General features: G+C 37.8%; 1 protein-coding gene and 1 pseudogene across 2 annotated transcripts; both read left to right on the forward strand.

Moving 5' to 3' along the window:
- The first annotated feature begins 2646 nt into the window (after window positions 1-2646).
- On the forward strand, window positions 2647-13370 carry LOC149832027 (26S proteasome regulatory subunit 6A homolog). The gene is made up of 10 exons (XM_090014269.1): window positions 2647-2884; window positions 3047-3163; window positions 8398-8505; window positions 9286-9477; window positions 9682-9873; window positions 10043-10161; window positions 11301-11388; window positions 12594-12713; window positions 12790-12930; window positions 13103-13370. Exons 1-10 carry the CDS (start codon window positions 2783-2785, stop codon window positions 13178-13180), a joined length of 1257 nt encoding a protein of 418 aa, XP_089870395.1. The 5' UTR covers window positions 2647-2782; the 3' UTR covers window positions 13181-13370.
- A 1206-nt stretch (window positions 13371-14576) lies between these two features.
- LOC149832028 (citrate synthase 2, peroxisomal-like) lies at window positions 14577-42634 on the forward strand (annotated as a pseudogene). The gene is made up of 11 exons (XR_016433208.1): window positions 14577-14708; window positions 32090-32152; window positions 32704-32760; window positions 33426-33487; window positions 38116-38241; window positions 38329-38386; window positions 38457-38530; window positions 38649-38768; window positions 41046-41143; window positions 41227-41346; window positions 42493-42634. The product of XR_016433208.1 is annotated as a citrate synthase 2, peroxisomal-like (transcript).
- The last annotated feature ends 29455 nt before the right edge of the window (window positions 42635-72089 follow it).

The following is a 72089-nucleotide window of genomic DNA, read 5'->3' on the forward strand; positions in this document are numbered from 1 at the left end:
GAATTCCCCTCGACGGGCATGCCAAAATGCACGTTGGGCCCCCTTTTTTTGAGGAAACAGTTCCGTGGGCGGAGGGTCTGATTCCATTTTTGCGGCACCCATAAAAATGGTTTAAATCTAACCTAATCAATTGGATTAGCATTACTTATATAATATGATATTGCACATCTGAATCTAAATCAACAATGTTATTAAATGCATTTCATCTCAAACTCACGAGAGATTGGAATTGACAAACAACCACATGCACATGAATTCAATCTAGCCAATAAGCATCTAATATTTGAGAAATGGAATTTAGTGTTTGAAGATAATCTGATCCATAGAATATATTCAGGGAATTAGGATTTGAGGGATTTAGACATAACCAAGTTCATTAGTCAAGAAATACATTAAAATGGTATATTTATTTTATCGAAAAATTAAAAGTAATTAGGAGACAACTTATACTAAGGGCCTGTTCGGGATGGGTATTTATGGAGTAATTCACTTGAGGAGGTGGTAGGTGCCAAATACATCCTTCCTTTAGTGTAAATACAAAAGAGAAAGGGCCTCACTTCCCATCCCAAATGCATAAACGCCCATCCTAGCACCGAGATTCCAAATATAACCACCAAATGCATAAATGCCCATCCCAGCGCCAAGATTCCAAACAGGCCCTGAGTATCAAATGAGGGTGGTGAAAGGGTCGAGTAGTCAACCTATCAAAGGCAACTCCGAAGTTAGGGCCCTCACTCTCAGGCCTATGTTGGGCTTTGGCTTATGTAGAGGGTACGACATCTACAAAATTTGAACCTCAGCCGCACGTTTGACTGATGGCCTTGGCTAGGGATGGCAGTGGACCGGAGGGAAACGGGGCCCCTCCCCGCCTTGCCCCGTTTGGACTGGGCATGGAGGACATGAAACAAGGATGGAGACAGGAATGAAGATTAAAATCAAAAACCCGTGCGGGGATGGAGGCGGGGATGGACTTACGCTTTCCCCTGCCCCGCCCCGTCCTGATCCTTGCCTTGCCCTGTTTGAACAAAGAATGGAGGAATTGAAACGGGGATAAAGGCAAAGATGAAGGTTAAAATCAAAACCCATGCGAAAATGAAGGCAGGGATGGAGGACAGGATTTTGAGACGGGGCCATCCCCTTGGCGAGCCCCACTATGCCACCCCTTAGGGCTAAAGCTTGATTTAGCTTGACTTGTTAATATAACAACGCAAGCTCAAACACTAAATTCAAGTTTGCAAAGAAATCAAGCCAAGCTTAAACAAATACATTTTTGATTTGATTCAACTTGATAAAGCATGTTTTGAACAATCTTTTGCCATATAAAGTACCTCAAGTTGAAAATTGAAACGACTTATTTATGGTGATGATAAAATTGATGAGCTTAATTTCCCATCGAAGAAATTGATGAGCTTTGCTACCAATGATAAAGAGGAGATAAGCTTGAAGCTTTAATTTTACTTAAGACCCTTGACCAAACCATATAAAACTGAGACTTGTAGGGTAGGCTTAAGGCAATCTCAATCTCAACCTTGAACTCAATGTTTCTTAACAAAGCCAGTCTGAACAACCAAAAATTTGAGCGGATTTGGCTAGGTTGCACCCCTAGGTTGGGTATATCAGACTTAGGGGTGTCAATGGGTCGGGTTTGACTCGTACCTGACCCATACTAAACCTTATAGGGTTGATGTTTGGTGATAAAGAAGGAGGTCCGATTAGAATCAAGGTGGGACTCAAAGAGTCCTATTAATATATGAAACCAGGTATAGTTTGTGAAACTTCATACCATACTTGGGCCCAACCTGAGTTCAATTAAGATCCATAAATTTTCAATGTAAAGAAGATAAAAAAATATTATTTTTACCAGATATGGTTCACGCAATCCTTATAGGACTAGGGTATGGTTTCTTTTATAGTGAATCCGACTAGACCCAAGTCTGGACCCTGTACCAGTACTTTAAATCAGATCTGGATTCGGTTTTACTTAAGTCCGAGCCAAATCGGGTTGATACCCCTATGTTCAGACCCAAAGTCTCCAAGTGAAACAGCAGGAAAACCAGGACCCAGCTTGGGTTGGGGATCCAGCCCTTAGGGGGGCGTTTGCATGTCATGGAAGGAGCCTCATTCTGCGATAAATGAATCGACTAGGGATGTCAATGAGTCAGATTTGATTCGGATCTAGGTTAAACCAGACTTGGATCAGATTTTTGGGTATGGTATCGGGTCCAGACCCAGGTCTAATCGGGTCAACTATGAGAAAAATTATACCCGAACCTAATAAGAACTACATGAACCAAACCTGCACCATGCTCGGTAAAACCATATTTGTTATCATTTTTATATTAAAAAATTACGGGTCTTAATCAGAACTCAGGTCGGGTCCGAGACTGGTATAAATTTTCACAAACTATACCCGGGTCCATGTATTAATCGGACCTTCGAATCCGGACCCGAGTCTTAATCGGGTCTTCTTATTTATCACCATACCCGAACCCTATAAAGTGTGTTTCGGGTCGGGTCCGGGTAAACCAGGCCAGTTGACACCCCTAGAATCGACCATCCCAGCGGGAAACGTTTCCGCTGAAAGGAGGTCATACGTTGGTTCTGGAGCTCCTTTTTCGCGAGGAAAGGGAGCTCCCCGTTGCGGCGGTGCGCCCTTAGCCAAAGACCAAAAGAACTGCAACCGACTCTTGGCTTCCCTTCCCACTCGAACAAGAGCACTCCTCAGTCCTCTCTCTCTCTCTCTCTCTCAATTCAGGAAGTCAAGGCAGAGGGAAGGTGAAGAATGACGGACAACTTCTTCGAGGACGACCAGTTGGCGTCCATGCCCGTCGAGGACATCGTCAGAGCATCCCGTCTCCTCGATAACGAGATCAGGATCATCAAGGCACCCTCTCTCTCTCTCTATTTGGGTTGTGCCCATCACCCCTCCCTTTGGGATCAGAAGAAGCCCTAATCTGGGATTTGGGTTTGCTTTATTTAGTTTTGTAGCTTCTTTAACATCGAGGGTTTTGATTGTTTCGCCTCGTTTTCTATTGGTGATGTAAAGGATGAGTTGCAGAGGGCGAATCTCGAATTGGACAATTTGAAGGAGAAGATCAAGGAGAATCAGGAGAAGATCAAGCTCAACAAGCAACTCCCCTACTTGGTCGGCAACATCGTCGAGGTAATCAATCGAATCTTCTTCATTCGACGCCGCTGAAGGTTTTGAAGCATCGAAACTTTCCTCCTTTTTCGATGAGAATTTCGTCCAAGTGTTTCTTCTTTCTGTTTTCTGCAATCTGTGTTCATGTTAACCCCCTTTTCCTTGAAAAGTTGGACTTTTTCTGATGAAAATTTAGCTTTGGGTGCCTTGGGTTGAATTCTGTACGTTGAATTCTTGGGCATTTGATGCAACATGTGGTCTCTATCGTCTCTGTAGGAATATGGGATAGTGTGATCACCTTGTTGTGCTTCTCTAAGCTTTTGAGGAATTGACTGACCATCATTCAAATTCCTTTGATCTTAGCAAGGAATTGTTAACCAAAGGAGATCTACTTTGGGACTGGTTTTCTTAGCTCAGCTGATAACCAGTTCCTACAGACCTAGAAGAAACTTGTGACTAAACGACTGGTTTAGCAGCATGCTATGTGTCAAATGTGCCTTCCTGCTAATGATACCTGTTGGAGTGCATGCAACTAAAGGTTGATTTGACCTGAAAGCTTTTTAATTTTTATTCATTGGAAGATGTGATTCCATTGCTACATCGAAATCTCTCCTGTGGAAGAAAATGGAGTATTTCATGTGATATAGGTTTTGTATCTCATCAATGATGTTGTAATATTTCTTTTAGTACTCTAAAAAACCATTGGTGTCCTATTTTCAGGTCTAACTTAAGTTTGGATTGTTGTGTTCTTAAAAGGCAGTTGATGAACATAAATGTTTTTGATTGGGGAAGGATAACAAGTGAGCCATACAAAGTAGATCTTTTTACTGGGTTCTCCTTTTTTTAGGAGTTAATGAACTAATTTATTTTTTTAAAGGCTAAAAGAAATGATGACAGGTTGTGCATTAGGATAATCATAAGTTAAAATTAGGTTTGAGAAACATATATTGACTGTCACCGATTTAGAATTTTTTGCAAACCCGCAATGCACCAGTCTGGCCAGCCTAACGGCCAAAGGCCATATACCAACACTTTTCCATGTGCTGAGTCATTTCATTGACCTGGCTCAACACCTCTTGCACAACTGCCTAGCGGAAGCTGATCAAGCGCATCTTCAAATGCGTATTCTACTTGGTCTATGCCATTTTGTTCATAGCCATCCCATACCAGCTATCACTTCCGAAAATGTCACAGACTTGCCTTAGCCTCACACGCCATGGAGCGTATTGCGACTCCATGCACACACTACAACAAAACCTCGCCACTGAAGGAACAAGACCTTGCGGCCTTCAGTCCGAAGACCAGTTGATTATTGAACACTATAGCGAATAGCACCACCCAGACTTGTTCGTTGATGCCTAGGCATTCACTCGCCTGACCCCGAGTCACATAACTCGGTTGAAATTACCTAAGGTGATCCCTGGGGGAATTAGCCCTAGCCCACAAGCACCTCGTGCATTCAAATGTTACGTTTGTGAAACTCCTTCAAGTCGAGAGGTCCTTAACCAAATCTCCAAAGGCAACATCCTCTGATTCGCTGGCACTGCTTAACCAAACAACGCTCCATGTCTGTGCCGCCACACCACGATGCACTAACAACGATGTTGTTGTCTATCGCATGTCGTGCTATCACCACACGTCACCGATCAAGCCAACATATACCACATGTTTCTACACTCGATGTATTTTTCACTTAGTAGAGCTCCACATTGCACATACCCATTTCGAAGGCTCTGTCTGGGACATTCTCTTTCATCCAAACCATTGTCATCCTCAACAATGTCGGTACAGGTAAGAACACAACCTTAACTGATATGACATTTTCCCTTTGTACTTATCTTTGGTCTTCTTTTCTTCACCCTACTCAACTTGTTCTGGTTTTCATCCGCTATTACCGCAACTTTTAATATGCTAAGTCTCATTCTTCGACGAGCCTTCAATCACTTAGACATCGGTCTTCTGCTCCATCAACATCCAACATTCTTCGCTCGTGCGCTCCCAATATAGTCTCATATATAAGCGGGTTATCTTCGCCTGCACGACAAACATGTCGTCTTCATGCTCATGGTTGGGGGTGCCTTTTGACTCTAGTAACGACAATTTCAAGTCCTTCGTGGTCCTCGTAAGGATGACCACCAACGCATTGCAGGGATATCAACTCCCTTAAGACATCAACTTGTAGTTTTTTAACGATCCAAACTAGTCTTCAATTAGGGGACGCCTACTTGCGTATCACCCCAAAGCGGTCCTTCAAAGTGTCTTCCTGGGCCCTCGTCCATACAAGGGGCAACATGACCCAATACTGCATCTAGAGCAGTAAAACGTTCCTGTAGAAACCAAACCGATGAGCCACAAACAACAACTTTTTCTTCACACATAATCACAGAGGAACTGCCAACTCAAGAGACCGAAACAACAATCATTTTTCTTAAGATGGGCACTTCGCTAACCCATAATCTTGGGAGAGAATATAGAAGTTCAATTAAGTCTCTCATACTCAAAGGTACAAATTCATCCAGTCAAATCCAACATGCATTCTCTGCATGCACGTGGTAAACTCCACGCTCTACCTGTCAGCCCAACACACAACTGGTAGAAATCTTTGGCTTATCCACATTTTCTTAGCCAACTAAACAACAACCTTACACTTTTGCTTACTATCAACAAGATGATCCGTACCATCCTACCAACAACTTGCTTCTGTGCTTGGTCAACAACACTTCAGCTGGCCAAATTCGTGTAAACATGATAAACCATCACTGCCCTCTTCAGTGTCACACTCAACGAACAACATGGTCTCTGTAAATCTTTCTGATCTGAAGCCAATTTGTCATAAGCTTAGAATTTTTTGCAAATCTGCGATGCGCGAGACTGGCCAACCTAACGACCAAAGGCTGCGCACCAATACTTTTTCATGTGCTGAATCATTACATTGGCCCGACGTACCACCTCGTGCACAACTGCCTAGAGGAAGTTGATCAAGCGCATCTTCAAATGCGTATTCTACTTGGTCCATGTCACTTCGTGCATAATCGTCTCATACCAACTATCACTTCCAAAAAGGTCTTAGACTTGCCTTAGCCTCACGTGCCATAGAGTGTATTGCGACTCCATGTGCACACTACAACAAAACTTTGCCACTTGCGGCCCCCATAACCGATTGATGATTGAATACCATAGCGAAGAGCACCACCCAGACTCGTTCGCCGATGCTTAGGAATTCACTCGCCTAACCTCGAGTCACCATACTTAGTTGGAATCACCTGAGGTGATCCCTAGGAGAATTAGCCCTAACCTACATGCACCTCCGTGCGTCCAAACACTATGCGTGAGGAACTTCTCAAAGTATAGAAGTCCTTAACCAAATCTTCAAAGGCAACATCTTCTGATTCACTGGCACTGCTTAACCAAACAACACTCTATGTTTGTGCCACCACACAACGACACACTAACGATGATATTGTTGTCTATCGCTTGCCATGGCTATCATCGCACATCATCGATCAAGCCAACACATCTGCACATTCCTACACTCGATGCATTTTTCACTCTAGAGCTCCGCACTGCACATGCCCCATTCCGATGGCTTGGTTCGGGACATTGACATTCATATATTAAAAAGCAAATGTGTAAAGATTGGCATTGATACTAATGACCAATGCTGGTGCTCACCTTAGTTGTCAAAGGCATCGCCTAGGCGGACTAGGCGACCTAGGCACAGCCCCACCACCTGGGCGACCATGTTTGGGTGGTGGGGCCCTATATTGCCGCCTAAGCTTTTTTTAAAGCCTAAGTTTTTCTTTTTTAAAACATATCATTTATTTTCTTCTTCTTCGAGAAGAAGAAGAAGAAGAGGAAGAGGAGGAAAGAGAAGACATTATTTATGTTGTATACATGTTTCTTATTATGTTTTTCATGTTTTTTTATTTTGGGTACCGGCTAGGCCCGCGTAGGCCTTTTTAGGGGCTCACCGCCTAGGCTCCGCCTGGCGCCTATGACAACTAAGGTGCTCACAGTATGTTTAGCCAGCACAACATCGCAATAGAGACCTATTGTGCTTGTAAGAGCACACAATGGATACTTTTAGCAGATGGATAACTCTACAAGTTCTTAAATGGTCTATTTCACATCTTGGAAATCAACTCCTTGCTTCTTGTTGAATGCATTTTTACATTGTTCTCATTAGATTTTAATACTAGTGGCAATGTTGAGACAATTTTTGCTTCCTCCTGGGTTCATTAGGCCTCATTAGCTATTCTTTTTTCCATCTAGTCCATGTGCACTTCTTATTTTATGGGAATTTTTTAAAAACACACCTAAGTTTTCAAATTTGTTAACAACACAGCTAACATTATGTTCTGTTAGTCAAACTCATACTTCCATCAATTTAACTTGGTCTACCATTAACCCAAATAGATTCTTGAGGGTGGATCTTCTAATTTACCCTCAAAACTTTTCTTTTGTAACCTATGTGAGGTGAACTTTTTCTTTCGCCCTCTTTTTGTGGATTGCTGCGGTGTTGCTTGTCTGCAATGATGCCCTTCTACCCAGATCTGATCGCTGGTGATCAGCTCCTCTTTGATTCGTTCTCACCGACGGGGCTGAGAATGAAATGCTGTAGGAGGTAGAATGTGTTATCCAATTGATAGGGTTTCACTTTTCTTTGCATACTACAAGGAAGGTTCTGCCAGTCCAACATAATTTGCTTACGGTTTGAAGGAGGTGAAGCACTAAGAGAGGGATTCTGTGTTTGGAAGGAGCTATTAGCTTGCTGTTTCTGTCTTGTCATCATCTTCTTCTTCTTTTTTCACTTTGGTAAGGAGTTAATATTTGAAGTATGACAATGCAGATGCTTTTGTTCCCTTGTTCTCAAGAAAATAGTATATTCATTGGTTAGAATCCAACTTGGTGCTGAACAGTTGGAAACCGTTCATATCATTTTTGTTCATCTTCATCAATATTGATAGGATTTATTAAAAATTTACTGTTAAAATGTTAAGTTATTTTTCGAGGGTAAAATGGTAACTGCATGTCCACTTAACAGCAACCTTGGCAGAAATGGAACTTTGGATCTTTTTAATTAACCATGACATAATTTCGGTGTGTTTCTAACAATTTCAAAACCTTAGGTGTGTTTTTTATTATTGTCAACAATTTAGGTGCATTTTTAAAAATTTGCCTTGTTTTATTATAAAGTAATTGCATTGGTACTATTTATATGACCAGACATTTCTCACAAGTTACTGGCTTTACAGATCCTAGAAATGAATCCTGAAGATGAGGCTGAAGAAGATGGTGCTAATATTGATCTAGACTCTCAAAGAAAAGGGAAGTGTGTTGTTTTGAAAACTTCTACACGTCAAGTAAGAAACCTTACTATGTTCACCCACAACTGTTTAAGCTACAATTAATATCCCCTGTTTTTTCTTTTCATTCCATATTCTGGGAGCATGGTTTTGCTTTTGTTAATTGTCTTGTGCTGGATGTAGTGTTATTGTCATAGTTTTATTGCAACATGTAAAAGTGTCCATCTTTTCTTCTATATGACCACCATTACTCTTTAGATGCTATGTAGAAGTTGTGAAACTTCATCATGTTGCTTAATGCTTTCTATGGGGTTTATATGGTGGAAACTATGGAGAATTGGAAGTAGATAGTAGAAGGCAATGAGAAATTGGAAAAAAATAAATCGAAAGAAAATCATATTAAAATCAAGAAATATTGTGCCCAATAAATATCATGTTATCCTTGTGAATTTATCTCATATATTAAAATTAATGCTGGCAAGAAAGTCTTTTTTTATTCTTGTCAGAATCTTGTGAAATTGTTGCTATATTTGAAAATATCAGAGGTATATGTGTCTGCAAACTCCATATTATTCTATCTAATGGAGATGTTGATTCTTCTTTTTATTTCCCTTTCTTGGCATTCTTTGGAGCATCAGTCACAACAAGCAGACTATTCTTTGGCATTCTTCTTTTATATTTTGGCTTTTAATTGTTGTCTGTGTGCACTCTTGGAACAATGATTGTACTTCATTGTCGTTATATGCTATATCACATTCTTGAATAGTAGAAAGTTAGAACTTGTTTCGCCTTCATTGCCTTAAAACGTGTGTCCATGCTCTGTATTTTGTAATACAGACAATCTTCCTTCCTGTGGTCGGACTTGTAGATCCTGATAAGCTAAAGCCTGGAGATTTAGTTGGAGTGAACAAAGATAGTTACTTGATATTGGATACTTTGCCATCTGAGTATGATTCCCGTGTGAAGGCCATGGAGGTGGATGAAAAACCAACAGAAGATTACAATGATATAGGAGGGCTTGAAAAGCAGGTACAACAGTGAGTGAAAATTTCTACCCAATGATGTTTTCATTTATTTTTACTTGTATTGCATGTTGAACTGTAATAGTTATGCACTTTGCAAAAATACTTCATATATATAGTTAGATTCTATTTGCTATGGTGTTATAATAATATTGTTTAATATTCAATTCTGGCAATGTGCTTAGGAGGTCTAATGATGGTACTTTTGCAGATCCAAGAACTTGTTGAGGCAATTGTGTTGCCAATGACTCACAAAGAAAGGTTCCAAAAATTAGGGATTCGCCCCCCTAAGGGAGTTCTACTGTATGGACCTCCGGGAACTGGTAAAACACTAATGGCACGTGCTTGTGCAGCTCAAACAAATGCTACTTTTCTTAAGCTCGCAGGTCCACAGCTTGTGCAGGTAAAAAGCAGTGTGTGTGTGGTCTCTTTCAATTCAATTTTGACCAGTAAATGGAAATATGGTCCTGTTCAGATGTTCATTGGAGATAGAGCAATGTGTGTGTGTGTGTGCGCGCGCGGTCTCTTTCAATTCAATTTTAACCAGTAAATGGAAATATGGTCCTGTTCAGATGTTCATTGGAGATGGAGCAAAGCTTGTGCGTGATGCATTTCAGCTTGCAAAAGACAAGTCTCCCTGCATCATATTTATAGATGAAATTGATGCCATTGGAACAAAAAGATTTGACAGGTGTGCAAACACAATCTCCTCAAAAAGAAAAAGAAAACAGACATGTAATTGCTATTTGAATTTAGGCATCACATCTCATGTACTCACATAATAAATAGCAAGATATTTTCAGTATTAGTAGTTGCAAAAGAGATGTCATCTATTGGTCATTTCATTTCAAATCTTGCATACATCATTCTCTCTTTTCTTATTCTCTATATGGTTCACTAGGTGATAAAAATAAAATATGAGTGCAGAAAGTCATTCACTAGCTGTTAAAAGTTGATAATGTAAGTGCTATGGATTGAAATTCCATTTCATTAACTAGCTTTGTTCCTAAAGTATTTTTTCATTGTCATCATCATCAATTTCCTTTTTTGAAAAGGACTGTGCTTTTGTAGTTTCTTTGCAGTTATGCTTCCAACTATTTTCTTCATCTCTTGAATGCTGTATCTGCATCTGGAATGTATACATTTAGTTTGATTTTTTAGTGGCTACCTATGCTTAGGATGAATTTTTCATTTGTTCCAGCCATTAGGTTTCGGAGGTCAAGAGGTATTTCAGTTTTTTTAGTTATGCTTTCCCTATTATGTATGAATTAGTAGAAAGTTGAACCTTATGCTTGCTATCACATGTGCACCAATCTTTTATGTGCATCATGCATTTATATTTTTTTTATAGATCAACATTGGTTGCACATTTGTTTGTAAAATTCTAGTGTTAATGGCCTCATTTGTCAAGTCTGAAGACAAACATGGGATCTTTCCTTTTTTTTTTGTGTTTTTAGCTCCATATGTATGCATTCTGCTGTGGGAGAGGAGGAACTTACAAAGGCTGTGAGTGGTGTAAATCACATCCTACATTTGTATTGTACCACTTAACCTGGCGTGACTTACCTAGACAAGTAGCCCTGTATGCTAGTAGCTGTGTGCTTGTGATCAGCCTTAAAATTTATTTATTTATCTATCTATATATAAACTATTTGAATACCTTTCTTGGGGATTCAATCTGTTAGGTATGCTGTATGCTTATTCATAACTGACATTCCTGTGGTTAGCAAACACATTGGTAATTCTGTTATTGTTTAAAACTTGGAAATTTGTTACTTTGAATCTTTTGATTCTATTCATACAATTTGTTCTTGCCTTCATTTATGACAGCGAAGTAAGTGGGGATAGAGAGGTGCAGCGGACAATGTTGGAGTTATTAAATCAACTTGATGGTTTTAGCAGTGATGATGGTATAAAGGTAGGATTTATAACATTGAGGTGGTTTATGTTTGATGTGTTTTTCCTTTTACCTAATCTGTGCCAGTATTTTTGTCTCCATGGCTTATGCAATGCTGTTTTTCTCTTTTCCAGTTTAATTGTTTGTTGTTTTGCAGTCTCTTTGCATCATGGCGTGTGGAAACATCAGCCATGTTTTAGTGAAAGCCCTTTTCCCTTGCTTGTATTTTGACCCATTGATGGCTTCTTCAGAAGCTTTGCCACAACCATATTCCTTGCCATGAAACTCTTTCAAAATTGGCAGCCTTTTCATACATATAGTTCAGCCATAAATGTTATTGACGTGGATGTCATATTCCTCCGTCATTATCAGCAAAAGAAAGGATAAGAAACTTTTTGGAACTTTGGCACAATCTTTTGTTTTTTTCAGTCATAGGTAGCATTGTTGTTAGACCATCCAAGTTGTCTTGGGTATTTCTACTGTTTCATTATGCTACCATGGAATTATGCCTTGTTGTACTTGACTTTTAGTTTCTCTTGTTTCTCACAGTACTGCATCAAATAGTGCATTCCTAGTTGGATTGACTTGGATTTCCCAGCCAACTTCTCATTTTGAATATTGAATGTGAAGTAGGAAGGAAATGCTCATGCAAGGCTAATAAATTGTCAAGAAGTTTAGATATGGTTTAACTTATATTATCTTAACAGGGTTATATATTTTTTCCCATCCTTGGATGCAAGTTATACTTTTGTTTTTCTTCCTTTTGGAGAGAAATACAAGTGCGTTAAATCTACAATGACAACAGGGGATGATCTTTTGTCAGCACTGATTGAACTTCAAATATGATGCTGGGCATTGTAAAATCATTACTCGTCAGTCGTAATATGCAAACTCTTCCTAGGCTTGGAATTAGAGTTTGCTTGTTAGGCAAGTGCATTGGTTTTGTGTATGGACAGGAACATTCAATGTTAACTATATATATATATTATTGATTGTTAAGTTCTCCCATGTTCATGCCCTTCAGACCAATTTTGTTCCCCGTCATGCCTTATCCCACTGAGTGAAGCTATGCTTTTATATTTTTGTTTCTTTTGCTTCACTTTGTTTTCTATCTTTTTTATTTTCATTATTTCCTGTTTTATACACCTATTTTCATGTTTATATGTTGTGGGGGTAGTTTATTCTAGTACACCATTAACTGTTGCATCAATTTTCCTGGCAAGCAGGTCATAGCAGCAACTAACAGAGCGGACATCCTTGATCCTGCTCTCATACGTTCAGGTCGTCTCGATCGCAAAATTGAGTTCCCACATCCATCTGAGGAAGCCAGGGCCCGAATCTTGCAGGTGAGTCCAGACTCCTGAATCTATTTTCATTGTTGTTGTGGTGCATAATACAACTAAAAAGCTCCACTTGTGACAGATTCACTCAAGAAAAATGAATGTTCATCCGGATGTTAATTTTGAAGAGCTAGCGCGTTCAACTGATGATTTCAATGGGGCTCAACTCAAAGCTGTTTGTGTAGAGGCAGGCATGTTGGCTCTTCGTCGTGATGCAACAGAGGTCATGCCTTTTCTTTTTCTCAAATTTCTGATCTTTATAAATGAACTGTGTGCATCTTGCGAGCTACCACTCATATATGGCTTTGTTGGTCATACATTAATTCCCTGAATTGATGCAAATTTTCCTTCCAACATCTAGAGGTCCTCATGCAACACGTCTTTCTGTATTTCAGGTTAACCATGAAGATTTCAATGAAGGGATCATCCAAGTTCAAGCAAAGAAGAAATCAAGCTTGAATTATTATGCTTAATTGTATTATCATTTTTGTAGGATACTTGGTGTGAAGTTCAGGCCTTCATTATTAGCAGATGTCCTGTGTTTGCCTGTACATTGTAAGAATGTTAAAAGACTTTTATTTGTTTTCCTTTGTTGCCAGTTGTAAAAGTTTTCAGTGGAACCTTACTCTTAACATCCTCGAGGGATGAATTGTCACTTCACAAGTTTGCTGCAACCATCTTAAGTTGCTCATGGTAGTAGGGGATGAGAAGGGAGAGCAAACTGGTGAGTGATCCTTTCTTGTGGCTTGTGTCATTGTGGAGGTTTACATGCAGATATGTTAGATGTGTTATGTGCCAAATTATTCAATTATAATCTAGATCCACATCCATCACCAGGACGTTTATATCCAGATATGTTGTTGAGTGTCCTCCCACTGGCTGTGACGAAGCCATGACATGGGCTTATGATCTTGCATCTTAGGAAATAAGAACAGTAAATGGTTGTTCTTGTGAAATCCAGAGCTACACTTAATTTGGTGCAACTGGAAACATTAAATGAGGGAACTTCATTCACTGGTTCTTTTCATGGTTACCAACAAAAGGCTCAATTTTTCTTATATCCTGAAACAAATTAATCTTGCAATAACTCATAAGTCGAGGGGCTATAAGTGGTTGACAGAGAAATAGTTTGGCGCTATGTTTGTGACCCGTAGTTGGTGTTTGTTGGAGGGGACTTAGAATTTCCAACGCTCATCCCTGTTTGGGGGCTTGGATATGACATTTTAGAAGGTGTGTTGGGATGTGATAGCCTTAAATCCCTTCCATCTTCCAAATCTAGCTATAACATTTACTGGTTGTGGCTGGCAACTCCAACATGGGACACCCTTGTCATATAAAAACTTCATGGGCTCCTCTTCTTTGACCTGCAAGGAGCCTCCTGCTTTGTCGTTCAAGAGGAGGTGCCCAAGCGAAGATTTGAACTTGGAGTAAATGAGACCTTATCCACATGTGTGAAACCACGTGAGAGGAAGCTCGGACAGGATTATTATCTTAGTTTTTTTTATTAGTTCAAGGAAAAAAAGTCCTCCATAACAAATAGCACATTGACTTACCTTACCTACTGAAGAATACACTCAATTTCAACCTTGCGGCAAGGGACGCCACTCGTGAGCTTCGAGCTTGTGTCGTCTCGTCAACTTGCTGACATTCAGCAGTCGCCCCTAGCACATGAGCGAGGCCCTTGTGGGGGCCCTTTGTGGGGGTTATAAGCTTAGTTAAGAGGCTTTTGCTGGGCCAAGCTGCCTTGGTATCATGGCCACCCTCTCTCTCTCTCTCTAGAGAGAGAGAGAGAGAGAGAGAGAGAGAGAGAGAGAGAATGGGCGTGGGAGGGGGAGCGGAGCGCGTACCGAATCTTGAAGTGAATTCGTCGATCTCCATATGTTACGACTCCTCCTTTGGTGCTCACGCCGACCTCCTCCTTCTCGAAGTCGACGAAGCCCTCCTCCCTCAAATCCTTCAGCACAGTCTCTCTCTCTCTTCAATGAAACCAACCTAATGAAGGTGACGGTTTCGTTTTTTTTGCATTTTCATTCACCTCTCTGCTTACCCACAGTTTCAGCTAGAAAGGCTTCCTCTCATCTCCTTTTTTATGCATTCCTCGTTTTCTCTTGTTTTGTATGATTATCACTTGGTATGTCTTATGCTCTCTTTCTCATGCTTTTAAGATTTGTAAATCTTGGGTTCTATTGTTGGACAGTTGAGGAAGTAATGAGCCCTTGAGTCACTGAAACAAGGGGATACAATTTTGACTTCAATTTTGTGTTGCTTTCCTTTGTATCTAATACATTTGGTTGAACCGAATACTTCATTTTCCCCTCTTTTCTTCTAAATTTCTTGGGGACTGGGGGCATTCAATCGGTGATTCCGTTACAGCGAATTTCTTGTTTTAATCAAATTGGTGCTATGCATTTTGTGTCGTTCAGGGCTGCAATCAGAGGTGAGTCTAATGAAGCTGTTCTTTGTACATCTTCGAAAACCTATGCTCTTAAGTTTGTTAGCACCTCGAATTCAGTCTTCCTTGTGCCCCCCAAAGACTGTTCTTCGATCGGGATAGAGACTCGAACAGATTTGGCGGCACCCGTCATCAAACTTGCTACAGGACACATGGAACTTGTGCTAGTGGCGCCAAGCTTGATAAGCTTAAGGCCCTGCTGAGACAGAGGGTGTACTAGATGGATTCCGATGATGGTGGTTCTGATAGCAAGATTGGATTGTATACATGGGAAGACTTGGTTGATAGAATTCAGGCTAGTGATGATGAGTTGAGGGATGGACTACGAGCTATCTGGGCAGTGGAGATTGGTTGATGATGGTTTGGTGGAAGAGGTTTTAACCATATTGTTCCACAATTTGATCCTACAGGATTTGTATTCTGATTCTCTTTGTGAGGAGCAGGTTCTGCCTGTTATGGTTAATGATGGTTTTAGTCCAACACTTGTGCTGCATTGCTTGCGAACTTATGGAAGCAAGGTAGAGAGAGAAGACAGCCATGTCTGGTACCTGAACAAGAGGATGGTAGCTGTACTTTATGCCCGGAGGATTCTTGGCAGATATGGGAAGATAAGAACAGTGGATTTCATGGAAGAGTGGGCACGAACAGTTCCATCAGGCGTTCATGTAAGCATGGACATGTTAGAAGGTGAGGTATTGACTGAGAAACTAGGAGTTGAGACTTGGGTGCGTGGATTCAGTGTGTCTTCACTTCCGTCTACCCCTGCTGAGCGTTTTGCTGCGCTCTTCAGTGAACGCCAAAGATGGGAATGGCAAGATCTAGATTCTAGAGCCATTTATCAGGTTGAATACATTCACCTCTGTTAAAATGTATACTCAAGAACATTATTGTAAGTATAAATATATATACTTATATACATAGAGATACGTATACATATGTTATATGTATACTTATCTCTATATATAAGTATATATATTTATACATTTTTCTCTTTTTACCCGAAAAGGGTATTTTAGTCCTTTTACATTTTGGCATATTCCATTTTGAATATGCTGTAATTTTCCCTTTATTTTTAAATTTCTTTTATTTTTTATTTTTCCTTTTTGTATTTCCAAAAAGGTGCATTGGGGGTCTCCCCAATAGAGTCGTTGGGGAGCCCCCAACGGTCACAATTGTGACCGTTGGGAGCTCCCCAACAACTCCTTTGGGGAGCCCCCTTGCACCCCTCCTTTCTTGTATAAATAGGGGTGTTCCCCCTTGTTGTAAGATAAGCTTGAGAGTCTCAAGCATTTGATTTTATTTATGAAATACATGCATTATTGCATGTTTATTATTTATACGCTTTTTGCGTATTTTGTTCAAGTGTTGTGAGGGTGCTTTCGTGCACCTCTTTTATAAAGTATTTGTGCTTGTATGTGTATTGTCTCTTCGTGGACAATTTTATATGGTATCAAAGCAAGGTTGGTGATTGAGGGGGGGTGTTAAAATATGTTGATCCTTAAATGTACATATATATATTTATATATATATATAAAGATACGTATACATATATATATATATATGTATACATATCTCTATTTATATATATATATATAAATATATATATTTTATCTTCCTAAAATACCCTCAAGGGTATTCTTGTAAATTAGCATTTTACGCATATTCCAATTGGAATATGCATTGTAATTTTTGTTTTATTTTTATTTTTTGTTTTTTATATTTTTGGATTTCGTACCACATTGGGGGCCTCCCAAAAGTGACGTTGGGAGCCCCCAACGGTCACAAATGTGACCGTTGGGGGCTCTCCAACGTCCCCTTTGGGAGCCCCCAAGGTGGTCCCTTTTCATGCTTATAAATAGGGGATTTCCCCTTTGTATTTGGTATTCTTAAGGGAGCTTATGCTCCATTGTAATGGGGTTTTCACCCCTTCTCCATTATTCTTCAATGATATGCAACTTATGACTTTAAGTCATATTTTTCCCTTTTTATGGGTTTTATGTATTGGCACATTATGTGCGTGTGTTGTTTCCCTTTAATGGGTATATTTGCACTTTATGTGCATAAGTATGGGTTCATTATTGAACCCAAGGTATTCCAAGTCACTTTCTAACATGGTATCAGAGCAAGGTCACGATGGGGTTGTCTCTTGGTGCAACGGAAAGCGTGTCGCTCAAGAAATGGTGAAGTATTCATTGCTCTTCCTAAAGTATTATGTTTTTGAAGTTATTCGGTATGTATCCCTTTTCTCAAAATGTATTATGCATTTGAAAGTATGCTTCTTGCATATAGTTTGTTCGTTTGATGGTCATGATAGTTGAATTATTTCTTTTCACATTTCGTGTGCTCATATATTTTGAAAATATCTCCTTCTAAATTTGGTGAAATCGTTTGTTGTCCAAATATAAAATTCGTGTCTATTTATCGAACTACTCATAGCATATAATAGTAATTTATGTTTTTAAAAATTACCTTCAATTATGTGAGATTTATAGTTCTTAAATAAGTATTTCATGATTGACCTATAAGTTAACTTTTAAAATTATATATGATCATTTGCTAAAATAATGATCTTTGCTTAAAATTTCTTAACTCTCATATGAACCCTAATTTGATTTGAGTTCCTCTCTTGATTATGGATTTTAGTGCATTTTCGAAAAATTTGATATAATCATTATATGAGAATCTCTCACATCTAAAATCTTTGTTGAATCCTAAAGTAGTTCTTATTAATGATAACTTATAAGAACTCCTAAAAAGTTTTTCAATGTTTCTTTTTTGAAAAATTATTTATGATAAACCATTAGGAAAGATTGTTTTTAAAAAGGAATTTCCCACATAGAATGCATAGTTCATCTATTGCATCCTTTTTTTGGTATAAATGATTTCATTTTTCATCCTTATAAACTTGTTGGTTTGTATTTTTCATAAGGTTTCGAAATCTCTTAATAATATCTTTAAAAATGCCTACATTGGCCATAATATAGTTTTAGTTGTCCTCAATTGCACTTGTCAAGCATGTAATTACATAATTAAAACTTGAGAATTTCAAGCATTGCTCTTTTTATAAAGTGCATACTTGCTCACTTTTGTGTATTTTTGTATTTTGTGCACATTTGCTTCTCAAAATATTTGCGCTTGTATGCATTCCCTCTTTTTTATGATATACATGCCTTAGTGCATGTTTGTTTACACCTTGGTGTGTATTTGTTCAAGTATTGTATGAGTGCTTTCGTGCACATCTTTTATAAAGCCTTGTGTGCTTACATGTGTATTGTCTCTTCGTAGACATTTTTGCATTATGGAGCCTTTATGCACATTTCTTATTGTGAAAAACATAATGAATTTAGATATTGAGTCCTTTTTAAATCATTGGAAGTGCTTATAGCACTTTGTACGTTTCCGCATATCTCATCTCAATCAAAGAATATTTAAAACTTGTTGTATGGGATTTAATCCCAAATCTATAAATTTTCAAGTACTTTTTCTTTGAGTATTGTGTTAAAGCCTTTTTTGTGAACCATTACGGTTCTTATGATTTCTTTGATTAAAAGCTTGATTGTCTTGATGAATTCTTTATGTTGTGGTCTTTTTGATACAAGACTTCTTTTAAAGATTAGGCATAATTCGTGTTTATGCAAAATTGTTTTTGATGGATTATATTGGACATTTGATTCAATTTGTTAATCGGTCCTCTTTGTTAAAACTTTTTGGAAAATGATTCCTTATGTGTTTATTGCCCTTTTGTGGCATTTATATTTGTCCATCACATGTTATTTAATGCATCATTTATTTGGCCTTATTATTGTCATATTAGAGATGTTTGTCGAGGTGAGTTATGGGCACCTCGTGTTGTATCATTTTAGATTGTCCACGTTTCATATTATAGATGGTTGTTGAGGTGAGTTATGGGCACCTTGGGACTCTAAAATGAGTTGTTATTTGATCTCTAATTATGAGTGTGTCACTCATTTTTTCTCTTGTGGCCATTGATATTATGGATACTTCTATGTAAATGTGATGGACATATGGTGTTTGAAACCTTAAATGCTTTAAGGTATATTTAAAATCAAGGTGTTTTGAGATTATAGCCCAACCTTTTATTTATGAATCTTATGAGTGCATTTGCACATTTGTGATTCCGAATGTTGTGCTTATTGTGCACATGTGTTCTTGTGTTTTTTCACAAGTGTTCTTGGTGTGTGTATGTTCACACATTTGTTCTAAAGAATATTATTTTATCATCTTGTTGAAGATACTTTTACATGCATTTATTCCAAAATGTTATTGTTATGAGTATTCATGTTTTAAAAGGAATATTGTTTTATTCGAGGTTTATTTTCATTACAAGTTTATTGCCTCAAAAGTCTTTTCCTTGTATGCCCATTATCTAAGTGTCATCATATGTAGACAAGAATTTTATTACACCTTCGTGTGTTTTTAGCCCTTTGTTGGCTTTTGCTCTCTTGGTCTAGTAGCTGAACACACTTGTCTTGAGTGTTGTTATATGTAGACAAGGCACGTTGATTCACACCATGGTGTATGATTTTTAGCCTATGTTGGCGTTTGTGTCCTTGTTCTAGTCGCTTAGAAGTATGCCCATGGTTGGCTTATTTCACTCATTTCAAGTGCTATCATATGTAGACAAGAGATGTATTATGTTTTAGCCCATGGTTGGCTTATTATTCTTGTTCTAGTAGCTGAACATACTTGGTTTTAAGTGTATTTTTTACGTAGACAAGATATACTTTTTAGTCCATGTTGGCATGTATTCTCTTGTTTTTGTCGTATATGCACTTATTTCAAGTATTATTATATGTAGACAAGAGGTTCTTTTACACACCTTTGTGTGTGTCTTTGGCCTTTAATGACTTTATATTCTTGATCTAGTAGCTTATACACTTGATTTATGGGTTTTGGAGGACTAATGAGGAAGATGTTTGTAATAGATAAACTATTGTTGAAATTTGCAAAATTTCATTCATGACTTGTGTTTTTCAAGCAAATCATATTTTTGATATGCATATCAAGTTGATTTCTTAGCATTTAATCTATATATTAAGTGCTTATGGTTTTTGCCACCCTTATATGAAAAATGTGTATTAAGTATGTCTTTAATAAATGATTTTAAAACCTTGTGAACTCTTGGGTTTATTTTGCCTAAAGTATGCTTGGAGACTTTGTTTCTCTTATTTGGCACTTCATTACATGTTTGAAGCATGTTCATTAATGAGTTCTTTGAGTATTAATTCATTTCATGATAAGTATATGCATATGCTCTTGATGACCTTTTTGGGCCCTCATTCAATAATGTTTATGTATATCATGCCTCTTCGTAGGCTTATTGTGGTGTCCCTTAGTGGACCATTTTGTTATTTCCCATTATGGGGTTATATTTGTCCAACGTTGGACCTTATGAATGCATTATGCATTCTTGCAATTTATTTCTGCATAATTTGCTTCTGCTCATTTTGTTTTAAACATGATATATGATTTTGAAACTTTGGTGTCATTTTTGCATAATTTGCATCTCTTCTAACCTGTGCTAGTTAGAAATGTTCCATTTGAATAAAAGTACAAAGATTTGTTTTACTTGTTTCTTTGTTGTTATTTCACAGGATCTTGGAGATAGGACAAAGAGAAGTACCCTGGATAGTTCGGGAAATTTGAAGACAATAGGAGGAAGGCCTTTTCAAGTTCCATTGCATCCTTGCCGGAGCCTCTTGGGGTCTTGCCCTTTGTTCAATCTTTTCGTTTCCCCGCAAAGATTGAGGGGGGGTGTTAAAATATGTTGATCCTTAAATGTACATATATATATTTATATATATATAAAGATACGTATACATATATATATATGTATACATATCTCTATTTATATATATATATATATATATATAAATATATATATTTTATCTTCCTAAAATACCCTCAAGGGTATTCTTGTAAATTAGCATTTTACGCATATTCCAATTGGAATATGCATTGTAATTTTTGTTTTATTTTTATTTTTTGTTTTTTATATTTTTGGATTTCGTACCACATTGGGGGCCTCCCAAAAGTGACGTTGGGAGCCCCCAACGGTCACAAATGTGACCGTTGGGGGCTCTCCAATGTCCCCTTTGGGAGCCCCCAAGGTGGTCCCTTTTCATGCTTATAAATAGGGGATTTCTCCTTTGTATTTGGTATTCTTAAGGGAGCTTATGCTCCATTGTAATGGGGTTTTCACCCCTTCTCCATTATTCTTCAATGATATGCAACTTATGACTTTAAGTCATATTTTTCCCTTTTTATGGGTTTTATGTATTGGCACATTATGTGCGTGTGTTGTTTCCCTTTAATGGGTATATTTGCACTTTATGTGCATAAGTATGGGTTCATTATTGAACCCAAGGTATTCCAAGTCACTTTCTAACACCCCCTTGCACCCCTCCTTTCTTGTATAAATAGGGGTGTTCCCCCTTGTTGTAAGATAAGCTTGAGAGTCTCAAGCATTTGATTTTATTTATGAAATACATGCATTATTGCATGTTTATTATTTATACGCTTTTTGCGTATTTTGTTCAAGTGTTGTGAGGGTGCTTTCGTGCACCTCTTTTATAAAATATTTGTGCTTGTATGTGTATTGTCTCTTCGTGGACAATTTTACATGGTATCAAAGCAAGGTTGGTGATTGAAGATCGTGGGATCCTCCTTTGTTCGAGTGCCTCGAAAACCGTGCCTTCGGATCTTTAGAGATTGAAGTGGTGGATCTTGCTTCTCAAATATTTTAGAAGGATCTTGTGCAAAGTAGAAGTTGAAACATTGTATTGGTACGTCTTTTTTTTCCTTCTCTTTACGCCTTAATGGGTGCGAAAGAGTCTCACTTTGCCCTTGGCTTCAAGTTGAATGGGTCCAACTATCATATTTGGGCCGAGAATATGGAGGCCCACATAAAAGGAAAAGGATTGTGGGGTTATGTGCAAGGAACAATTCCGGAACCGGAACCCAAGATAACCGTAATGGACGGAAGTGAAATCAAGATTCTTGAGGGAGAGGAAAGGATCAAAGCTCTTGAAGAATACTCCAAGAAACACGACGAATGGGAAATGAAGAACTTCAAGATTCTTTCTTGGTTCTTCGCATCCATCGAAACAAAGATTAATGCCAACATTATCAAATTCAAAAAAGCATCGGAAGCTTGGCATTATCTCGAGAAAATGTATACATCAAGAGATCTATCCTATAAGTACTACCTTCAAAAGAAGGCCCTCTCCCTTACTCAAGGTGAAATGTCTATTAGGGAATATTTTGCCGATCTTTCTTCTATTTGGGATGAACTCTCTATGCTTGAACCAAAATGGAGTGGAGAGGCAATTGAACTCCGCCACAAGCAACTTGAAGAAGATCGTTTCTTCAATTTTTTGAATGGGTTGAGACCGAAATTTGAGCAAATAAGGTCATCACTTCTATCCTCATTTACTCCTCCCTCTCTTGAAGATGTTCTCACCAAATTAAGTGGTGAGGAGACTCGTATGAGTTTGTGTAAACAAGGATCAAGTGTTCTTATGGTTCCTTGTAATCATGAAGAAAACAATGAGGTTAATGCCGTATCAAGACCCAGAAATAATGTAAAGACCTATCGTCCTCCTCATTTTAAATTCCAAAATCAAGGAGGAGATGGTGGACAAAGAGGAAAGAGGGACTATAGCAAGACTATATGTCATTTTTGTAAAGAACCGGGGCATATCAAGCCCGTATGTCCCAAATGGAAGAAACTTCTCGCTATGGCCACCACCGGTTCAACCTCTTCTCAAGGGAGCAACATCCGGTGCCGCCGTGTCTACTTCTTCCATTCCAGGTAAAGTCTCTTGGCTTTTGGACTCAGGTGCATCTTTTCATATGTACCCAAATATGTTTTCACTTTTCGATTATTCAAAAAATGTTTTTTCATCCTTTGTTTCCACTGCGGATGGAACCTCTCTTGAAATTAAAGGAATAGGTAATTTTGAAACTCAAGATTTTTTTATTCCAAAAATTAGATTTATACCTAAACTTAACTTAAATCTTCTCTCTGTTTCTCAACTCTCGGACCATGGTTGTGATATTAAATTTTCATGTGATAAATGTTTAATACAGGATCGCCTGTCCAGGAAATTGATTGGCGAAGGCTTTAGAAAAAACGATTTATACTATATGGAATCTCTTCAAGTTCCAAAATCTTTTTGTAATGTTGCCCGAAACAAAGATATAAATATGTGGCACAAAAGACTTGGTCATCCCAATATCACCAAGTTATCTTATTTACATTTTGCAAAGGACCTATGTAAAAGTTCTTTTTCTTGTAATGATTGTATTCTCGGAAAAATGCAAAGTTTACCTTTTGAGCAAAAAACTATGTTCTCATCTAAACCCTTTGAAATTGTTCATTCCGATGTTTGGGGACCCGCACCTGTTGTCTCAAAAGGAGGCTTTTCTTACTATGTTATTTTTGTGGATGATTTCTCTAGATATTCATGGATCTTTTTTCTTAAATTCAAACATGAAGTTTTTTCGTGCTTTAGAACCTTCCATTCAATGATCAAGAATCAATTTAATAGTAACATAAAGATTTTTAGAAGTGATTCTGGAGGAGAATATTTCTCCAACCAATTTGAAATATATCTTGAAGATCAAGGAATCATTCACCAAAGATCTTGTCCTAAAACCCCTCAACAGAATGGGTTGGCTTAAAGAAAACATAGGCATATCATTGAGAACACTAGAACCCTTCTTATTTCTCAAAACATCCCTAAAAGTTTTTGGGCTGAAGTAGCTCTTGCTTCTGTTTATCTGATAAATCGCTTGCCTTCTAGAATATTAGGGAAAATATCCCCTTTTGAGATTTTATATAAACTCGAACCAGATTATAATAGGTTACGAGTCTTCGGGTGTAAGTGTTTCATACTTACGGATAAGAATGACAAACTCTCTCCCAAGGCTATCCTCTGCGCTTTTCTTGGATATTCTGAAACTCAAAAGGGAATTCGATGCTATGATCTTCGAGAAGATAAGTTATATGTCTCTAGAAATGTAACTTTCTTGGAAAATGAAAGTGGATTTGAAAAAAATGTTTCTCAACAAGAAAATTTTGATTATTCCTTTCTTTTTGACTTATTGTCTAGTAATGATGATACATTGAGAGTAATGTCGAAGAGCATAACCAACAAGAAGGCAGGATTTCAAGTGATCTTATAACATACTCTCGTAGAAACCAATACACCTTTAGAAGTGCTATTGATCAATATAGTGAACTTGTTCCTGTTCTCGATCACCGAAGATCTGAGAGGAATAGGAGACCTCCCACTCGTTTTGTCTCATTTGATTCCTTTTCACCCCGATATAGGGTTTGTCTTAGTGCCATTCATTCTTATTTTGAACCAAAAATTTTTGAAGAAGCAAAAAAATGTATAGAATGGCAAGAAGCTATGCAAAATGAACTTAATGCTCTTAAAAGGGCTGAAACTTGGGATTTCTAAACTCTACCCATAGGAAAGAAAACTATAGGCTGTCGATGGGTTTTTAAGGTTAAAACTAAGAGCGACGGATCCCTTAAAAGGTATAAAGCTCGCTTAGTTGCAAAAGGGTATGGGCAAGAGTATGAAATTGATTATGAAGAAACTTTTGCTCTTGTAGCCCGAATGGTTACAGTCAGATGTCTTATCACTATTGCATCTATTAAAAATTGTAATATCTTTCAAATGGATGTGAAAAATGTCTTTTTAAATGGTGATCTTAATGAAGAAGTGTATATGGATGCTCCACCAGGCATGGAGATTCTTAAAGATAAAGTCCTTCGTCTTCGAAAAGCCCTTTATGGTTTGAAACAGGCCCCCAAAGCCTAGTATGACAGATTTATCAGTGTAATGCTGGAAAATGGTTTCTCCTCATGTTATACTGACACTGCTCTATTTACTAGAAAATTTAAGGCAAGGATTGTAATATTATTACTATATGTTGATGACATGTTAATTACAGGTGATGATGTTCAAGGAGTCAAGGGTATTAAGTCCGTCTTGACTTCAAAATTTGAGATGTCAGACTTGGGTTTTCTGACATATTTTCTTGGAATTGAGGTTGCCTATTCGTAACGTGGTTATTTTTTATCTCAGTCTAAGCTTGCTTGTGAGATTATTGACAAATTAGGAATTTCTGATGACAAAGTATGCGAAACCCCTGAAGTTGTGGAAACAAAAATGAAGATTGACGACGGTGTTTCTCTAATCGATCCTACTCCTTACAGACAGTTGGTAGGTTCTTTAATGTATTTCAGCATTACTCGACCCGATTTGTCACATGCTATACACATCGCCAGCCAGTTTCAGCATGCTCTTACAACCATTCATATGAGTGCTGTGCTTCGCATCATCAGATATTTGAAGGGAACGGTGAATAAGGGAGTATTCCTATCCTCTTCTTCTGAATTAAAATTGCTTGCTTATACTGACTCAGATTGGGGAGGTGACCCTAGTAACCGTCACTCCACCACTTGTTTTTGTATTTTCTTAGGAGAATCTTTGATCTCGTGGCGATGTAAAAAGCAACAGAAGGTCTCCTTATCATCCACTGAAGCCGAATACAGAGCCATGACATCTACCACCATGAAAATAGTATGGATTCGACGTCTTTTGGAAGATATGGGAGTAGGTGTCAAAGAACCAACAAAGCTTTGCTGTGACAATAAAAGTGCAAGCCAAGAACCACACATTTCACGAGCGAACAAAGCATATAGAGATGGACTGTCATTATGTCAGGGAAGAATACTTGAAGAAGGTCATTGATCTACCATACGTGACGTCTGAGTATCAACTTGCGGACTTCTTCACAAAAGCTCTTTGTTCGCCTAGATTTCATTTCCTTCTTGACAAACTTGCGGTTATCACACCGTAAGTTTGAGGGGAGGTGTTAAAATGTATACTCAAGAACATTATTGTAAGTATAAATATATATACTTATATACATAGAGATACGTATACATATGTTATATGTATACATATCTCTCTATATAAGTATATATATTTATACATTTTTCTCTTTTTACCCGAAAAGGGTATTTTAGTCCTTTTACATTTTGGCATATTCCATTTTGAATATGCTGTAATTTTCCTTTATTTTTAAATTTCTTTTATTTTTTATTTTTCCTTTTTGTATTTCCAAAAAGGTGCATTGGGGGTCTCCCCAATAGAGTCGTTGGGGAGCCCCCAACGGTCACAATTGTGACTGTTGGGAGCTCCCCAACGACTCCTTTGGGGAGCCCCCTTGCACCCCTCCTTTCTTGTATAAATAGGGGTGTTCCCCCTTGTTGTAAGATAAGCTTGAGAGTCTCGAGCATTTGCTTTTATTTATGAAATACATGCATTATTGCATGTTTATTATTTATACGCTTTTTGCGTATTTTGTTCAAGTGTTGTGAGGGTGCTTTCGTGCACCTCTTTTATAAAGTATTTGTGCTTGTATGTGTATTGTCTCTTCGTGGACAATTTTACACACCTCTTCTACTTGAATTTCATTTAGTTTACTGCTTTTTTATTGAAGAAATTCCTTTTTAGTTTGTTCCTACTATTCAAATAGTTCTTCATCTAGCCGGTGGATAGGTTATATGCTGTAGTAAAAGCATATGTGCTTGTGTAATTTCTTGTCCAAATTTTGTTTTCAGAGACTTGCATGTACCTGGCCTTTCATCAGATGGTTTGCTTATCAAGTACACCCGACTAACACAATCCACTGCAGATGCTGCACCTATTTTCTCAGCAAGATAATCCTAAAAGATTCCTACATTGTTTGAAAACTTGGTGGTAAGGCTGTAACCTTAATATTAACTTGGATAGTGTTAGTCTTTGCATCTGCTAGCCAGTTCATCTTGGTTATGGAAAACTAAAAAGAAAAAAAAATTAAGGAAATGATGATGATCCTAAAAGGGGAGGAGGTGGTAATAGCCTTTCGAGTGCCTTTGACATTTTCTAATAATTCTGAAAGGAATGTGATCTCTCGTCTTTGTTTAGTGTTCTGCATTTGACTCATGATTTTGGATTAGCTTATTTGGACTGGTATTTTATCCTAGTGCTTTATTCAGACTCGTAGACATTATGCTATGAATAGAAGGAAGAAATGACTTGCATCATGAAGACAATAAACAGAATATCATCAACAGTCTTGATTGATCAATGAAATTCTGGAAGGTTGCATATTCCAGTTCAGTGGAATCAGGATAGGGAATCGTTGTGTGGTAGTCTCTCGTTATGCACATTTTGTCTGTCCATGTACTTTCATCACATGGTTTACTATGAATTAGAATTTTACATTTCTATAAGGAAATTTTGCATGAACTGGACGTAATGAAACATATGAAATTATTTAATCTCAGCTGTGCACAAAGCCCAATGCTGTATGTCTCAACTGTCAATGTTTTGTCCGACTAGTTCACTTGTTTTTGTTTGTGCATATAAAATGAGGGCGCAAGATTTGCTACTCAAAGTTATGACCATGTAGATTTATGATAATGAACAGAACACATATTATTATATTGTTGCAATCAATCAGTTATTTCCGTTTGGTTGGTGTTTATGATAGAAATCACTGTTTGGCATTAGTCATGAAATCAAATGGAAATCACCAACTATGGAAGTAGAGGAATAACCTGAAAAATATAATTCAATGTAAATTGCAATATCAATCATTTTGTGCATAGTTCTTTCATGAGTTTCTTCCCCAAGTTTTTTGATAAGCTTTCATGAGTTATATATCAAACACAAGGTGAATTAAACTAAATATGTGTGTCCACTCAATTGTGAAATTATGCTGAAGCAAGATAGCTTTTTTTTTAACTCTAGATAATGAGCATATGAACAAAGTATTTAATGTGTGCATATTTTGTTGAAATGCATAACACTACATAAAAATATTAATGTGCATAGGTACATAAATTCAGCCTCATGCATATGCGTGCACTCAAGGATCACAGTTACATCTATGCTCCAAAAGATGGGTGCAAGGGTGCTTGTATATGTTTCTGTCAGATGCATACAATTTGCTGCAGATATAGAAATCCATTAAAAATATGGAGAAAAAGCATAAAAATATAAAATATACATGGTCATATATAATGCATATTATGCTATACAATATGTCTACTTGTAGCAGCACCTAGTACCAAGACTGGAATATACCAGCATCAACACTTGTCTGGGGATTTTGAAGTGCCATGTTACAAAGGCCGTTTTTACGAGTAACATGGGTTTTTATTTACAGACTAAATTGGCAAAATTTGATTTAAGCTTTTCTTTTTTCTCATATTAACATTATTGCTTCAAACAGTAACTGTAAATTGCTAGGAATTTAATGATGAAGACTTCATTGTGCCTAGACCAAATAGAATGATGGATTTTAGGAAGACATCACCAGTATGACTTCTTGAAAGATGGATCAATTGAATATAAGCTATTGATGTGCTGTATACTAAAAAAGTATGTTCAACTCTATGGAAACTTTTAACAAAAAGATCATTTGTCTACTTGGTGCAAGCTACTGTGTTGCCTTGGTTTTCAAGTGAATTTATGTATCCCTGCGACCTTGTCTTGAAAGGTTCTTTCAACTAAATGAACCACCAGACTAGAGGGGTCACCTACCAATGAGAACATCCATCTTTAACGTGTTATGGTATGGCTATGCAGGGTCCAAGGAGGTCTCTTTGAACCGAGCCATCTCTAACTGGTACCATCAGGTTTGGCAGTCTAATTTGAAAAGCTTCTGGAAAGCTGAACAGAACTGCAATAGGTGAGTTGCGGTCTCTTCCTTTTCTAGACACTAGCAAAGCTGCCTGTCCTTGCAGACAAGCTAAATAGAGAGGATGACATCTCTCTCTCTCTCTCTATATATATATATATGTGTGTGTGTGTGTGTGTGTGTGTGGAAAATGTATAGTGGTTCTGTACAACCATACAGTGGTACTCTTGTTTGTATGAATCTAACCACTAAATGGTAGATCTAACTATACAGATGTGTGTAACATCATTTATTTACTATGTTACAAGGTTTTATCATGTCTAATACATCATAAGATCCTATCTTTATGACAGTGAAAATCAATGGCTCACAATTCATGCAAATAAAAGGTGGTCTAGAAATAGTATAAAATATCATAATTCGGTCAACTTTAACACATGGAGATAGTTAACAGAACATGCTAAACATTATCCAAAGGTTAGTAAATAGAACATGTTAAACATGATCCTAAAGTTAGAGTTTCCATTGGAGCTTAGATCTATGTAAATAAAGTGTGCACCACCATAAGTTATGGTGGTACCACCATAGAAGCACCCATTATATATATATATATATATATATATATATGTGTGTGTGTGTGTGTGTTGCCAAAGTATGGTCTTGCCAAAATCATCCTCTTGTAAATGTTGAAATGTAACATTGGGGTTGCCAATTCCATCTCCTGGTATCCCATGTGGTAAGTGGGGTCCTGTGTCAATCTGAAGCCCCAGGATTGAATCCTTCTGCCACATCAGGCGGCTGTTGTTCTGGTAGGGGTCCACTTAACCCCAGCTTGCTTTAAAAAAAAACAGATAGGGGAAATGACAACTCACTCCCAAACAGCATAGGGTGTTGGGGAAACCATAATGCACTTCCAATTCAAGTCTCTCTCTCTCTCTCTCTCCCTCTGACTAACGCTCGCGCACACACACAGTTTTGAGAATAAATTCTTTTTAAGCCTCTCTCTCCTAATCTTTGGAACCGATGAAAATAATCTCCGTCGATCATCTTGCTTGTATCCTCAGTTCCCACCAAAATAACCTTTACCGCAATTGTTTTGGGATGAAGGCGTAGTTGTTGTTGTTGTTGTTGCATTTTTAACATTAAAACAAAAAATGGTTTTTTAATAATTAAAATTAAAAAATTGTGTCCTTGTATCCTATTTCTAAAAGAAAATTCAACTTACCAATGGAATCTGCATCACGTGTCCTTGTGTCCACATGTCTTTGTGACAGCCTCTAACGTTAAGGGGCTTGAAATCAATCACACCAAAACCAAACATGAACATGTTTCATACTGATATTTTAATATATGAAAATGTAATTATTAAAAAAAATTACTATAATTATTAAAAACCGTTAACAAATTAAAATAATGTTCATACATGTGAAGTGGTGCCATCGTGTCATTTCGTGTCCAACTCGTGTCATTAGGGACAGCCTCTAACATAGATTAAAAGATCCAAAATTATTAAGTAGGTTGCACTAGGGGTGCCCTGGAATTTTATTTATTTTTTTTGAAGAAAAAGAATTTTGACATTGAACAGCGATTGCGCTGTACTTCATTTGATGTCTAATATATAACATTGTTATTGGAAGCACATTAAAAACCACTGAAATAAACAGGGAGACACGTAACGTGTCTCCTGCCGTGTCGTATCTTGTCACATACACTCAAACCCGGAAGATAGCTTGCCCACGTGACATGGGTTCTGTCTGCATGTATAGATCCTCAAAATCAGATGGGCATGAAAGACGTCACGGATTGCATGTTTTTCTTAACAAATTCAACACGTTCCTCATTTTTGTCGTAGTTCATATCTGTTTCTTGTTTCTTAAGGGCCCCCAACTCCACACATCTCCCAACAGCAACGAGCAATCTCTCTCTCTCTCTCTCTGACTCATAATATCTGAAGCTTTAGTTTGTATTACATACGTTGACAGCTGAAATGATGCCCAGTTAGGCTTCCGAGTCTCAAGTCCTGCTGGGGCTTTCAGCTGGGATTTCCTTGTAAATCTGTTCCATCATTTTGGTACAATGGAGATGTGGTTTTGATGATGAGCTATAGTCAAGCGCAGGTGCTGACAAATGCTATTCTTGTGTTGGTTTCAGCAGGTCATTTGTATGGGGGCGAGCCAACTTAGTAAACAAATGAAATAGGAGTGTGTGGGAATACTGGGTTAAGGAGGCGCTTCTCTATATTAGGTGACTAACCCATAGATCGTGGTGGAAAGAGAGCATGAAATGGTTTGAAGAATGGAAGAACTTGAGGTTATGAGTTTCTCTGGTTTAAATCAAGGAATTAATGGATCCGTTATCGAGGGATTATACATGAGGCTTCACTATGAGACCAATAAGTAGTAATGATGGTTCCCTCTCTTTGAAGATGTTATTCCCCTTCATCAAATGGATTTATGATGAGATTTTTGTCTGGAACATATTAGATTAGTGCGAGATTGAATATGAAACATCCAAGCTCTTTGCTCCTCTCAAGCGATTGGTGGTGTGATATGTAGATGCATCGATATATGCATGTAAACATGCATTCACAATGTAGGCACAGATGTATGTAAACCTCCTGTACCTTCACAACATTAACTTGGCAAATGCCAATCATGTATCCTCTCATGCCAATCTTACCAATTTAGCACATACTCAATTTGTATCCATGCCAAAGAGGATTCTCTTTCATTCACATCACCACTTATAGAAAATATATGGATCAAAAGAGATGATAGTGTGTTCGCAATAAAACAAGTCAAGAATTCATTAGATGCCACAAATAAGAAATAAAAAAGTCACATTCTTCCATCATTGTTGTTTAAATATTTCCTTTCTAAAGAACTACAATTTGTAAAAGAAGTACAATGAGAAAATTCTTTTCCTTTTTCTTTTTTCTTTTGTTGTTTTCCCAATTTGAATAGCACCATGGTCTTACTGAAAAGTTTAATAACTAAAACTAACATGGAACACGTTAGTTAAAACTTATCAACACATTATTTCAATATGGTATAATATTAAAATGAGATTTTGGTCCCTTCAAAAATTAAGGTAAGTTGTTACTTCTAGTAGTATCTTCATATGATTTATTTCCACAAAAAAAAAGCTTTTCATGTGTGTTTTTCTGCAAAATCCTGATTGATAGCCTCGTTCACAGGGTCAAGATATTTATAAGTCCAAGCAACTAAGGGACAAGCAGATAGCTCGTATACTTGGGAAGGTATGTCTTTCAGAAACTTTTGACAAAATTTGTTCAGAACTTAGTGTTTAAACTAACAAAATCATTAGTTGATGTGTTTATTTGAGTAGAAAATGTTTTGGATGGTTGGATTTCTTCAATCATGGTCACAATCATCCTCAATATATTTTGATGATTTTTTAATATTTCTTTATATATTCTGATATTTAATGGTGATTTATTAGATCATTACATTGATATAAAGAATTCCATCTTGAAGAAAATCTCTTTTAATTGCTTATTTTCTCCAACATTTTGATGTTCTTTGCTTTTATCTTTGTTATAAACTTCGAAAATACCTTTTCTTTTTTCTTTTTCATTTTTTTTCTTTTTTTACATAATTGGCAATATTTAAAAAGGGAGAAAATCCACTTGAGAAATTTCCCTATTGAAAATAGCCAATGCAAACAATCTTTACAACACCTTCATCTTCTATAACTTTTTTGTCTTTTTGGTCAGGCCTCCACTTGGTTATTTGGGCATATATAAGGAACAAAAAAAATCATCTTTTTGCTTATTAATTATTTTATTAGGCCCCTACGATTGCAGCAACAATATATTTGAGGTCAGCTGGAAGGCTGCCCAGCTATGTCACAGGGACTCGGCAAACCGGGTGCCACACCCGCGTCGATGCGATGCGAGTGCACGTGTGGGTGCGGCACTCGGTGCGGTCAACCCGACCCTAAGTGCGCTCAATGCACCCAGGATCATTTGTGTCTAATTTTTAGACTTAAAAAAAAAATTACGCCCGATGAAATATGCTCTTGAGGGAGGATTAGGGCAAATTTTTTTTGCCCTAATCCTCCCTTCCTCTCCTCCCGATCTCTCCTCCTAAAGCCTCCGCCGAACCTCGACATCGTCGTTGACTGCTCCGCCTCTGCTCTCCTCCTTAGGTACGCTCTCTCCTCTCCGACTCCCTCTGCTCTCTTTCTCTCCTCTCTGACTCCCTCTGCTCTCCTCATCTCCTCTTCAAACTCTCCCTTGCACAAAGAGGGTGCTCGGCCCCCTCCCCTGCCAACAGAGAGTGCAGGGAGGGGGCTCGGCCCCTCCCCTGCACACAAAGAGCGCAGAGAAAGGCTCGGCCCCTCCCCTGCACACAGAGAGTGTAGGGAGGGGCTCAGACTCTCCCTTGTCGACAAGGAGCGCAGGGAGGGGGCTCGACCCCTCCCCTGCACAATATATATATTTTGACGCACCCCCACACCCAAGTTTTTTGAAAGTGCTGCACCCCCGCACCTGCACCCATGTGACATAGCTGCCCAGTCTTCCTTCCACCAATCTTTCTTATACAGAGAAATTATATATGTTGGACTCACTGTAAGTTATGTTGAGGATTTGCCTCTATTTTACAAGAAAATGTCACTAATTTATTTATAATTTCTTTTTCTCAATCAAGTTTTTTATGTCTTTCTTTCCTTTTGGATGCGACTGCAGGCAGCACATGCCTTTTATCGATTATTTTATTGAATCTAATAAGTTAAGAATGTAGGTGTTGCATCCATTGAAAATAAGATGAGAGAGAATCGTTTACGGTGGTTTGGACATATTCAACGAAGGCCTAATGATGCTCCAGTTAGAAGGATGGAGAAATGAAAAAATATATTAGTTAAAAGAGGTCAGGGTAGGCCTAAGAAGACTTGGATGGAGATGATAGAAAAGGATATGAATGCTTTGAACCTCACCGAGGACATGGCATTGGATAGAAATGATTGGAGGAGAAGGATTCATGTGGAAGACCCAAAATGATTTTCTTTTTTGGTTCATATCGCCAACCCCAATTGTTTTGGGATGAAGGCGTAGTTGTTGTTGTTGTTGTAATAAGTTAAGAATGTGATTTCTAAAATTTTCCCCAATATCGCCTTTAAGATTTTTGATATATATGACTTTTTAGTAAATGGTGCTTGTGTTAATGCAATTTTAGAATATAGCGTATGAGTTTTTTTTGTCTAAATTTCTGTAAAGAATGTTATTTATAATTGCTTCAATCCCGTTGGCTGTTTTGAAATTATTTTGATCCAAAGAATGGATAGCTACCTTTTTTTTTGCAATGAAGCTTGCCAAATCTAAATGGATTACTACAGATGGAAATAGTGTCAGGTAACCCCAATTAGAGCAAGATTGTTTGTCTCGTGTTCAACCCATTTAGGTTTTGTTGACTGGGATTTCTTAGATCAGCCTACTAATTGGCTAAAAATTTATGGCCAATAAACCATTAAATGTCTTTATCTCTCCAGATTATTATAAATATATTTTGGGGCATTTGGATGACTCCCATAATTTATTCATCAGGCCAGCACCAATTCCATTAATAATGGAACGACATTTAGCTGCAATACAACAACAACAACTACGCCTTCATCCCAAAACAATTGGGGTCGGCGATATGAACCAACAAAGAAAATCATTCTGGGTCTTCCACATGAATCCTTCTCCTCCAATCATTTCTATCCAATGCCATGTCCTCGGTGAGGTTCAAAGCCTTCATATCCTTTCTTATCATCTCCATCCAAGTCTTCCTAGGCCTACCCCGACCTCTTTTAACTAATATATTTTCCCATTTCTCCATCCTTCTAACTGGAGCCTCATTAGGCCTTCGCCAAATATGTCCAAACCACCGTAAACGATTCTCTCTCATCTTATTTTCAATGGGTGCAATGCCTACCTTCTTACGCATATCCTCGTTCCGAATCTTATCTTTTATTGTATTTCCACACATCCATCTAAGCATACGCATCTCAGCTACACTCATTTTTTGAATATGATGTCTCTTGGCAGTCCAACATTCCGTACCATATAGTAAAGCGGGCCTAATAGTCGTCCTATAAAACTTTACCTTCAACCGCAATGGCATTCTACGATCGCACAACACTAGACTCATCAATCAAAACAATATCATCAGCAAACAACATACACCATGGCACATTTTCTTGAATTAATCTCGTAAGCTCATCCATCACTATAGCAAATAGGAAAGGGCTTAAAGCAGATCCTTGATGTAACCCAACCGTTATAGGAAAATTGGTTGTCACCCCTTCACAAGTGCGGACATTGGTTACTACTACTCTATACATATCCTTAATTATACTAATGTACTTGAGAGAAACACCTTTCTTCATCATTGTCCACCAGAGAACGTCCCTAGGTACTCTATCGTATGCCTTCTCCAAATCAATAAAAACCATATGCAAATCTTTGTTCCTCTCTCTATTTTTCTCAATAAGTTGTCTAAGAAGATGTATAGCTTTCATAGTTGATCTTTAAGGCATAAAACCAAATTGATTCTCCGATATCATGACAATCTTCCTCAACCTAGACTCAATCACCCTCTCCCAAAGTTTCATAGTATGACTCATGAGTTTTATACCACGATAGTTTGTGCAATCTTGTATATCACCCTTATTCTTATATAGAGGCACCAAAGTACTCTTCCTTCACTCATTAGGCATCTTATTTGTCCGCCTAATCTTGCTAAAATGATTTGTCAACCATTCTAAACCTTTCTCTCCCAAGCATTTTCAAGCCTCGATAGGTATACCATTTGGGCCAACTGCCCTTCTTGATTTCATTTTCTTCAAAGCCTCTGCAATTTTTTTCTTTTGAATCTTGCGCATGAAGTCACGATTCATCTCATGAAAAGGAATGGACAAGTCTCCAAGATCCTGAGCATGACTTCTATTAAATAGCTTATCAAAATAATCTTTTCTTCTCTCCTTAATCTCCTCATCTTTGACTAAAACCCTTTATGTTTCATCTTTGATACATCTAATCATACCCATATCACTCGATTTCTTATCTTTTATCTTTGCAAGCCTATAAATATCCTTCTCGCCCTCTTTGGTATCCAACTTGTCATAAACCTCCTTATATACCTTATCCCTCGCGTTTCGAACTACTTTTTTAGCTTCCTTCTTAGCTATTATATACTTCTCCAAATTCTCATTATCACGACTCTTACTTAGATTTTTATAACACTCTCTTTTAACCTTAATAGCTAATTTGACATCCTCGTTCCACCATGATATATCCTTACCTAGCGGTGCACCGCCTTGAGACTCACCCAATACCTCCTTAGCCACCTTTCTCATGCCACCCACTATCTTATTCCACATTGATTCTGAATCCTCCTCTAGACACCAATCAACTTCCTTAACTACCTGCTCTACAAACATTCTTTGTTTAGTTCATTTCAGTGCCCACCATAATTCTAGGATCTATTTTATATCTATCTCTTTTGCGGCATTGTCTAATTCTAAGATCTAAAATTAAGACTCTATGTTGTGTAACTATACTTTCTCCCGGTATAACCTTACAATCGAATCAACAACCCCTATCTCTCTTTCTAAGTAGGAAAAAATCTATCTGACTCGTATTAACCCCACTTTTAAATGTTACTAGGTGAGACTCCCTCTTCCTAAACCAAGTGTTTGCTAAGATCATATCATAGGACAAACCAAAATCTAAAATCCTTTCTCCACTTTTGTTTCTTTCTCCTATACCATAGCCTCCATGGATACTCTCAAATCCATCCCTACTAATGCCTACATGTCCATTAAGGTCACCGCTGATGAAAAGTTTTTCACCATAAGAAATCCCTTGTACTACTCCATCTAAATCTTCCCAAAATTGACGCTTAATGGAATCATCTAAACTTACTTGAGGTGCATAAACACTAATAATATTAATAATATTCGTACCTAATACTAATTTAATAAGTAAAATCCTATCACCCTTCCTACAGACCTCAACTACATTATCTATAAACTCACGACTCATAACAATCCCTACTCCATTCCTATTTCTATTTATTCCTGTATACCAAATCTTATATCCCTGAGGTTCTATCACTTTTGTCTTCTCACCTACCCATTTGGTCTCTTGTAGACATAAAATATCAATCTTTCTCCTACACATAACATCTACTAACTCTACCAACTTACCAGTTAAAGACTCTATGTTCCAAGTGGCTAACCTAATTTTATGGTCTTGGACTAACTTCTTTACCTCCACCCGTCCAACAAAGTGAGGGAACCCTTGCCTATTTGACACCACACTCGGGCGCTGGTGTGACGCGTCGCTTCCAAGCGATGACCTAGCAACCCTTGCCCATTTATCACTGTCTTCGGGCCTATAGAGTGCAGCGCGTCGCTCAGTAGAGAACGCCCCCAACAAAATTCTCATATTGGTTCATATTCATAGGGTATGACTAAGTTTTTATGCTAGCTGTCACTGGCCTACCGCAACCCTCCTCCTTTATCCGGGCTTGGGACCGGCAGTGTATAACTAAACAGTTATACACAGGTGGAGTTGACATTTAGCTGCGATACACTTTCAAAATAAAAGTTAAAAAAAGGCTATTTTTTCAAAATCACATTTTAAAAAGCAGGAAATGGTAGTTGTTTTTTTATAGAAGTTGTGATAACGAATGTTGGTGGTAAGTATATGCATACAACCGCCTCTTTAGGTATTTTCAACTGGCACTTGGATGCATATGATGTGTCTGTTTGGCTGCACCATTTGAAGATGCTCCCTTGTGTGTGTGTGTATAAACATAGAGAGAGAGAGATTTATTTTGAAAATACTCATTAAATCATATTCAATGTTTAAAAGAGAAAATATAAAAAATAAAAAATGTTTTACTTTGGGCACGATTAGCATAAACTTGTTTTATGATATGATTCTAATGTTATATTGATTTTGGATTTAGTGAGGTTGAAAAATTAGATTTTTTCACCTTGGAAAGTGTTCTTGAAAATATCACAATGTTCTCAAAATAGGAGAGATATGTATTCATGGACATAGACGTGTGTGTTGACAAGTTAGCCCTCTTCTCACTCACCTATCTATGCACTATTATTGGTAGAGTGTGATATTTTTTTCACTCATTGGGAAGTGATGCTTATGAAGCTCTTACTATGATCTTGTTGTATTGTTCTTGTGAAATTCAGTGGCAACAGATCCTACAAACCGAACCCTCGTCTTGCTCAGGTTCTTGATGTTTTTTTCATACTCCATGCTGAACATGAAATGAACTGCTCTACAGCTGCTGCAAGACATCTTGCCTCCAGGTATACGTGTTTATGCTTGTTCTTTTGTGAACTCTTCTATTGATCTCTATAAATAATTGCATTGTATTTTTGACATTATGTTCTATAAATAATTGCTCTTACAGGGGGTGCTGGAGGGCTTTATGGTCCACTTCATGGTGGAGCTAATGAGGTAAACTAAAACTTCAATTGGACATTTCTTATTTTATATGATCTAAGAATCTAAACATCTTGACATGCAGGTCGTTCTTAAAATGCTAAATGAGATAGGAACGGTTGATGATATCCCAGAATTCATTGAAGGTGTAAAGAACAGGTTTGTTGTGCTTTCCTCCATCTTTACTTCATAATGCCTTCTCAAGCAATTGATTCTTGTTTATGAATTTTGGGTTTCAATTATTGAATCTGTTTTCTTTATCACCTTGATACTTTAGGAAGAGGAAGATGTCTGGTTTTGGCCATCGTGTATATAAGAACTATGATCCTCGAGCCAAAGTGATAGGCATATTAGCCGAGGAAGTCTCTCAATTGTTGGACGGGATCCTCTTATAGAGGTATTCATTTTCCTTCGTAATCCTATATAATGAATTGATCAGAAAATAAAGGCTTTATCCATTTTATGTTACTAGTTGAATTGTAGGTAATGGATTTTCCCTTATTAAAAACGGTTGTTATCATTCTCAGCACTCTTTATACAATTGCTTTTGTGAGAATTAAAATGCTACTGCTTTTTAAGAAAAAAGTTAAAATGGAAACGGTTTGCAACAGTTTTTTAAATACAACATATAAGTGGTTTTCACTGAACAATATTTATTATCAGTTGAATCCTAATAGTACAAAAAGATTGTCTTTTGTGTCTTACAATGTCTGTTATGAGCCTATTCATTAAGCAGTTCCAGTGCATTGCAGAAAAATCCACTCTTGCTGCTTATCTTATGAAGGAACATGGGCCTTATAATCAAGGATCAGGATATATAGTGAGAAATGATGGACTAGAAATGCACATATTTTTGAGTAATTACATAAAAAAACATTTGTTGCATACACTTACAATTCCATTAGAAGTTCCAATCTATGTTGGATCCAGTTTAAAATTGTCTTTTCTTTTAAATAGAGATTGAATTTGGTTGAACTTCCGATATTTTAAAAGCTTCTTCATAGGATAAAATGTTTGCTAATGCATTGTTTTGTGAGGGCATGCTACCAAATTGGTTGGCATTATAAATGGAAAATAGAGGGTTCAGGGTTGCAGTCCTTTAGCTTTTGACCAAAAGCAAAATTTGAAAAAGGACATAGCGAACATGGATTGTTATGCATCATCTATTTCCGGAATATTTACTTACAGTGAACTATTATTATATTTAATTTTTCTTTCATTGTTTACTTAATTTTTCTTCTGTTTGTTTTCCCACAGCATTTTTTCATGCTAAACTTAGATTGGATTGCAAAAATGATACGAACCAGTTCTCTACATCACCATTTATAGCATTTGGAGATTTTTCTTGGCATAGAAAATCATGTGATATTTGTAAAAAAAAAAATTATAGTTAGGCTGGGGTCAGGTATGCCTACCAGTTCATTGATATAGTGAAGAAGGAAAAATTACGTATTCCTGATTGATATAGTGAAGAAGGAAAAATTACGTATTCCTGAGAGGGATGCCAGATTGGTGGAAGAAACAACTTGGTAAACTTGAAATTTAGAAAAAAAAACACAAATTGTAAAATAGAAAGAATTAAAAAACATGGTAAATTTATAATATATTGGAAATAGGTGATAAATAGATGGATCACATTTTATTGTAACTTTCATGCTTGTGAATTTATTGCAATAATTTCAATTGTCCTGAAATTAATGACATGGGTTTCACATAGTAAAATGATTCCCAATTATCTTCTGCTTGATGCTAAAAAGTCTTGAAGTTTGACTAAGATGAAACTACAATGAGCATGATCCTTGAAGAGTTGCGCTGACCTTTGTAAAAGGCCTTTGTTTAGCGGTAGCACTGTGGTGCATATTTGGTGCTGCCTTTCACACATGCATATAATGCATTTTTAGGGTTTTTACAGAAATGATTTGACGCATAATTCATTTGCATGATAAATATTTTAAATTATTGAAAACCATTTAAATCTCTGTGGTTATAATGTCATATATTTTTTTGTTAGGAGTATTTGAGTGGATTTAGGATGCAATGAACAGAGAGAGAGAGAGATGATTTACTCTAAATTTGAAAATGTTTTATTGTTTATCCTAATTCAAGAAAGAAATAAGAAAGAGTTGGTTTCTTTCTTAAGCCATTGTTTTGAGTTGGTTTCTTTCTTAAGCCATTGTTTTCCATTATCTCTGAGTTTGAGTTTTGAGAGTGTTGATGCTGGAAAGGACAGCTAGGGATGACTCTTGATCATCTAGAATGTGTCTTGTTGGATCCTTCCATATGCCATGAGGTTTTGTTTTTGAGATGTACTTTTGAGTGAATTTCCTTCTTTTCTCCCTAAATCTTATCCAAATAATTAGCCATCACCGCTCTAATCTTATATTATGATTTTATTTTCTGTCCTTTTTATCATTTGATTGGATTGTTTTGATAAAGTTAACCTTTTTGCAAGGTTTGTGTGAGATTAGAATAGGATCAAGCAAGATAATAGAATCATCATCATCATTATTATCATAATTTTGAGTCATTTGTGTTGTTATAGAAGTCATGTTGCATCGTATAATATAATGTGACTTATCACTGTTACCAGCTGTTCTCGGTTGCATTTTGGAAAGTTATATTATTTGGTAGTACGCCTATTATTACCTTTGTAATTTACTTTTGTTTTTGGCAGGTAGCTGTTGCCTTGGAGAAAGCTGCACTTTCTGATGAGTATTTTGTCAAAAGGCAACTCTATCCAAATGTTGATTTCTACTCTGGCTTAATCTATAGGTATTTCAGAAATTTGAATTTTGGGGTACTAGAAAACTGCTTCCACTTTTTCATCTTTTTAAAGTTGTTCTACCCTTTGTCAGAGCAATGGGATTCCCAACAGAATTCTTTCCTGTCCTTTTTACAATCCCGCGCATGGCTGGTTACCTTGCACACTGGCGAGAATCACTTGATGATCCTGATACAAAGATCATGAGACCACATCCGTTTCTTTTTTTCACTTCTGTTCTTTTGGTCCTTTCACCTATTATCAGCTGGCTATGATATCTAGTGATGTGTAGTGGTAGGAAAATGCCGTTTGGATTATACAAATATATCAGGAAACTACTTTTCTTTTCATGAGCAAGCTGTATGTCATTTGATTTTATGAGGATTTTCTGATTTGATAGAGTATTGAGATTATGTTTAGGTGGTGGGAAACATATCCGGCATCCTCTTTGTTCTTTGGGGCTGGTTCGTTTCAATCCCATAGAAGGGAAGGGTCTTACATGGAAAACGGTACAGATTTCTAAAACCTCGTGTTGGCTCAGCTTTCCCATGGAAGTTCTTTTATATGGGGAGAGGTATGAAGGGATTTTCACATGAAAAGAAAAAGGTGGTGAGAAAAACTTGGACCTGCATGAAGCTTGGATGTTTGTTTCACCCATGGTGGAAAAGGGAAGTTAGCTTAGCAATTTCTTACTAAAACTATATGAAACAAAGGGGTCCTTAGACATTGCTGTTTAAATTTCTTGTACAAGTAGATAAAACATGGACCATATTTACCAGGAAATGAAATGTATACTAGAAGCAATGTGTGAAGAGCAAGTGAGGAAGCGAGTGATAAAAAAGTAGCATGAATCGGGAAGCGAGATACAATTGTGAAGCAATTATTCAAGCACATGAAAATGAAAAGGAAACATATAGAAAGAAATATGAAGCGTGGGCAAAAGCAAATAAAAATGAGATGAACACAAGTATAAAATCACATAAAACCATGTAAACTTGTTATTAAAAAAATTTATTTTTAATGTGAAAAACATGGAAAGTTAAGGAGAGTGAGTGGTAAGTGACAAGAAGCAAAAGAAAAACGTAAAGTGAAAGGGAATGGGTTTCAGAAATGAGAAGAAAGTGGGATTCCCATTAAAAGGAATCGAGTCTCTCATATTTTGGAAGCAGGTTCCTCAGAGTTTTCCTCTTTTGGAGGAAGCGAAGAGTTTCCCACCTCTGAAGCAAGCTTGTGGAGAAACGACCTTCCTCATGTAGCAAGAAGTGTCCGGTGACTATGACATGGACATTATCACCTTTAGCAAGTATGCATGTTTTCCTTAGAATTGGAGTCCTTATACCAATTATGTTACTTTTGATACAAAGGTATACACAAGGGTCTGGCTTCGGCATTATGCGCCTGTCAGAGAAAGAACTTTGTCAGAAGGAGCTGACAAGCTGGTTCAACTATTGGTCTCAAATGACACAAGGAGACGCCTTGCAGGATCCAGAGCCTGGACTTGACCTTCCCTAAGTCATCCCCAGTTTATTCAAATCAGAGTTACCAGTCGAGGAAGCGATACGGGAAGCGAGGCACTTTCAAAAATTTAGGAAGCGTGGGACCACTTAGAAGAAAATTTTGAACCGTCTCGGAAGTGACCTAGGAAGCGAACCTGAAGCGAGGGGGAAGCGTGGGGAAACGTTGGGGAAGCGTGCTTCCCATAAAAGGGAAGTGCGCTTCCCAAAAAAGGGGGACGCTTCCCCTCATGCTTCGGAAGCACAACGTTTAGCGCTTCGGGAAAGCGCGTTTCCCTTTTTGCCTAGGCGCTTCCGGTAACTCTGATTCAAATAGTATTTTTGCATGTAGTAAGTTGCAGCTTCAACCGAAGCATGGTGAAACCTTGTAAATAAGCTTAACGGGTAAGTTGACTGGAGAAAATTCAATACTGCATTTGTGTTGGAGGCAGAGTCATCATTCTCAATTGAGCATTGTGATAACAACTTTCCCACAAGCACCTAAATCTATCTACATTTACAGTTTTACTTGAATTTCTTTCGGTTCAAGGTGGGGGAAAGAAACTATGGAACTGATACGACTCATTCGGAAGTTCGCCTAAAGTATTTATCACTCGCACACAACGGAGCAAAGTAATATTAGTGCTTGCTTAAAGAATAGAAGATGAAAAGACACTGCTCAAGATCATATACCATCTAAACATTTTGGGGTTCTATTATCATCTTAGCATAGGAAAATGAACATAGAATGTGTGTGAACGTAAGCTTTTGTTATGATCATCTTAGCACATGAAAATGCACCTCTTTTTCAGCTTTTGTTATTTTGTTTTGTTCACCTTTTTACCATTTTTATACAAGTCCTGATTTGGAAGAGGATCCAAAACTTTCATCAGTAGACACACTTGCCGAACTGCCATTATATGCCTTCATCCATCACAACTCACATGGTCATCAAATTGGAACTACAAAATTCGATAATAATGGGAAAACCACTTTGTTCACTGAGTTCATTGATTGCTGACATTCATGAGTTACCCTTCAATTCATGCCCCTTTACCATATGAGCAGAGCCCTTTGCAGCAAATATTATGATGGGAAGACTTTTACGATGATACTCAACAGAGAGTTGGCTGCAAGCATGATGATACTCCACAGAGAGTTAGGTAGCAATCTCACCTTTTAAATACCTTGATGTTTCAAAATATCTCCCGTTTCTAGAATATTGTGATATTAACTTGATAAGAATATGCATTTTTATTTGTTTATATTTCACCTTTTCATTTTTATATATTTTCAAATTTTTTTGCTGATATATTCTCTTGCCAATAGGGATATCAACGGGTTGGATTTGGGTCAGATCTAGGCATTACCGAATCCAACTTAACCCGGATCCGACCTATTCGGATTCAGATTCTGATGGAAAAAGATATAATTGAATCCAGATCCGACCAGTTCAAAACCTGATATTTACACTTAATCAGATTTGGATCTTAGTCAGTTTGGGTTTTAGTTGAATTTGGATTTGGGTTTTAATGAAAAATTAATACATATTGGGTTACATCCAACCTGTTGACATCCCTACTTGCCTAGAAAATCTCAATAAATTTCTTGCGCCACTAGGGTCTAATGCAGAGATACGTTGATTAGGAGATGATAAAAAAAGTTGAATCTCTGTTGATAGTGACTACAAAGAAGAAGCTGACATCGTTTCATGGACACTCGGGATTTTGATGTTCCCTACAACTTAGCAAAAACTTTATTTTTATTTTTATTTTTGTAAATGTAACCTCATAGATGTAATCTACATGTTCTCTTCAGCAGAAATCGGCATTTGAATCACCAGAATTCAATGTTCGTACAGGTTTTCTGATAAAACAAAAAACTACAGTCGTACTCACCAAGTTTTTTTTACTCAAAAGAACATGTTTTTTTCATTGTAAAACACGATCCAAGAGTTGATAACCACTACAGCGACTATGCTTAACTAGGGGTATCAACTGGTCGGGTTTACCGGACCAAACCCTATAGAGTCCGGGTATGGTGACAAATAAGAAGACCCTATTAGAACCCAGGTCCAGACCCAAAGGTCCGATTAATACATGGACTCGGGCATAGTTTGTGAAATTTTATACCAGACCTGGGCCCAACCCAAGTTCCAATTAAGACCCACAATTTTTCAATGTAAAAATGATAAAAAAATATTGTTTTGCTGGGTCTGGTTCATGTACTTATTGGGTCCAAGTATGGTTTCTCTTATAGTAGACCCGATTAGACCTGGGTCCGGACCCGATACCATACCCAAAAATCTGGTCCAAGTCTGGTTCCACCTGGGTCCGAAACAAACCTGACCCGTTCACACCCCTATGCATAACACGTCTACTGGGTTAGATTAACTCAAAACAACTTACATCATGAGATCTCAACTAAATTGTAGGTATATCGATTATAGCAAATATATACACTGTTTGCTACAATTGATACAATCTACTTTGCAAAGCTCTTTTTTTCTTATTTTATTTCTTTTTTGGTAAAGATGTGTTCTACGTGCTCCATTTAATAAGAATTGGTTTTTGGATTGCTGGAATCCAACATGTAAATAGGTTTTTACATTGATACAAAACTCTGATTGTAAACACATATTTCAACTCATAAAAACAAGTTTTTTTAGAAACCAAAAGTTAATTGTGCACTATGCTGAAGACATCTAAAAGGTACAATTGAACCTAAACAGATGACAGCTAGATTGTAGGAACAATCAATTGTATTAAATATATACCCTAATTAATGAGTTAATGTTTGCTACAACCCAATGCAACTACAATGGACTTACCAAAGTAAATCTAACCTCATGGGTGTGATCTAGATGTCCTATTTAATGAGAAATAATCTTTTTCTTCTAAGTAAATCTAACCCCATAGATGTGAAATACATGCTCTGTTTTTTGCATCATTGGAATCTGTTGTTTGAACAAGTTTTTCAATAATACAAAGTTTGACTGTCAATAAACATGTCAATATTTTTCAACTCATAAAATCCATGTTTTTCGTTAAAAAAGCATGATCCAAGGATAAATCCTAATAAATAGACCATGTTGGTCACATCTACAAAGTAAGATTGAGGTAAAATGTGACTTGTATTATGAGATCCCAATAGAGTGTGAGTACAACTGAATGTAGAAAATATATACCAATAATTAAATAATTACATATAATCATAGTGACAAACGTTAAAAATGACAAAATCTCATTTTTAAAAAACTCGAGAGAATTTGAAATTTTTTCATAAATCACGTGTTTTTTCAGCAAAATCTCGGCAATAAAAAAAATAAATGTAAAAATATAAAAATTATTTTTTATAAGAAATTATTAATAAAAAGTATTTAAAAAATACATGGTTTTTTCATGATAAATTGCTGTTTAAAATGTAAATATTGCGTTTAAAATATGGTATTTATGTTTTTTTCATAAATCTTGCTATATTTTGAAAATCTCGTGAGAGCAATTTCTTGCGATATTATCATAAGATTTACATAAAATCTCACGATATTTGTCACTATGCATAGAATTTGTCTATTATGCAAGAAAGCTACCTGAAAAAAAATGATGGACATTTGGCTCCATTTTAACGGTAAAAAATTGAGTCGAGAACACGGCCAAATTTCAACTTGAGGATATGCATTGCCCTTGTCAATTACGCAATAAAATTCCTCCTAAGCTTTGACACAAGGTTGGACACGTCTCAAGCTCGAAATACAAATTTCAAAGTTTTTTTTTTAAAAAAAAACAGGACACGACAACATGAGTTTTTTTGTTTTTTTAAACAATAAAAATTTATTTTGATGTATTAATTTATAAAATTGTGTTTTTATTAAAATAATATTAAAAGTATTAAAGGCTGACAAAATATTAAAATAATGTTTGTGGTTAACAGGGTCGTGTTAGGGTGTCATAAAGTGTCCAACTGGTGTCACCTATGACTCGCAGTCTAAATGGAGTATCATTGTGACCAACTTTGTCAATATTGTACCGCACTTTGAATCCTTTAAAAACGATTCAGGTTAACTGGTCGACTCTGATTCGGAGCTGAATCCAATCGGCCAGCTTTTAATCAGGAAAATAACGTCACAAAAATAGTAAAATAATATTAAGAATATTTTTTTACAATTTATTGAAAAATAAACCGAATCAACCTGTACTGTATCAATTTCTGGCCAATGCGATACAATCGACAGATTCGCACCGGTACAACATTGTTTGTGACAGCCGTTAAGCCATATCCTCAATTAAAGTCTTTGACTAGAGCCAATTGGGCCCAATATTTTTCTTCTCTCTCTCTGGCTGGCCGGTTGAAAACCTGTTCTAAGGCTTTGTGAATTATGATACACCTCCCATTAAATGATTAGGGCAGCTCCTTCAAGCTCCAGTGATGACTGAGATGGTACTCGAAACATAGTCCTTGAAAATTAGACTTGAGCCTTTGCCATCCAGTCTTGGTTTTACTTATTTCTTTCTTTTCTTTTCTTTTCTTTTTTGACTTGGAGAGGCCCCGCATCTAAGATAGAAGACTGGGTTGCACTAGGGATGGCAGTGGCCCGCCCCACCTCAAGATTAGAACCTCCATCCCCGCCTCCATCCCCGGCGGGGATGGATTTTAACCTCCACCCCCGCCTTCATCCCCGTTTCATGTCCTCCATCCCCTGTTCAATCGGGGATGAGTTGGAGAAAAGTGGCAGGGATGGGGCGGGGAAAAGGGTACGTCCATCCTGCCTCCATCCCGGAACGGGGATGGATTTTAACCTTCGTCCCCGCCTCCATCCCCGTTTCATACCCTTCATCCCGTTCCACTGCCATCCCTAGGTTGCACCTGGTCAGCCTGAGATACTTTCTTTTTTCGATTTATAACCCAAAGAAAGTGCACCTGATCCTGCTGACTCAACCTGCCATACATATGATTGTGGTGCCAATAGCATATAAAAGTCTGAAGCTAGGACCCCACCCCTGGGGTCTATGATGGGCGTCAGCTTGCGCAAAGGGAAAACACTCATAGAAATCGAATATTGACCACCAGACTCGCTAGTGGTCAAGGCGCCACCCACTACATCTACCCTCTTGGGGCCTCAGCCTGCCATACTTACTGTCGTCGTCCAAGAGGCATTAAACTTTGAGGCTAGACCTTCGCTCTCAAGACCTATGTTGGATGTCAACTTGCACAAGAGAGTGATGTCTGAAAAAATCGAACCTTGACCGCCGGTCTGATGACCTAGGTCCCACCCACTACGCCAAACTCCCTCAGGGGGCGCTTGGCCTTGGTTTAACCCATTTATAGCCCACAACTAGAAAGTCAGGACCTATTATATTGATCATAGAAGAAAGCCCAAAAGATTAACCATATGTCTGGCAAGAAATGAGGCGTTTCCAGTGAGCTGCAACACATGTATGGCATGTGCCTAGAAGCTGTTACAGGGATTCTTCAACTTGGGTTCATGTTGTGTCCCTTTGTATACTATTTTTAAAAATAGAAAATTACACAAAAATAACGTGTCTAGTGTCCTTTTACCTGTGTCTTTGTGACAATTTATCCTTTGTCGCAATTCGATACAGTTGGGGTCGAATGAGATAGCTGAATACTTAGGTTGAACTATCATAATCAAAGGGGTCTCGAGCTTAGGCTTGAACCTCACAGGGGCTATTTCTCCTGCTTGACTACAAGGAAGAGAGAGAGAGAGAGAGAGTAACACTTACAGTTTTAGGCTTTCAAGGTTTATCTGATATCACTTGGCACACGATGACTCATGTCTATTGACTATCCTTTTATTTTAATTCATATATTTTATGTTGAAAGAACCTAAAGAAAGGCCATACCTAGGGATCTTAATGGGTTGGGTTTGTATCTGGCAATCTGACCTGAACACAAATTTTTTTTGAGATAAAATAAAAGATGGCTACAATTATTAATAAAAATCTATTTCATATGGACAAATCAAACTATTTGCTGCAGTCAGGGCTGGGCTATGACTGAACTGGGCTAAAAAAATGGATAAAAATCTATTTCATATGGAATCAGGGCTGGGCTAGGACTGGGCTTTTAAAAAAAAAAATTAACTGTTTCGGGAGGCAGGACTGGGCTACAAACCAGTCCTGCCCCCCCCTCTCCCCAAGCTCCGCCTCTGCAGGTTAGGATCAATTCACCTTCAGGTATGTGGGTGAATCTTAGCCATTGATTGGGCAGCTAGGATTGAATTTACGATAAAACTGATCTTATGTCAAATGATGAGATCTATACTCGTTAGTCACTGGGATGACAAGTTGTGTTTAGGGAGAGTTGGACATTAGGCTGATAAAGGCTTTTTATGGGCTCGCATTAAATTGTTAGGGCAGTTTTTTCAAACTCTAATTATTGCTTCGGAGCTTCTGTCTCTTCCATGTCCCACGGAAAGACAATACATTGGTTTTATATCAAGTAAACGTCCCTTCAAAAGTTGACCTAAGAACCTGTTGGATCTGTTTTTTCTTAATGGAGAACCTATGCTGGATAGACAAAAATACATGGATTCTCAATTGGCTCAGAATCAAATGGTATTACTTTCAGCTTTGGACAATGCATCTTTTTGTAAATGAACCAGCTCACTATCCTCGACTCATCACGAGAACAAGCCTAGCTTGAACACTTCAAACTCAGTTAGTTGGGCTGATCCTTAATCGCATTATATAGGTTTCTAAACTGTATAATTTAGTTTCTCTCTTAAAACAAAAGTTACAGTAATCAAAGGGTGTTTTGCGTTCTAATAGGTTGTGTTTGATACACTGGACAAATGCCGCATGGACCGAACGCACGGCGTTTGTCTGGTACTCACCAGTCACACACCCAGGGGTGTGACTGGTGCCTACGCTGACTTGTTGTAATGCATTGAGAGGGATGCTGCTTGTGCTGTCCGAAACTACTGCATCACAGTGTATCAAACACCGGACAGTGCCCAGGCAGGGACTGGTTTGTCCCCACCCAGGCACGCCCTGCGAGTCAAACACAACCCTATTGCATGCAGCCAGCCCTCCTCTCCCTAGCCTTGTTTATATATATATGAACTGACTGCACTTGCTTACGTTAATGTATTCTTTACATTTTGAAATTTTTATTTCTAATAGGTATGCTCCATGGTGAAAAAAATGAATGGCTCACAATTCATGAAGATGAGGATGGTTAGAAATGGTGCAAAAGATCATGTTTGAACCAACTTGACAACAAGCAAATAATAAAAAAGCATGTTAAACAGGATCCAAAAGTTAGATTTTGCTTTAATCCCTGACCATGTACTGAGTATGGCATGCCACCATAACATAAACCATTTTGTAGAGTTTCTTTCACTGCGCATGCTTCCTTGTCCTGACTAAAAAGTGATATCAGCATTGCCTCTGAAGCTTGAATGGAGCTATTGAAAAAGTCAATAATGTATTCTCATTTGAAACTCCCAGTTACCGAGCCTGTACCAGTTTGCCACTATGATGAGGGCCTATCTTCCAAAATACTCTCTACTAAAAAAAGGCATAAAACCAGCTCCTGTGGTAAAAGTACTTGTTATATATATATATATATATATATATATATATATATATATATATATATATATATATATAGAGAGAGAGAGAGAGAGAGAGAGAGAGAGAGAGAGAGAGAGATGGGTCGGTTACGGCGTGCTAAATGAGTTTTTCAAGCTTATTTTATTTTATTTTTTAAATTCTAACCATACAGATGTAATCAATGTACTTGATTTTATAGAGATCAGGATGTACCATTTTTCACTTCTGATGTTTTTTTTAGTAGTTCTGACCCCATAAATGTGTCTCATTTATGAGGAATTCACATCTGAATCATGTATTTTTAAAGAAAAAAAATGATATTTAGAGCCTAAAAAATTTACAAAGATTTTGGATTATTGATTTTTTTAACCTTATAAAAACACCTTTTCAAGATCTAATCCCTATAAAATCAAGTACATAGATCACATCTGTACAGTCAGAATTTAAAAATAAAATGAAAAAAAAGCTGAAAACCCTATTTAGCACGTTTATTTCGCACTTAACGTATGAGCAGCTACCAATCTAGGTCCCAAAAATATGCATACCAGGGAACCTCTTGTCCCTTCCAACTCTCTCTCTCTCTCTCACACACACACACACACAGTGCCAAGCCTTTGCCTTTGTTTCTTTTTTTTGAGGGAAATCAGTTGTACATGTTTTAAAGAACCAAAAAAACTCTTTTGTAGAATAGACTGTTGGGGAGGAATCCTAGAACTGCAACATTGGTCTACAAAAAGCATCAAGGAATAAAACACACATAATCCATATTCTTTTGGCTGGCAATACAGAGAATGTGTGTGTTCATCACATGGCACAAAATACAACCATGAGAAATAATGAATCCTATTCTTCTAATCTTATCAAAGAAGAAGTGATTAGCACGGTTGAAACAACAGAGGATCTTCCACGGCCGACTTTTTGTATCACAACCTACATCATTTTTTTTTCTTTTAAAATCCCCTACCAGATAGAAAATAAAGATTAAACCTCAACGAAGGACATTGATTTGTATTTGAAATGAAATGCTACCTCTTTGACTACCAAAGTTAGCAAATAAGCATAGAATAAAGAACCTCTTAAGTTCCTTCAAGGGACACCCATTTGCATATAAGAAGCTTTTAAATGCCAATAAACCATTGAACTGATTTTACTTATACATTTTAGATTTCATCGAGAAAACATCATCATAATGAATTCCTATCCCAACTATATGGGATCGACTTTAGGATTCATGTTTCATTATTCTTCCTATATCCCCATCAGAGGTAACAGATAACAGAAGATTTGGCTTGGACTCTACCCTAGGAATCCATATAACCTTGAATCAAAGCTTTGGATCATGTTAATCCTTTGTAGTAATAATAGCCCGAGGTTTGCAGCAATAACTTGGTATATCTACTAGACAACCATTAACAAAAACGTGTCTATGAATAACTTTTGCACGTTTAAATGCTAGGATCTTATATTGTGGACTAGCATGACACTGATACCAAGCATGGAGCACATTGCACAAAATAATCAACAGCAAAGTCCACAACATATAAAGAAAAGGTCTACAGTTTATTGATAATCAAACATTTATAGTTGCATAATCAAATAATGATAAGTATGACTGCTTCTACAAAACAGGCGCTCTGCATAATGCAAAAAGGGGAATTGTCTAAACTCAGAGAGCATTTTTACTTCATTCACCTATGTCCAGGACTTCCCACAAACGATGCACTCATCGTGCTCGTGTTCCTGTGGCACTCAGACAACATGTCTAGGACAAATTGACTGTTGCTGATATCAGACGTTTAGATGAGGTCTTGCATAGGTCATTTGTTTCTCCACCAAGAAGATACAAACATTACAATTGTTCATTCTAATGAAGCTAAATAATTACTTACCAAATTCTATCTTGAAATTTTTTCAAATGGTGGGGCAATCATAAACCATCCATAGTTACAACACAAAATCCCAACACAAAAAATAGTTGCATAAGTCATATACCTACATTTTTAGTGTCCCGAATGGAGCCAGAATGGGGCAGGTGCAGTGCAAAATTCTACTGAGTGAAAAATGCATTGAGTGTAGGAACGTACGGTATGCATTGGCTTGATCGGTGACATGAGGTGATAGCAAACATGCGATAAGCAACAATATCGTTGTTAGTGCATCGTTGTATGGTGGCATGGACGTAAAGCGTTGTTTGGTTAAGCAGTGTCAGTGAATCAGAGGATGTTGCTTTTGGAGATTTGGTTAAGGACCTCTCGACTTGCGAAAGTTTTTCACGCGTAACATTTGGACGCACAGGAGTGCATGTGGATTAGGGCTAATTCTCCCAAGGATCACCATATATAAGTGATTCCAACCGAGTATGGTGACTCGAGGCTGGATGAGTGAATGCCTATGCGCTATTGAATGAGTCTGGATAGTGATCTTTGCTATAGTGTTTAATCATCAACTGGTCTTCAGATTGAGGGCCGCAAAGTCTTGTTTCTTTAGTTGCAAGGTTTTGTTATAGCATGTGCATAGAGTCGCAATATGCTCTATGGCATGCAATGCTAAGGCAAGTTTGTACCATTTTAAGAAGTGATAGCTGATATGGGATGACAATGCACAAAGTGGTATGTTTTAGATAGAATATGCATTTGAAGATGTGCTTGATCAGTTTTTGCTAAGCAGCTGCGCATGAGGTTGTGCGCAGAGTCAATGAAATGATCTAGCACATGAAAAAGTATTGGTGCGTGGCCTTTGGCCATTAGGTTGGCCAAACTGGGCCGTCTGGCGCATCGAGAGTTTGTAAAAAAAATTATACCTGTGACAAATTGGCATGAGAGTAGAAAGATTCATGAAAACTTTGTTGTTCATTAAGTGTGACATTGATGGTTCATCCTAGTTACGTAAATTTGTGCAGCTAAAGTATTCTTGACCGAACACAAAAGCAAGATATTGGCAGGGTGGTATGAGTCATATTGTCGATGGTAAGCAGAAATATAAGGTTGTTGTTCAGTTGGCTAAGGGAATGTGGATAAACCAAAGATTCTTACCAGTTGTGCGTTAGGCTTGCAGATGGAGTGTAGCGTTTATCTTGTGCATGCAGAGAATGAATGTTGGATTCGACTGGATGAATTTGCACCTTTGGGTATGAGAGACTCAACTAAACTTCTATATTCTCTCCCAAGATTGTGGGTTAGTGGAGTGCTCATCTTGAGCAGAATACTCATCGTTTTGGTCTCTTGAGTTAGCAATTCCTTTGTAGATTGTGTGTGCTGAAAAAGTTGGTGTTTGTGGCTTGTCGATTTGGTTTATGTAAAAACATTTTACTGGCTTCGAATGAGAGTGCAACGTGTTGACCCCGTATGAGAGTTGCAGTGTTAGGCTATACTGCCCTTTGTATGGATGAATGCCCGAAAAGATGCTTTGAAGGACTGTTTTGGGGTGATACACAAGTAGGTGTATCCCACTTGAGGACTAGTTTAGACCATTGGAAAACCATAAGTTGGTGCCTTAAGGGACTTGATATCCCTGTGGTACGCGTTGATGGTTGTTCTTCTCTGCAAGGACCACGAAGAGCTTGCAATTATCCTTTCTTGGGTCGGAAGGCACCTCAGCCATAAGCATAAAGACGATAAATTTGTCGTGCAGGCGAAGATGATTCGCTTTTATATGAGACTGCATTGGGATCTCACGAGCAAAAAATACTCGATGTTGATGGAGTGAAAGACCGTTGTCTAAGTGATCGAAAGTGCATTAAAGAGTGAGATTTTACATGTTCAAGGTTACAACAATAGTGAATGCAAACCAAAACAAGTTGAGTATGATGAAGAAAAGAAGTAAACTAAAGATAAGTGTAAAGAAAATTGGCATATCAGTTAAGATTGTGTTCTTACCTGCATCGGCATTATTGAGGACAACAATGGTTTGGGTGGGAGAGAATGTCCCGGACCGAGCCTTCGGAATGAAGCAGGTGCAATGCGAAGCTCTACTTGAGTGAAAAATGCATCAAGTGTAGGAACGTGCAGTATGCATTGGCTTGAACAGCGACGTCCGGTGATAGCACGACACACGATAGGCAACAATATCATCGTTAGTGCATCATTGTATGACGGCAAAGACGCGAAGCATTGTTTGATTAAGTAGTGCCAACAGATTAGAAGATGTTGCCCTTAGAGATTTGGTTAAGGACCTCTCAATTTGCAGGAGTTTTTTACACATAGCATTTGGATGCACAAGAGTGCATGTGGGTTAGGGCTAATTCTCACAGGGATCACCTTAGGTGATTTCAATCGAGTAAGGTGACTCAGGACTGGGCGAGTGAATGCCAAGGTGCTGGTGAATAAGTCTAGGTGGTGCTCTTCGCCAAAATATTTAATCATCAATTGGTATTCGGATTGAAGTTCGCAAGGTCGTGTTCCTTCAGTGGCGAGGTTTTGTTATAGTGTACGCTTAGAATTGCAATATGCTTTATAACACGCAAGACTAAGGTAAGTTTATGCCCTTTTCAAAAGAGATAGAATACGCATTTCAAGACGCATTTATCCGTTTTTGTTAGGCAGTTGCACACGAGATAATGCGCAAGGCCAATGAAATGATCTGGCACATGAAAAAATGTTGGTGCACGGCCTTTGGCCGTTAAACTGGCTAGACTGGACCATGACATTTAGTTTTCATAGTCATAAACAATGCCAACACAAAAATGCCCCAAACCATCCAACAGCCATAGGCCATACATTATGACATCATTTTCTGCCAAAGTGTTCTCGTCACTTGCAAGAGGAGAGAAATGGCACACCAACTAAATTCCTTTCTGGAGGAAATTCATTTGCTGAATTGAGTTGAGAACAAACAATTGAACAAAAAAAAATATTAAAAACAATAATAATAAAAAAAATAGCAAAAAAAATATAAAGACAAAAATACAGAAACAATGACAGCACTTAGCAAAAATCCAACCAACGCAGCTTGTTTTGCAGGAGCTGTTAGTGCATGTCACCTTGTATTGGGTGGTCGTAAGTTCAAAACCCAATGGTACCTTGTATAATTGGTGGGGTCAGAATAAAATTGGCAAAAATCCAAAATAAATAGAAAAAAATTGAATAATTCTGATAGATATACTTCATATTTTTTCTAAAATTATATTCATTAACGCTCTTTATTAATAACCTCCTGCCATTCTGAGTCATACTATTCCAAATCAGATTTGATTAGCAATCGCATGGTTGAAGGAAAAAGCAAACGTACTTGAGAATCACCCGCTCTTGCTCTTCATCTGAATCGTGTGAGAGGTTAGGATCAGTTCACGTCCAGGTGAAAATGTGGGCGAATCTTAGCCATCGATTGGACATCTAGGATTGAACGTAGGATAAAACTCATCTTATGTCAAGTGATGAGATCATTACTCGTTAGTCACTGGGATGACAAGTTGTGTTCAAGGAGAGTTGGACATGAGGCTGATAAAGGCTTTTTGTGGCCTCTCATTAAATTGTTAGGGTAGCTTTTTCAAACTAATTATTACTTGGGAGCTTCTGTCTCTTCCATGTCCCACGGAAAGACAATACACTGGTTTTATATCAAGTAAATGTCCCTTCAAAGTTGACCTAAGAGTCTGTTGGATCTTCTTTTTCTTAATGGAAAACCTATGCTGGACAGAGAAACCTGCCTGCTAGATTTCCTGCTGAGTCATGAACACCATGCTTGATGGCACAAAACAAAACAATAGATTTGAGATCAGGTGCAATGTCATTAGGGCTGGTAAAGCCGAGCTCGAAGTCTTCAAGTTTTTGGCACATTCTTGTGGCAAGCCAAGTCGAGTTATTTCTCATAATGAGCCCGAGTCAAATAAGCCGTGTTTGAGCTGGCTTTTCTATAAAAGAAAATACATCGGTTTGGGGCATGAATAAATAGAATTACAAAAAAATTACATGTGAAGTGGGAGGTGAGGAGCTACCCGACTACCAGATGGTAGTCGATTGCTTGAGACCATCAATTTCATTTGATTCCAATGCATGGATAGATTTTTACAAGGTTCAAAAATCAACATTCTACCATTTTTATAATTCTTTGAGACTTCAAATACCATTTTTTTCATCCAAAATGCATGATTCAAGCGTCAATTTCTAGTAAATCAATGCATCTGTAAGGTCAGAATTCGAAAAAAAAAACACCAAAAAATTTCTTAGTAAGTGGGGTTGGTACGTTTTCTATACGAGTTGAGCAGAGCTGACTATCTATTATTTGTATTCAGCTTACCAACCTGCCTTACGAGAGTTAACAATTTCTTTACTAGACTAACAGTTGTTACACAGACCTAAATGTGATTTCACCCTTTAAGGGTGTGTTTGATTGCACCTTTCAAAAGAAATTTTAGGTTTTTTTATTTTTTAAGTGAGTTTTCAGTTTGATTGCCCACGTCATCACACCACAACAAAGCAGTAGATTAGCGACGACGAGGCGACGGTATGCTTACGTCACGAATTTTTCGACGCTAACTGGCGATGGAATAAATCTATCGCCAGGTCCGTCGCTAATTGCGACAGACTAACGAGCGCTTTATTCTGTCGTCCGCCGGTACTAAACGGCGACCTTGGCTTGGCGACGGATTTACGTTCGTTGCTAAGACGCCACTAGATTTATATACATACCGACGGATGTTTCCGTCGCAAAAACAAAAAAAATAAAAGAAAAATTATTTGAAAATTAAATACCGAGAACGGTACAATTTATATTTCCTGTACAATTTATATTTCCTGTAAATAAAAAACAAACTACACTAAAAAATTCCATATAAAAGGAATCTACAACAATTAATCGTTCTACCTTAAAATTAACAAGTTTAATTATTTACAATTCAACAATTACAATTAGGAAACATAAAAAAATAGAACTTCTTCAACACAGTTCTCTAATCATCGCCAAGATTTTCTGCGTCTTCTTGTTCATTGCCTTTATCTGTCCCTTCAGCTCCGCTACGCTGATTATCGCTAGTAGCCTACATAAGAAAAGAACAGTCAGTATTGATAAACAAAATATAATGAAATAAATTACACACTATATGTGATTCTATCATGTACTCATGTGTGTTCTAAGGCAATAAAAAAACTCTATATGTGATTCTATCATGCTCATATGTGCTCTAAGGCAGGCAAAAAGTTATATATGTGATTCTATTATGCTCATATGTGTGCTAAGACAGTCAAAAAATTGAATATGTGATTATAGCATGTTCATATGTGTTCTAAGGCAGCTAGAAAAACTCTATATGTGATTCTACCATGCTCAGATGTGCTTTACGGCAGGCAAAAAGCTATATATGTGATTCGATCATGCTCGTATGTGTGCTAAGGCAGTCAAAAAAATGAGTATGTGATTATAGCATACTCATATGTGCTCTAAGGCAGCCAAAGCAAAAAAATTTATATGTGATTCTATCATAAATGATATATGTTCTAAGGCAGTAAAAAAACTCTATATGTGATTTTGGCATGCTCATATGTGTTTTAATGTAGTCAAAAAACTAAATATGTGATTATAACATGCTCATATGTGTTCTTAGGCAGTCAAAAAACTGAATATGTGATTATATCATGCTCATATGTGTTCTAAGGCAGTCAAAAAAACTTTATATGTGATTCTATCATGCTCATATGTGTTCTTAGGCAGTCAAAAAACTGAATATGTGATTGTAGCATGCTCATATGTGCTCTAAGGCAGGCAAAAAACTTTATATGTGATTATAACATGCTCATATGTGCTCTAAGGCAATAAAAAAACTTTATATGTGATTATAGCATGCTCATATGTGCTCTAAGACAATAAAAAACTCTATATGTGATTCTATCATGCTCATATGTGTGCTAAGGCAGTCAAAAAACTGAATATGTGATTATACCTGAGAGGGACCTGCAATCGAAGATCCTCTATTCAACACAATACTGGTGATCTCATCTCGGAGAAAGGGGGCGACGGTATCATGGAAGTAGTCATTCATTGTGTCCTTAATGATCTGACGTACATCATCACCAGAAAGAATAGGCTGCTGCTTGGAGCTTATGTCGACGGAAGTAGCCTGTGAGTCGTAACTGGAAGAAGCAATAACTGGTGAAGTGTTCAGATTACTCACAAACCCGAACACACGACCTTTTTTGGGTTCACCTGCTGCAGTCACCAATGCTGCAGGATCAAATGATGGATGCTAAGTAGCGTCATCGCCATATCACTCTACCATCTGTTGCTCATATGTCTCCTACAAAATAATGTTTAAAGTATGCATTAATAATTAATGATAACATTATGATAACTTGCATATTGAAATGATTATTAATAGAATAAATACATATCGTTGTCGTTCTCGCCTTCTCTGATACGAAGACTCTCGTGGTCTTCCGTTTATGTATTTCAATAAACACATCCTTATATGGTACAATGCCTCTTTTTTCTGCTTCCAACAAAGTTAAAGGACAAAAGATTTAGTACACAAGTTTGCAACAATACTTATAAAATTAATATTATATATTAATGAGTTACCATTTTCTTCAGGTGACTCCCAAATGTCTTAGATCCACCTATGTGTAGATGGGCTTTAGGCATTTTCGCTCGATTTTGTGCAGCCTTTGCAGAGCGATTTCTAAATGCATCTCCCGCCCACTTATCACACATTTCATTCCAGTAATCTCTCCTGATAGTAATAGGGCCATGGCCCTTCCACTGTAGTGGATCATCTACTACGCCAAATGTTTTTTTTGCTGCAGTCTTCATAGTGTGTTGCATGTCTACAAATCGATTGACAGCCACCTTCTGCCACACCTTCCTTGCATCATTTTCTTCTATCGTAGTTGCGAAGCGATTCGAAGCCTACAAATATTTTCAGAAAGTTAGTAGACATTACTTAAAAAAATTAAATATGAAACACATTAACTATGAGGAACAACTGTATACCGTGAATGAAGACCACAATCTGTCTAACACCTCCTTTGGGTACTCTTTCCATTGAGCAACCGGTCCTGATAGATGTTGAAGAAGTGAATTCTTAATCTCCTGTACTACTTCTTGTGGCTCAAACCTCGTGCTTCACATGAATTGTTACACAGTAAATAGTAATATAAAATATTTATAAGATATGCAATAATTGAAAACAAAATACTTACGGTCGATTATCGATATGCACTATTCGAATGAGTCTTCTTGTGCCAGACTGAGAAGACCCTACTTCCTGTGTTGGCTCCTGACTTGTATAATCAACTGGTGTAGGTGGGTCGTGTATAGGCGAAACATCATCTGTAAAAAAATACGTTAGAAGTTCTCAGAATGCGTATTTGAACTAATCAAACATCCAATTAGTTAATCAATATACCTATCATAGGAGCCCGTGAAGATGAAGGTTGAGCCTGGCTACTACTGGATGAGCGGCCACTGTAACCTCTACGAACCATATTCTAACAAATAACATATGTCATACAATACATTCAAATAATTCATATCATGTATTACAATACATTCAAGTCATTTGCATCAAGTATTACAATAATTCAAATCATTCATATCAGATACTGCAATGCATTCAAGTCATTCACATCAAGCATTGCAAGGCATTCAAATCATTCGCATCAAGTTATGACATGCATATCATATGCAACATCGTGACCATAAGCGAAGTCATAGACATCATCTGATTGATAGTAATCGATGTCTTCAGCTAACTCATCTTTCTGTAATTGATCATACTTGGGGTATAGTTTGGACTTCACCTTGCAAACTGCCCACCATTCATTTCTATCTGACTTTTTTATACTCGGATATAAAGTATAATAAACTTGTTGAGCTTGCGAGGCTAATATAAATGGTTCATATGTTCCAAACCTGGATTTATGATTCACCTCCACAATGCCTGAAGCTTTGTCGAGTCTTGTTGCAGTTGGATCAAACCAATGACACTTGAATAAAGTTACTCTGTTATTTATGCCTAAGTAAGTTAACTCCATTATTTCCTCTACAACACCGTAGTAATCATGTTCATTTTCACTGTAGCTGCTACCCTTGACACACACGCCACTATTTATCGTTGATTTGTTTATACCGTAATCTTTTGTATGGAATCGATAACCATTTACGATGTACCCGTTGTAGCATTGCACAACTTTGGTTGGACCATTTTCTAAATCACATATTTCTTGATCTTTAACATCACCATGACGGACCTACGCACAGACATAAACAATGATTGTGATCACGATCAATTAAGTAACTTAGTGTTGTTCATAAGTACAAAATTTATGTTAACTTCTTTACCAATTGTTTCAACCACTCCACAAACTTAGTTTCACGTTCTTTTTGTACTTCTGCATCAGTGAGATGTGAAACTTCTCTTTGCAACTCCAGATCAAATCGTCTGCAAACCACAAATACTTATATTACTGAGCCATGTATCCACATATAGAACATAAAAGGATTTATAATTGTGTTGCATCTACATATACTTACTCGATGTATGGATCGATCGCTGAGCAATTAAAAAGAATATAGATGTGTGTTGCGTCTTGCTCTCGATCTGTCAATAGCCTTGATCGGCAACTACCAAATGCATGCCCAAGTAGTTGAAATATCGACAGCTTGTCAGCTACAGTTACTTGTTCTCCATCATCGTTACGGGGCGGACATTGTAACGTGTTGGAATATGAGGTTCGAAGTACATAGATGAGAAATTTGAAATCTCTTCTAAAGTGTATGCCTCACAAATAGAGCCTTCTACTCTTGCTTTATTACGAACCTTTTTTTTAGGTCGAACATGCATCTGATAAGAATATACATTTCAAATTTTAAATGTCTGTCATTAAAGAGACAAATATAAAAAAACATATACCTTTCAAATGGGTACATCCATCGATATTGCACAGGGCCACCAACCCTTAGTTCATATGGCAGATGTATGATCAAATGTTCCATAACATCGAAAAATGCTGGCGGAAATATCTTTTCTAGCAGACAAACAGTGGTGATGACAGAGTCCTCGAGATTCTTTACATCTGATACTACGACCTCCGATGCGCACAATGTTCTGAAAAATCCGCTTAACTCAGACAATACCCCCATATAGGTTTGTCTAACATATCATGGAATGCTAGGGGTATCAATCGTTGCATAAAGATATGGCAATCATAGCTCTTCAACCCATATAACTGTCCATTGTCAATCTTCACAACTCGAGCAATGTTAGAGACATATCCATCTGGAAATCTTAGTTGTCTCAACCATTGACATACATGTTTTATTTGATCAGGTCCAAGCACGTACATTGCCTTTGGTTTCAGTACTTTGCCATTATACTCTTCGAGTTCCAATTCTGGTCTTTTACATATTAATTTTAAATCCATAAAAGCCTTCGAATTATCCTTCGTTTTTCCTCTAACATTCATTACTGTATTGAACACATTATCAAACACATTTTTCTCCACATGCATCACATCCAAATTATGCTGTATCAATAGGGTCGACCAATACGATAGTTCCCAAAAAATAGATTTCTTCGTCCAATTATGATTCTTCCCAAATACACGGAAGGGTATAGGGCATCGGGCATCTGTTAATACGTCTGAAAAATATCGCAATCTTCTTAGAATCTCTATGCCAGACAATCTTGAGGATGGACCTTCTGTTTCAGTTGTACCCGCTTTAAACGCATTCTTTTGTCGTCGGAATGGATGGTCGCTGGGTAGAAATCGATGATGACACTCAAACCAGCAAGGCTTCCTTCCATGCCTCAATCTAAAAGCTTTGGAATCCTCCATGCAGTACGAACAAGCCAACCTCCCATGTGTGCTCCAACCAGATAGCATACCATATGCAGGGAAGTCATTGATTGTCTATAGAACAACGGCCTTCATGTTGAAATTTTGTTTTTTTTTGGCATCATATGTGGCAACACCGTCATCCCACAGTACTTTTAGTTCATCAATCAATGGCCTTAGATATACATCAAGATTTTGGCCAGGTGAGGTCGGACCAGGGATCAACAGAGACAAGAAAAGATTTGGACGTTTCATACACAAGCTTGGTGGAAGGTTGTATGGAGTTACAAATACTGGCCATCATGAGTATGGAGTTGATCTACCCCCAAATGGATTAAATCCATCTGTACATAGATCGAGTTTAACATTTCACACTCCCATTGCGAAGTTCTGATGAGTACGATCAAAGTGCTTCAAAGCTTCAGCGTCAACCGGATGCATGATCTTGTTTTCAACGTGTCAAACTTTATTTGCATGCCATCTCATGTGTTTAGCTGTCCTTGAAGACATATACAATTGCTGCAATCTAGGAGTGATAGGAAAGTAGCGAAGCGACTTGTATGAAACTTCCTTTGATTTCGTGCTACCATTGTCTCTTGTCTTTGGCTTGAACCGAGGATGCCCACATGACGGGCATGATATGTTGTTTTCCTGCTCCTTGAAATACAACATGCAGTGATTTGGACAAACATCAATCTTTTTGTAACTCATATCTAGAGCATTGACCATAACTTTCGCACAATAGAAATTTTGTGGCAATTTCTCATCTTTGAGCAACATACTCTTCACAATCATGCACAAATGGTCAAAACATGATTGACTCAAATTATACTCGGACTTCAAATTCATTAGTTGAAGAACTGCAGACAAGATAGTGTGACTCTCACAACCTTTCCAAAGTGGTTCATCAGCATCTCTAAGTAAATCATAAAATCTACTACCTGCATCGTTTGGTGATTATTCATCTACGGTAGTTCTTACATCACTAGAACTCATAGCAGAACCCAGTTTTGTTCCTGCGACATCAAATATCAAATCCGTATATGGATTATCGTGCACCACATTCACCCGTGCATCAAAATCGTTTCTAAATTCTTCTCTATGAAACATCAAGTTCTGATAATCACTCACAAAACTCTTCTTGTATAGGTGATGTCTAACGCTATGAGATTCTACAAATTGATTATTCTTACAAATCTTGCAGGGACACCTAATCTGACCTGTGGGATCCACTGTACTGACACTTGCCATTGCAAATTCAATAAAATTGTCAACACCATCAATATATTCATGCGATAACTCATTGTCCACTATCCTACGATACATCCATTCACGGTTTGCAGTCATTTTCTTATGATGTTACGAATAATAGCCTAACGAATTAAAAGAGAACAATCAGAATGCTACGATGAAGAACATATCAAATTTATCATGCAATATATGATGTCATACAATAACAAGAATTTTGTTGCATGCATTGATAACTTAATATTTTCATGTGCAAACTATTAATGACACAATACAATCATTTGAAACATGCTTTCATTATACAATTTCACATGAAAGTCATAATCAAATTGAAAGTTACATACAAACATGGATACAATTACATCAAACATTGCAATACATCGTAATCATATCAAACAAATGGCAAACATGTACCTGCAGCAAACACACTTCAATATCTCACTAACTACTATCGTGCCTAGCATGGACTCCGTACTCCAAAACTAAGAACACTTTAATATTCATACATTAAAATCATGCTCAACATGATCTTCGAACTTCAGCGAAGCAACCCTAAATATCAACAACTAAGTGAGTGTGTGAACAATAAAGTGTTACATCTAATAAATTAAATAACATGTGATACACTTGCATCACTTACTCATCATTGGTATTTACCTGATTTGCATTGCTTTTGACACTTACTTACCACAGGTGGCTGAGCACGAGCTGGTTCCGTTGAAAAATCTGCACAAAAAAACACTGTTTTAAAATGAAGTCACTACGAAAAAAAATATTCTGGCAAGGGGTCGATTCTCGTGTTGTTCCGGCAGGGGGTCGACCCCCTTACGAAACATAGGGGGTTAACCCCCTTACGGAACGTAGGGAGTTAACTGACCCCCTGTTCGGGCAGAGGGTCGACCCTTAGCCTTTTCGCCAGTGAGTTGACCCCCTGCCGGAACAGCAGGGGGTCGCCCCCCTCCCTGAGCAGGAAAGGCTTGACCCCCTGCCTGTTACGGCAGGTGGTTAAACCCCCTGCCGGGGTCGACCCTCTGCCGGAAAGGCAGGGGGCAGGGGTCCATTGCCAGAAAGGTAGGGGGTTAACCCCCTGCTGTTTCGGCAGGGGGTTTAACCCCTGCCAGAAAGGCAGGGGGCAAGGGTCCCCTGCCGGAAACGGCAGGGGGTTAACCCCCTGCCGGAAAATGCAGGGGGCTAACCCTCTGCCGGAAACGCAGGGGGTTAACCCCCTGCCGGAACAACATGGGGTTAACCCTCTGCCGGAAAACACGGGGGTACCCCCGCGTTTTCACGCAGAGGGTTAACCCCCTGACTTTCCAGCAGGGGGTCGACCCCCTGCGTTTCCGACAGGGGGTCGACCCCCTGCTGGAAAATGCGGGGGGGGGGGGGTCTTTACCTTTCTCCGGACGGTGGGACCGGCGAACGGCGGGAGTGGGACGGGCGAACGGCGGGAGCAGCGAAAGAAGAAAAGGAAAAGTTGTCTGGGATTAGGGTTATTCGAAACTTAGCGACGACTTAGCGACAGATTTAATCTGTCGCTAAGCCCACGTAAATCAAATTTATGAAACCAGCGACGGACGATACGTCGTCGCCAAGTCCGTCGCTACTTAGCGACGGACTATATTTTGTCGCTGGTTTCGTATGCTTCATGGATTATAACGACGGATGTTTTTCGCTCGTTAATCCGTCGCTAACTAGCGACGGAAATATTCCATCGCTACCGTCCGTCGTTAACAACGTGTTTTCTTGTAGTGTCAAACACCAGATTACTTCTCCTCTTTTATTGGGTTGTTGAGAGAGAAGTAATTGTTAGAATTAAAACCGGATCATCATGATATAAATCATATTTTCATATAACATGACATGCAAATAAAATATTTGATTCACATCGTAACAGGGTTCAAACATGTCATATACAGTTTTAAACTAAAATTCAGACAAGATAAAAAATATACATTGAACAGAATAAAAACAACAAATAGAGCATGTTATTATTTTGTAAAAGGTTAAGGCGTATAAAAATATTCCTCTTAGAGAAGATTCGCCCCTACATACGATGCAAAAAAGGTTTGGCGTCCTTCTCCCATAATACAATAGCCTCAACGATCTGAACCGATGCACTCCGATGGTAGATTGTCCTTCGAAGACAACTTCAGTGAACGGATGTCACAGAACTTCCCTTTCAAGAGAACACTCACAAGAAAAATTGAGAGAGATATATAACAGGGAGAGAGAAAACCTAAAAACGCAAGAATCACATACGTCTTCGTATCTCTCTTAACCTATTATTTAATCCAAATAAAAACAATAATGCGGGACAAAAAGAACATTGGACTTACCCTAAAAGGCCAATTACCCGACCTGATCTGAATCGAACCGGCATTGTGCGATGCGGCACGGCGGAAAGGTGCGCACGTGCGTGTAGTCGTCATCCCATTCTCTTGTTCTATGAAACAAGTGTTAGAATCTCCATGTAGGTTATAAAGCTCATAACTTTTTTGAGATTCTTTAATAGAAGACTATTCCACATCATCAAATTTCAAAAAACACTCCATAAAAAAGGTGGTCCCCATTTGTTTTTTTTATTTGAATTATCTTCTCCTCTCTTCCTACATCCAACAATAATCACTAAAAAAACGAGAGAAGAAAAGTTGCATCACCCCATGTCACTTTTTTTTCCTCTAAAAATGATCTATGGGGTTGTTTTCTCAAGCCAATCAAACACGCCCAAAGCATGCTGCTGCACCTGATTCCTCCCGTTGCTGTTTGGCCTCACAGTTGACATGTTGTATCCCAAAGATGGTGGGTGATCTAATGCAGCAGCACATTAAAAGTATGCAACTACATTGCACATGATCCTCCCTCAAAATAATAGATTTCAAATCCTATAGCTTCTTATTTTGTAACAATGTATTTTTGAATGTTGTTAGTAACGTTGTGAATCAGCCAGAATCGGCCAATTCGTATGGTATCGGTAAAAAATTGATTTGCAACTGGTTCGATTTGGAGGGTAGAACAGATTCGGATGGCTCAGGAATAAAACGGTTCCGATCAGACTTGTGGAGCTGCGTGATGTACAGTGGCGTACAATCATTTCAGCAGAACCCCGCATCCATTAAAGAAATGTATGAATGGGATAGAACAGAACTCACTTCCTATGGCATGCCTCAGAAAGCTTGGACTGAGCCAGATATTTTGTAAATTAAAAAATTCTAGGAAATAGTTTTTTAATATTATTTTCATTTTTTTATTACATGTATCGGCTGCTGGTTAAAAGTTGACGGATTCATTTCGATTCAGTTGAGAATCGGTGCCCGGCCCGATTCACCTGAATGGTTGGCTAAACGATTCTATCGCCGATATTATCATTGGTATTTTTTGTGTAAATGAGCCAGCTCTAGCTTGGTTCAATTGGCTCAGAATCAAATGGTATTATTTTCAGCTTTAGGACAATGCATCTTTTTGTAAATGAACCAGCTCACCATCCTCGACTCATCACAATAACAAGCTTAGCTTGAACACTTCAAACTCAACTGGCTTACCAGCCCTAGATACAGGTTCTGAGTGATTTAGTTGGGCTAATCCTTAATCGCATTATATAGGTTTTTAAACTGTATAATAATTTAGTTTCTCTCTAAAAACAAAAGTTACAGTAATCAAAAGGTGTTTGGCGTTCTAATAGGTTGTGTTTGATACACTGAACAAATGCCGCATGAACAGAACGCACGGCGTTTGTCTGGTACTCACCAGTCACACACCCAGGGGTGTGACGCTGACTTGTAACGCATTGGGAGGGATGCTGCTTGTGCTGTCCCAAACAACTGCATCAAACACCGGACAGTGCCCTGGCAGGGACTGGTTTGTCCCCACCCAGGCACGGCCTGCGAGTCAAACACAACCCTATTGCATGCAGCCAGCCCTCCTCTCCCTAGCCTTGTTTATATGAACTGACTACACTAGATTACGTTATTTCTAATAGGGATGCTCCAGGAAGCAGATCAGGTCATGCTGAACATGAGCGTTTTTGCTCATGCCAACATGGTGGCCATGAGAGAGTGTGAGAGTCATGGGTCGGTGCTAAACCGCATGCTAAATGAGTTTTTTGGGCTTATTTTATTTTATTTTTAAATTCTGACCGTACAAATGTGATCTAGGCACTTGATTTTATAGAGATCAGCATATATCATTTGGCACCTAACCATTTTCTTATATATATATATATATATATATATTGAGAGAGAGAGAGAGAGATTGTTAGTTGCTTACTAGGTGCTAAATGGGCTTTCTGCTCTTATGATATTTTTTTTTTCAGTTCTGACCCCATAAATGTGTCGGTCATTTTTCAATGAAAAAAATGATATTTGGAGCCTCAAAATTTTACAAAGATTTTGGACCACCTTATAAAAACCTACCCATGTTTAGGAATTGAACGTTTCATGAGTTGATCCTTATAAAATCAAATACATATAGATCACACATGTACGGTCAAAATTTAAACGTAAAAGGAAAAAAGATTGAAAAACTCATTTAGCACCTAACTTGTGAGCTACCAAAATATGTATACCAGAAACCTTTTTATTGGATGAACTATTGATGGTTGTGTGATCAACTCTGAACGGACAACCCTCACTATTTTAAGAGATTTTAAATGTCTTGTCTCTTTCAGTGTACATTTTCAAATCCCAAAAACAAAAAACAATGATCAGGGTTTACGTTGAGGGCTTTTCAAAAATAAAAAGTGTTCTTGTCTGTCCTCTTTCTCTCAACACTCCCAGCGGCAGCCCTCACCGTCTCCGGCCACCCAGTAATGGCGGTCTTCAACAACCACTGTTGACCATCTCCGACCACCACTCAGTCATCGACCACTAGATCAGTCTTTGCCCTCCCGTACGCGGCCACCACCGAGCCCTCCTCTTCTCTCTAGGACGACACGACGGTAAAGAAATCACTCTCTCTCTCTCTCTCTTTGAGTCAAGCCCTTGCCCTCATTTCCTTTTTTGGGGAAATCAATTGGACCTGTCTCAACATTCCTAGTGGTGGCCATCTCTGGCCCTCACCATCACCCAGCAACGGCCATCTTCGACAACCACCATTGCTGACCATCTCCGACAACCACTGAATTGTCGACAATTGGATCTGTTTGTGCCCTCCTGTACTGGCCACCACTGAGCCCTCCGCTTCTCTCTGCGATGACACGACAGTAAAGGAATCTCTCTCTCTCTCTCTCTCTCTCTCTCTCTCTCTCTCTCTCTCTCTCTCTCTCTTTCTCTCTCTCTCTCAGCTCATACGTCACAGGATGCATGCGCAAACTTCCTCCGGCTAAAATATGGTCTAATCGATTCGCTTGCTGTTCGTCGAGGGGCTTGTGGACCATACACATCGCATTTGAGGAAAATGTGGTTTAGGGCATTGTGTTTGTTTCTTGACAGGGATTTGGACGTAGGGGTAGACGGATCTTGGCTTCAATAGGCAGTCTCGAATGTGGGAGTTTTCCAAGTCCACAAGGTCTACCGTTCTCTTTTGCCTCCAGGTCAGGGTTGGATCTTCAACAATACTCTATGGGCGAAGGGACCATCTCCGAGGACCAAGGTATTGGCTTGGTTGATTCTTCATGACCGGATACAGACCCATAACAATATCAAGAGGATGTGTTTTCAGTTTCCCAGTTGGTGTGTGCTTTGTCGACAGGCTGAAGAAACTACACAACATCTTTTCTGGTCGTATGAAGTGTTTCAAGAATTGTTTTCTAAAACTTGGAGGGCTCCATCAGTTGTTGTGCGGGAGGGTTGCTTTGCGTTAGATCTTATCCTCGACCCTGCTATAAGTAGACGCGAAAAGAAGTGGAGGACTATTTGGAGAGTTTGGTTGTTTACAGTGTGGTGGTTCATATGGATAGCCAGAAATTATGCTACTTTTCGGGATGTCCTGTTCAACCTTAACCGTTTGACCCATAGGGTCTTGGCTGATGTGTATGCTATCTTACGCATATATCTCAAAGACCTGCCTCTGCCACAAACCGATCCTCATATAGATGTTTGTGGTCCTCTATGAGTGTTCTGTTTTGTGTTATTGGTGTTCTCATGTTATGCTGTTGTGTTTGTGCTTGTGGGTCTCAACGCTTTGTTGAGTTTCACTTTTAAGTAACGTTGATCGCTTTTCAGCTCTCTCTCTCTCTCTCTCTCAGCCAAGCCTTTGCCTTCATTTCTTTTCTTGAGAGAAATCAATTATACCTATTTTGAAGAACAAAAAAACTCTTTTGCGGCATAGATTGTTCACGAGAAATCCTATGTAAGAACTGCCCATTGGTCGACAAGAAGTGTCAAGGAATAAAATACACATGCACACATAATTCATATTCTTTTGGCAGAAAATATAGAGAAAATGTGTGTGTTAAGTGTTTTCCTTATGATTGATAAATACCCATCAAGAGACTCTTGGACCGCATGGCACAAAATACAACCATGAGAAACAATGAAACCTATTTTAATCTTATCAAAGAAGATGAAGTTATTACCAAGGTAGAAACAACAAGGGATCTACCACGACCGACTTTTTGTATCACAACCCATATAATTTTTCTTCTTCTTTTGAAATCCCCTGCCAAATAGAGAATAAAGAGTAAACCTCAATGAAGGTTATTGATTTGGACCTTTCATAGATATTTCAAATGAAATGCTACCGTTGTATTTAGAATCCATTGAAAAACTAAGTGGACTGATGATGTTCACGTCAAATCATTGAAAACAAAACAAAATTGAATCACAATGCGGAAGAATACCTGAATCTATTAGCACTCTGGTAGATCGTTGATGAGTATGATCTTCCAGAATCTGTATATGTGGTCATTTTTCTTTCTCTAAACCTTATAAGAGAGACTGATTTATCTTGTTTATGATAAAGAGCCTAAAGAGAAAGCCACTATATAAGGTTTGGAGACCATAACCTAATTAGTATCCAACTGAGTCTCTTCAATTCAACCCATCATGGAGTTGAAGATTGACAGATAAGAGGTCTCTTTACATAATAAGACTATACCATATGAGATATCATATGACTCAACCAAACTAGATCACATAAAGTAGGCATGAACCTAGGACAACTTATAATGTGTGATTTGTCATATGTAGGCCACATGATTTTTTTCCAAAAATCTCTCACTTGGGTCACATATGTAACCATATAATCACACATTATAACCTTATGAGCTCAAAAATATTGTCTTATCAATTGATATCTCTATTAATCTGGTCCATTAATCATGTCAATATAGAACCAAAGTGATCTTTATTACAAATAATGTAATTGGACCTCTCAATGATCACATATATTGACATAACCAAATAACATGAATCAAGTATGAATGTGAAGTATGTAGGCATATAATCTTTTGTTCTCTGTAAATTTTGGATAACTCATTTGGCTGCTTTCTAATGATCCATACCTTGGTTATTAAGATATATGACTAACATCCCAACAATATACGCTAAATCTGAATATGTACAAACTTGAGCATACATAAGACTCTCCATAACAGATGCATAGAGAATATGTTTCATATCTTTAATTTTAGACTGGTGTTTGGGGTATTGCGCGAGACTAAGCTTGTCTCCCTTAGCAACAAAATTATCATCTAGTTTACAATCCTTCATGCCAAACTTATGCAGAATCCTTTCGATATAGCTCTTTTGTGATAATCCAAGAATACCCCAAGAACGGTCTCGATGTATCTGGACCCCTGATACAAAAGCGGCATCATCAAGATCTTTCATTTCAAATTTTTTTGTCAAAAATCTCTTAGTTTCATGCAGTGCACCTATATCATTACTGGCACGCAATATGTCATCAACATATAAAATAAAAAATATATATATTTACTCTCACTGAACTTATGGTATATGCATTCATCAACCGCATTCATCTCAAAACCAAATTAGAGGATAACTTGATGAAATTTATGATACCACTGACGAAAAGCTTGCTTAAGACCATAGATGATTTTTTTTAATTTGCAAAACATTTTCTTGACATTACGTAAGACAAAATATTCTGGTTGGACCATATGTATTGTTTCATCAATATCACCATTAAGGAATGCAGTCTTAACATCTATCTGATGCAGCTCTAAATCATAATGAGCCACAAGTGTCATCATAATCCTAAAAGTGTCTTTCATAGAAATCAGAGAGAAAGTCTCTGTATAATCAATGCATTTTTTTTTAGTAAACTCTTTTACAACAAGACTATTTGAATCTCCTTTGATTTTAAATATCCATTTGCAACCAATGAGTTTCACATATTTTAGGTAATGAGACAAGATCTCACACATCATTCTCCCTTATGGATTTAATCTCCTCATGCATTGCATCAATCCATTCTTGAGAGTTAGAACTTTGTGTGGCATGATGAAAGTTGATTGTATCATCTTTTCTTAGGCCGGTATCATTCTCATGTTCTTGTAGAAAGACAATATAATCATCTGAAATTGTCATTCTCCTCTCTTTAGATAATTTTCTTAATGGCACTTGTTATTGAGGTATTTCTTGAGGTTGTTGAGTTTATACTCCATGAGTAAAAGCTTGATTTTGGATAGGGATATCTAATGCATTGCATCGATCTAGATTTGTAGAAACAATATCAGTAATAAAAATCTGATCATTGTCAACTACAACTATAGGAAGAGAAAGAGGCTCTTCTTCAAAAGCAATGGCTTTTACCTTATCACTCCCCCTAAACTTAGCACCCTCAAAAAAATAAGTGTTTTCCGTTTCAAAAAAGGGACTTATTCCCAAGGGAATAAAACTTATAACTCATGGATCTTTCAAAATACCTAATAAAATAACAACTAACCGTCCTTAAATCTAGTTTTTTTTCATGTGACCT

Source organism: Nuphar pumila, chromosome 7 (assembly GCF_984573655.1).
Source record: "Nuphar pumila chromosome 7, dmNupPumi1.hap1.1, whole genome shotgun sequence".
Classification (NCBI taxonomy): Eukaryota; Viridiplantae; Streptophyta; class Magnoliopsida; order Nymphaeales; family Nymphaeaceae; genus Nuphar; species Nuphar pumila.

Coding starts and splice junctions, on each gene's coding strand:
- LOC149832027 (XM_090014269.1), top strand. CDS start 2,783: ATGACGGACAACTTCTTCGAGGACGACCAGTTGGCGTCCATGCCCGTC. Junction 3,164..8,397: donor TGGTCGGCAACATCGTCGAG/GTAATCAATCGA, acceptor CTGGCTTTACAG/ATCCTAGAAATGAATCCTGA. Junction 10,162..11,300: donor GGAACAAAAAGATTTGACAG/GTGTGCAAACAC, acceptor CATTTATGACAG/CGAAGTAAGTGGGGATAGAG.